General features: G+C 40.6%; 3 protein-coding genes across 6 annotated transcripts; 2 read left to right on the top strand and 1 right to left on the bottom strand.

Annotated features, from left to right (window-relative positions):
* Positions 1–18,328: 18,328 nt before the first annotated feature.
* Positions 18,329–31,867, top strand: LOC139154467 (toll-like receptor 13). 2 transcript variants are annotated; one of them, XM_070729098.1, is made up of 3 exons: positions 18,329–18,512; positions 23,518–26,282; positions 28,856–31,867. In XM_070729098.1, the coding sequence occupies exons 2-3, from the start codon at positions 23,533–23,535 to the stop codon at positions 29,013–29,015; spliced, it is 2,910 nt and encodes a 969-aa protein (XP_070585199.1). In that variant the 5' UTR covers positions 18,329–18,512; positions 23,518–23,532; the 3' UTR covers positions 29,016–31,867. The 2 variants fall into 2 exon arrangements, with proteins under 2 accessions (XP_070585199.1, XP_070585198.1); XM_070729097.1 differs by having other exon boundaries at positions 18,329–18,856.
* On the bottom strand, positions 24,282–69,972 carry CYTH2 (cytohesin 2). 3 transcript variants are annotated; one of them, XM_070729100.1, is made up of 13 exons: positions 69,844–69,972; positions 64,887–65,034; positions 63,154–63,220; positions 62,533–62,651; positions 62,136–62,216; positions 57,879–57,991; positions 55,930–56,078; positions 55,284–55,396; positions 49,328–49,406; positions 47,627–47,698; positions 46,985–47,139; positions 45,240–45,328; positions 24,282–24,300 (listed from the first exon to the last, which is right to left on the bottom strand). In XM_070729100.1, the coding sequence occupies exons 1-12, from the start codon at positions 69,860–69,862 to the stop codon at positions 45,241–45,243; spliced, it is 1,203 nt and encodes a 400-aa protein (XP_070585201.1). In that variant the 5' UTR covers positions 69,863–69,972; the 3' UTR covers positions 24,282–24,300; position 45,240. The 3 variants fall into 3 exon arrangements, with proteins under 3 accessions (XP_070585201.1, XP_070585202.1, XP_070585200.1); XM_070729101.1 differs by lacking the exon at positions 24,282–24,300 and having other exon boundaries at positions 41,810–45,328; positions 49,328–49,404; positions 55,285–55,396; XM_070729099.1 differs by lacking the exons at positions 24,282–24,300; positions 46,985–47,139 and having other exon boundaries at positions 41,810–45,328.
* LOC139154125 (neuronal pentraxin-1-like) lies at positions 32,749–37,703 on the top strand. The gene is made up of 6 exons (XM_070728555.1): positions 32,749–32,767; positions 33,039–33,814; positions 35,111–35,291; positions 36,572–36,855; positions 36,990–37,169; positions 37,253–37,703. Exons 1-6 carry the CDS (start codon positions 32,749–32,751, stop codon positions 37,460–37,462), a joined length of 1,650 nt encoding a protein of 549 aa, XP_070584656.1. The 3' UTR covers positions 37,463–37,703.
* Positions 69,973–71,556: the final 1,584 nt, after the last annotated feature.

Raw genomic sequence — 71,556 nt, 5'->3', positions numbered from 1 at the left:
AAGAGTACACAACACATACAAACTTAATGCAAACCGCTCCAAACTCAACTGCAGGAAATACAACTTTAGTAACTGAGTAGTTGATGCATGGAATTCAATACCAGACTCTGCAGTATCATCACCTAGCCCCCAAAACTTTACCCTTAAACTATCTAATGTTGATCTCTCCCGATTCCTAAGATGTCAGTAAGAGGCGTGCATAAGTGCACCAGCGTGCCTTCCATCCCCTGTCCTAATGTTTCTTCTTTTACTTTTTATTAGTATCATGTATATGAACATTATTATATATTTACATACCTCCAATATGTACTTGTACAAATAAATAAATAAATAAAAATAAAGATGGATTTAGCTGCTAGATATTTTCTGGTTTTCTTGATGGAGCAAAGAACCAGCCATCTTTTGGTTCTGATATATTTTCTACCAAATGCAAAATAAATGCCCAGAGCCTACAACACAACAAGGCAAAGAAGGAAGAAGAGCTTCCAAGCACAAAGTAAAAAATATTTCTCTCCAAACATCTTTCCTGGTGTGCCTAAATCCCAAGTTTTCCTTTTAAGCAGTAATAAATAACTAATTTGACTGGTCTGATTCTCTTGATTTTATTGGAATTCTTGGTGTTCAAATGTTTTTCATGTGTTCTCAGATTTGGCTTCCTTGCCTTAAGAAGGATTTACTCATATCCCCATGTACATAATAGCATGGTCACCCAGTTATACCTTGTAATTCCAGATTAGCCCAAGATTTGTGAAACTCTGCATTTCTGGGGTTGGTTGCGAAGATCCAAAGTATTTTTCTTTCTTGAGAACTGGGCTGAGGAAGTACTTTCGCGTTTGTAAAGGTGGACACTTTTGTGTGGCTAGACCAGTGTTTCCCAACCTTGGCAACTTGTTTGTTTGTTTGTTTGTTTGTTTGTTTGTTTGTTTAGTTAGTTAGTTAGTTAGTTAGTTAGTCCAATACACAGTACATATAGAAGAGAATAGACATGAGGTAATATATATAAAGAAAAAATATAAAAATAGAGGAGAAGATATATGAAAGGAAGAAAATATATATGATATATGAGATAAAGGAAAGACAATTGAACAGGGGACGAAAGGCACGCTACTGCACTTATGTATGCATTTGCTGGCTGGGGAATTCTGGGAGTTGAAGTCCAAATATCTTCAAGTTGCCAAGATTGGGAAACACTGGGCTAGACAAAGGGGTTCTGGATCAGTTAGAGGAATTGATGGCAGCCTGTCATAATATCATGCACGTCGTCTCTGATGTATGGCCATTTATTTAGCAACAACTCAACGTTACAATGATGCTGAAAAATATTTCTTACACTTATGGTCATTGTAGCATCCCTGAGGTCACCTGATTGCAATTTGGGTGCTTTGCAGTGGTGGGCTATGAGCCGGAACGCTAAATTGTACTCGTTGCCGTGGCTTGTAAGTACTTGCGCGTCCAGCACAATTTTGCTTCTGCACCTGTGGAAATCGCACACAGAGCTGCAGATGCGCCCATGTTTCGGCGAGATTTTCCCTGCGATTCTGTGTGTGATTTTTCTACCTCCACAGGTGCAGAAGCAAAGGTGCAGAGCCGCCGTGGCGAGCGCAATTTAGCATTACGGCTCGTAGCCCACCGCTGGTGCTTTGTAAACGGCATGTATTTATATGATTGCAGTAGGACAAAGTCTCATTATTCTCATTTGCAACCTCCCTAACCGGCTTCCAATAAGTCAGAGGTCTTCAAACTTGGCAACTTTAAGACTTGCGGACTTCAACTCTCAGAATTCTCCAGCCAGCATAGCTGGGAGTTGAAGTCCATAAGTCTTAAAGTTGCCAAGTTTGGGGACCCCTGCAATAAGTGAAGTCAATGCAGGAGTCAGCAAGATGTTGCAAGTCATTATCACACAATATCCTGATTAGTGACCATGTCAAAAAAGATTGTAAAACTGGATGTGATAACTTAAACTTAGGAACAAATTTTCCGGTCTCAGTTGTGGTTATAAGTCAAGGACTAACTGCAGTGGGAAACGTTTAGAATATTTAAAATAACTCCTTATCTGTCTGAAAACATCTGTAAAGGCAGCTCAGCTTTTCCTTGAGCTCTGATTTGCTCAAGCGGTTGTAGATAAGCTACAAAGCCACAACTTCCTCTCTGATTTTTCATGCCTAGATAACAATGTCAGAGGGAGTTGATTGCATTGACATGTTTGAAATTAGCTCCATGGCTAAAAGAACAGTAATAAGAATCATCTATAGATGGATGGATGGATGGATGGATGGATGGATGGATGGATGGATGGATGGATAGATAGATAGATAGATAGATAGATAGATAGATAGATAGATAGATAGATAGTAAATATATAATTTGGTGTAGGTCACTAGGCTAGAAAATAGGGATAGGAAGGAGTATTAAATACATTTGCCATCTTGAGTTACTTATAAAAATAAAGGCAGGATAAACAACCAAGCAAACAAATGGTTACACTCTTGCTCTCTCAGCTCAATTCATCTGAGTTGTTGTGAGCAAACTTCTGCAAGAAAGGAATCTAGATTATCCATCTTGAGTTACTTATAAAGGTGGGGTTAAAAAAAACACTGTCTGTATGTGTTAATATTACTTCAGTAATTTTATTTATTTATTTGTTTATTCATTTGTCCAATACACAAATGCATAGGAAGGAAAATAGACATGTGATAATATAAAAGAGGGTGAAAGTGAACTTAGAGGAGAGGATATATGAAAGGAAGAGAATATATAAGATAGGTGAAAGAAAGGAAAGACAATTGGACAGAGGACCAAAGGCACACCAGTGCACTTATGTACGCCCCTTACTGGCCTCTTAAGAACCTGGAGAGGTCAATCGTGGAGAGTCTAAGGGAGAAATGTTGGGGGTTAGGGGTTGACACAATTGAGTCCGGTAATGAGTTCCATGCTTCGATAACTCGATTGTTGAAATCATATTTTTTACAGTCAAGTTTGGAGCGGTTCGTATTAAGTTTGAATCTGTTGCGTGCTCTGGTGTTATTGCGGTTGAAGCTGAAGTAGTCATTGACCGGTAGGACATTGCAGCATATGATCTTGTCGGCAAAACTCAAATCGTGTTTTAGGCGCCGTAGTTCTAGGCTTTCTAGGCCCAGGATTGTTAGTCTATTTTCGTAGGGTATTCTGTTTCGAGTGGAGGAGTGAATGGCTCTTCTGGTGAAATATCTTTGGACATTTTCAAGGGTGTTGATGTCTGAGATGTGGTATGGGTTCCAGACAGATGGCTGAAAGATGTTATGAAGATGCTCAATAATAAGTTCCTAGTGAAAAAAATGCCCTTTGCCAATACATTTTATTCATTATTTGCTGCTCTGAAGGTACACCTTTCCTCCAGGGAGACATAGTATTGCTTTGTTTTGTATCTCCTAACAACTTTGTGAGGTAGGTAATTTAAGGGATAGCAACTGGCCAAAGTTATGGGTAAGCACTGATTGCTGAAGCTGCCTTTGAACAAGGATCTCTTAATTTTACATGCTACACAGTTTTTGCCATCATTGTAAACCACTTTAAGATTGGTACAATGAGAAATGTACAATTCCTCCCTCCAAAATCAAGCGTTCTAGCTGCATTATCTCCTACTTTGTTCTGGATGTAGATTTCCTTTTCGTATGGGATGAAGGCAGCAAATCTGAGTTTTCTATTGTGAAACTCCACTTTCAGAACTGTTGCACTGAGCATCCACAAAAACAATGTAGATAGCTGTGGCCACAGGACCAAAACCTTCTTAATCTCAGGGACCGCCTTCTGATGCACGAATCCCAGTGACCAGTTAGGTCCCACAGATTTGGCTTCTCCGGGTCCCATCAACTAAACAATGTCGTTTGGCAGGACCCAGGGGAAGAGCCTTCTCTGTGGTGGCCCCGACCCTTTGGAACCAACTCCCCCCAGAGATTAGAATTGCCCCCACCCTCCTCGCCTTTTGTAAGCTTCTTAAAACCCACCTCTGCCATCAGGCATGGGGGAACTGAGATATTCTTTCCCCCTAGGCCTTACAATTTACGCATGGTATGTTTGTATGTATGTTTGGTTTTATAATAAGGGGTTTTTTAGTTGTTTAGTATTGGATTGTCACATGCTGTTTTTTGTCACTGTTGTTAGCCGCCCCGAGTCTGCGGAGAGGGGCGGCATACAAATCCAATCAATCAATCAATCAATCAATCAATCATGCATTGATGTAGAAATGAGGGGTGGGTGGAGCTTCCAATGTGTGATCACAGCTACCATCTTGATTTTGTTCACCCATATACACATAGTTTAGTTTAGTTTTATTAAATTTGTATGCCGCCCCTCTCCGAAGACTCGTACCTTGGCACTGCAGAAAAGATAGCCTTTAAATGCAGTTATTGCAGGACCCATTACCATTTTTCCCACTCTCAGCAATTTTGAGATGTGTGGACTTCAACTCCCAGAATTCTCTAGTCAGTCTGGGGGATTCTGGGGGTTGAAATCGATGCATCTCAAAGTCAGTGAGAGACGCAAGGAAAAGATGCTGTTGGTCAACAAAGCTAAATTAGGGATGGAATTAATATGGAGACCAGATTCCTAATGTGGTTTACTACAGCAGCCACACTACTGGATGCTGGGCACTAACAACATTGGCTCTGCTTAGCAGGGGGTTTGGCTTGGCTGCAGCTCCCTTTGTTGCTTTGTGGGGCTGGCGTGATTCCCAGCAATGCGGTGCCAACTCTGGGCGACTAGATTTTTTTTTTCCCACGGGATTCAGTCCAGGACCCCTGTAGCGTGCCAGTCCAGGATCTCCAACTTTGCAACTGCTGGTCTTGAAACTTGTAGTAGTACCGGTAGGAGAGCTGCAGATATGTAGGAAGAGACCATTGTGTGACTGGGGATTCCCTGCCCCCTGCTGTCTACAACAAGCAATTACAGTTGTAGGGAAGGGAGAATAAACCCCCTGCTGAAGACATGGGGAAAATGGCTTAATCTCACAACACGTGGACAGGCTTTGCCGCAGTTTCAACTCAGAAACAGTGAGCATTTTAGACAAAGCCAAATCCGAAATGCCAATGAACTTCTGGAAGCTTGGGGTTTAAATAAATCAATCCTCATTAGACACAAAAGAGATAAACTACTAAAGTAAACTGAAGTAAAAAAAAACCTTTTCAAATAATTAAATAAAATAACTTTATTTATTTTATTTTATTTACTTATTTGTCAAACAAGTATGGTATTATAGTACATATTAACATAATATAACATAACATAAGTAGTAATAGAAAGGATAATAAGACAGTAGGACAGGGACATTAGGCACATAAGTGCACTTATGTACGCCCCTTACAGACCTCTTAGAAAAGGGGAGAGGTCAATTCTAGATAATGTAAAGTTGAAGATTTTGGGGTTGTTGGAAGCAACAGCAGAGTCAGGTAATGAGTTCCAGGTGGTGACCACTCTATTGCTAAAATCTGCAGTCAAGTTTGGAGCGATTTACATTCAGTTTGTATCTATTACGTGCTCTTGTATTGCTGTTGTTAAAGGTGAAGTAGTCACTGACAGGGAGTACATTATGATGTATGATTTTATGAACAACAGTTAAGTCAGTTCGGAGATGACGTAGTTACAAATTTTCTAGATTTAGTATTTGAAGTCTGGAGGAGTATGGTAATTTGTTACGTGAGGAGGAGTGAAGGACTCTTCTTGTGAAGTATTTCTGGACTCCTTCGATAGTGTGGATTCCACACAGGTGAGCTATATTCTAGAATAGATCTGATGAATGTTTTGTATGCTCTGGTTAATAAATCAGTGTTTCTAGAGAAGAAGCTACGTCAGATTAGGTTTACAATTCTTAATGCTTTTTTGGCAATGCTGTTACAGTGGGCTCTAGCACCTAGGTCATTGGAAATGAGTACTCCAAGGTCTTTGACTGAGTGAGGGTCCGCTGTTAGTTCAGTTTTACCAAGTATGTATTTAGTATTTGGATTCTTTTTACCAATGTGTAGGATGGAGCATTTGTTGGTAGAGATTTGAAGTTGCCAGTTGTTAGACCATTCAGCTACATGGTCAAGGTCCTTTTGAAGGGTAGAAGTATTGTCAGTAGTATTAATAGTTTAACATCATCAGCAAAGAGAACACAATTGCTTGTCATGTTGTCACAGAGATCGTTTATGTAGAATATAAAGAGATTAGGTCCTAAAAAACTGCCTTGTGGGACACCACTATTAACTGGAGCAGGATTAGATATGACATTACCTATTTTGACCACTTGTTGTCTGAAATCCAATCATGCAGAGATCCCAAGATGCCATAGGATTTTAGTTTCAGAAGAAGTTTGTCATGAACTACTGAGTCAAAGGCTTTGCAAAAGTCTTTATAGATTGCCTCTATTGATCTACCCTGATCAAGTTTGGTAGTACATATGTTTTTACAGTGTAGGAGTTGTAGATTGCAGGATAATTTTTTCCTGAAACCGAATTGTTCGTTGGAAAGTAGGTTATTGGTTTCAAGATGAAGTGTAATGGATTGGTTTATGATGGATTCCATGACTTTGCAAGTGACACAAGTCAACGTTGCTTGGATCACTTTTTTTGAAGATAGGGATGACTGTGGCTAGAGACCAGAGTTTAGGTAGGGAGCTAGTTGTAGAAGATATTTTGAAAATTATGCTTAGGGGTTCAGCCAGGGTTGAGGAGAGGTTATTTAAGCAGTATGTGCATAGTCCATCTGGTCCGATAGAAAGGGAAGGTTTTAGGTTGTGTAATGATTTTTTAACATTTTCCTCTGTAAATTCAATTTGTGTTAGACCATTGAAGTTAGTTGAGTTGTGACTAGGAAATGCTGGGAATGAGCCGTTGCTATTAACAAAGACAGAGCTGAAGAAGAGGTTAAAGAGGTTGGCTTTAATTGTTTCATTGTTATACCCTTTATCATTAGGTCCTTTAAGGGGTGGGATGGATCTAGAATCTTTGAGTTTATTGTTTACAAAGTTATAGAAGGCACGAGTTGATTTTGTACATAGGAGGTTTTCTCCTTGATTAATGTAATAGTTGGTACATTCAATCTTTATTTGATGACATAAATTTTAATAGCGGTTTTTAAAGTTTGCAAAATGGCCTGTTTTTTGTTTTTTTAAAAAAATCTTTTTTTAATTGTAGCTTTCTTATTTTTATGGGTAATTTATTTTTCTTGGTTTTGGTGAATATTAGAGGTACATATAATTTTATGACTCTTTGGATCTCGAGCAAAAATATATTGTAATAGTCATCTACAGTGATACAGCCGGAGAATATTGTGGTCCAGTCAAGAGATGAGAGATAAGATTCTATGTTTTCACAGTTGGCCTTTTTAAAGTTGAAATTGGTTGTCTTGTTCTTGGGGTTGTTTATTTGAGGAAGTACATTGAGACAAAAGTCGATTGTGCTGTGGTCGCTGTTGGAAAAGGGTTCTCTTACTTTGAGTCCATAAATTGAGTGTAAACTGTTGCAGAAGATGAGGTCTAGACCAGTGTTTTTCAACCAGTGTGCCGTGGCACACTAGTGTGCCGCGAGACATGGTCAGGTGTGCCGCGAAGCTCAGAGAGAGAAAGAAAACAAGAGAAAGAAAGAAAGAGAGAGAGAAAGAAAGAGCAAGAGAGAGAAAGAGAACAAGAGAGAAAGCAAGCAAGAGAGAGAAAGAAAGAAAGAAAAAAGAAAGAAAGAAAGAGAGAGAGAGAGAAAGAGAACAAGAGAGAAAGAAAGCAAAAGAGAGAGCAAGAGAGAGAAAGAGAGAGAGAGAGAGGGAGGGAAGGTGGGAGAGAGAAAGACATAGAGGGAGGGAGGGAGGGAGGGAGAGAGAAAGAGCAAAAAGGAGGAAAGAAGGAAGAGAGAAAGAAACGGATGGACGAGAGAAAAAAAGAGGGAGAGAAAGAGGGAGAAAGAAATAGAGCGAAAGGAAGAGAGATTTTTTTTGTCCAAACTTTTTTTAGCCGCCCCCCTCCCCTCAATGTGCCCCATGGTTTTGTAAATATAAAAAATGTGCTGTGGCTCAAAAAAGGTTGAAAACCACTGGTCTAGACAATTGTTGTCTGTAACTAGTTGCACTAGTCCTAGACTAGTGATAGCATTGTAGAGGGTTGAGTGGATGGGTTCAGTTGTGCATTCATTTAGGGACCAGTTAATATGTGGTAGGTTTAAATCGTCAAGAAATATAAGAGGATGTTGGTAGCAGGTTTCCCACGTTAATAGTGTGGTTAGCTTGTTCGCATGTGAGATGTCGTACTCAGGGGCTCTGTAACTTAGGAGGAAGTGGAGTGTGGTGACTGAGGTTAGTTCACATATGACAGTTTCTGGAAGGTAAAGATCTTGTTTAACTTGGATTTCCTTTAGGTTGAGTGATTTTTTATAGAAGATTGCAACTCCACCTCCTCTTTGGGTTTTGCGGTCAGATCGGAAAATGTGGTAGTCATTAATTGTAATAACGGAGTTGGGGAGAGATACGTTTAACCATGTTTCCCTACCATGCCAGGAAACTAGGCTGGTTCAACAGTGGACCACTTCATTCAAATGGGAGTCTCCAAAAAGCCCATGTCCAAGATTCCACATAGACTTCATAGGGCCTTTTGTGGGACAAACATTCTTGATACTGGTGGATACCTATTGTAAATAGCTGGAAGTTGTCAACATGCAGTCATCAATGACTGAAGTCACCATAAGAGCCTTAAGGAAGCTGTTCTTGATCCACAGCCTGCCTGATGTCCTCATATTGGAAAACAGCCCACAAATGACAGTTAACCACATGGAATCGTTCCTGGTCGACTTTGGCATAAGGCATGTGCTCATCTCACCATTCAGTCCAGCTACCAACAACAAAACAGAAAGAATGGTGAGAATGACCAAGGAGACTTTAACTAGAATAGGGCCCACGTAACTGGCAGGAATGGATTCACCAGTTCTTGTTGGCACAACTCATTATTTTATGTATAGCCACTAACTGAAGCCCTGCAGAAATGTTAATGGGGCAGAAACTGAGGTCCCAACTGGACAGATTTAACCTCACCTATAATCCAGATAAATCTCTGGAGTTCCTCACACCAACAAGGACACTTTCTATGGGTGATTTAGCTTTTGCACAATAATTGAAATCACCAATCCTAAATCTTATAAAGTAAAGTTGGATGACAGTTTCGCTTGGGTATTTTGTTAGCAATGCTTCCTGAGTTTATTAGTTTACATTTAATGTTAGAAGTGGTTGATGATGAGGAAGTAAGGGGCGTGCATCCCTAGTCTTGGTTGATTGGGAATTGGTCTTGGTTGGAGGTGGGTAGGTAGTTATGGTGGATTTGAGCAATAGTTGTTGGAGGGTTGAGGTTTTGATTGAAGGTGGGTAGGTAGTTAGGATGGATTTGAGCTATAGTTGTTTGAGGGTTGAGGTTTATGGTGGATTGTGCTTGGTTGATGGAGGGTTGTTCTTGGTTGACGGAGAGTTGTATGCTAGGATGGTTTTGGATGATGGAGTTTGAAGGGTTGGATGGTGGGATGTGGGTCTTGGTTCTAATGCAACCTGCTCGGTAGTCAATGTATAGGTTGGTTTTTACTTTAAATAAAATTTATTTCACAGAGGGGAAAAAAGCAAGAATAACATGAAAATTGCTACAGGACTCTAGACTGAAAGGGAGATTTGGCCTCCCAAATTGGGAACTGTATCACCAGTCAGCAGCGGCAACATAGCTCAAATAGGTAATGTTAAAGAATAAAATGTTATTTTCTTTTTTGTAAAAAATATTTTTATTACGCATACAAGACAAAAACAGATATACAAAGAATATTTGGATTATTTAAAACCAGTGAAGGGCTGCAAAAAATTTTACCACCACATTGTGGGCATGGCTTATTTGGGGTGTGTGGCTTGCTGACCATGTGACCAGGTGGGAGTGGCTTGATGATCATGTGACCGGGGGTGGCTTAAAGGTCATATGATTGGCTTAAAGGTGGCCAACTTGACGTCACTCACATTAAGGGTTTGGGTTAGGGTGCCTGGCCTCTCCTTGCCTCAAAGAGATACAATTTCCCTTACTATTATTATTATTATTTATTAGATTTGTATGCCGCCCCTCTCCGTAGACTCGGGGCGGCTCACAACAGTGATAAAAAACAATACATGGCAACAAATCTAATATTTAAAATCTAAAAATAATAATTTTACATTAAAAAGTCTAAAGAAACCCAATATATAAAAACATGCACACAATCATATCATACACAAAAACTACATGGGCAAGGGGGAGATGTCTCAGTTCCCCCATGCCTGATGGCAGAGGTGGGTTTTAAGGAGTTTAAGAAAGGCAAGGACGGTGGGGGCAATCCTAATCTCTATTACTGAACATCCAAAATATACTACTTAATTCTGTTTACCGGTATATATATCCTATATGTATACAGTACATACATATTGCACACAGGCAAACAAAAGTATACCTTATCTACTACATAAAGTGTATGTACACACACATACACATGCACAGCTCTTCTAAAATTATATACATTCAACCTCATTTAGTGCAATAGGAAAAGTATACCCAGAGCCCAGAAGAGGAAAAAAAAGGGGGAGAAATCAATTTTTTTCTACCAGTTCTGTATACTTGACCGTATCCGTAGGAGCCCATCACTGTTTACAACCCCATTTCTATCAGATGTTATTATCTGAGATATATACATTTATATAGAATGTATGCGGAGATGGACAAATTAATGATGGAACTAAGAATGTGCAGAGATGGACAAATTAATAATGGAACTAAGAGAGAGAGAGAGAGAAATTATAAAACATGGAATAAATGGTATAGCTGGCTCGAAGAGAAAAGTAATATTAATATTTAAATGATTGTAGCAGAACGTAACAAAATGAAAAAAAGGTCTTATAGAGCCGGGGTGGCGCAGCATGTAGAGTGCTGTACTGCAGGCTACTGAAGCTGACTGTAGATCTGTAGGTCAGCGGTTCAAATCTCATCACCGGCTCAAGGTTGACTCAGCCTTCCATCCTTCCAAGGTGGGTGAAATGAGGACATGGATTGTGAGGACAATATGCTGGCGCTGTTAAAAAGTGCTATTGCTAACATGTTGTAAGCCGCCCTGAGTCTAAGGAGAAGGGCGGCATAAAAATTGAATAAATAAATAAATAAAAATGGATGTGAATTAATGTAAATAGTGTATAAGGAAGTATTTATTTATCTATTTGACTTCTATGCCGCCCAATTCTGAAGGACTCAGTATATGATATGAATATGTATATATGTACATAATAATAGGTCTACAAATGGACAATATAAAATTAAGAAAACGGAACGATTTATTAGTGGAACTGTGGTTTTAAATGTGAAAAATTCTAAATAAAATTTTTTTTAAAAAAAAATTTTTTTACAAAAAGAGATTTGCATACTGTTCAAAAGAGGTAATAAAAAACTTAGGAAGAAAATTAAAAGACTAGATACATCTTTTCCAGCAATCCATATACAGAGAAGCAGGGGTTATCAGCAGACAAACAATCAGGCAGAAAATAATATAGTACAAGTAGTCCTCAACTTACACTGATTAATTTAAAGTTTAATTTAATTTGAAGTATTCATTGCCTTGACTGATACACTGAGGCCCATTTTCAAACTGAGACTTTCCCCCAGTGGGAAGTCAGTCTGGATACCATCGCCCTTCCTCTCAATTGAGGAACTGGGGGAATTTGTCATGCTTTTGCAAGACTTTGTATAATCAAAAGTCCAGTGGTCTTGCAACCAAACCATTCTGAGATTTTGGATAGCTGGGAGGTGGCTACTATTTTTGCAATGGCTGCTAGGTAAATGACCATCAATAGCACATTTTCCTCAGTGCTGTTAGTATTTAAAGGGGTCACTAAACAGATGCTTATATGTTAAGGCAAAAGTCTTCAAACTTGGCAACTTTAAGACTTGTGGACTTCAACTTCTGAGAAATTCTGGGAGTTAGGTTTACAAGTCTTAAAGTTCCCAAGTTTGGAGCCCCAAGAACTAGACTACATTTTTACCAGAGGTGGGTTTGAATCAGTTCAGACCGGTTCTATGGAACCGGTAGTAACTTGGTGGCCTGGGTTGGTGGAACTGGCGGTGCGGGTCCCTGAACTGGTTATTTTGGCAACGCCAAAGGTGGCACCATCTTGTTTTTTAGTACTGCACATGCACGCCTACACAAGGAACCCACTTGGTGCATCAAGGAGTGAACTGGAAATGAGAGTAAAAACGCTGGCAATAGAAGTATAATAGGTACAAAATAAGGATATTGGTTGATGATATATTGGATAGAAATGTACGAGGGTAGCCCAGAAAGTAATGCACCACATTTTTTTTCTTCAACAATTATTTATTGAACCCAGTGAAGCTTACATACATTTCATAATGATAACATAAATGAAATAAAATCATGGGACTGATGATCACTTTATTATAGAAACTGAAAGAATTTATGCTTATTGATATTTCACTTTTTCTTTCTCTTTTCTAATATTATGCTTTACTTACGATATTTATATTGGATTGTACATAATTTAACAGATTATATAGAGAAATGAATGATATATTTAAAATGTAATAGATATGGATTAAGACCTGTACAAAAAAAACCATATGAGAAATATTATTTTTAAAACCAATAAAGAAACTTAAAAGAAAGAAAGAAAGAAACTTACAGACAAGAAAGAATGATGTTTCTTCTACACTCCCTGTTTTCCACATAATCTCCATCCCATTCTATGGCCTTCCTCCAGCAAGACACAAGGGTGAGTATGCCCTGTCAGTACCACTCCTTGTTCTGGTCACGAAGCCTTGGTGCTCTGTCGAACTGTCTTCTAATGGCCTCACCCTCTGTGCCCAGTGACTAACCGTACTTCTGTCGACTGCAGATTCTCCATAAACTGTTCACAAATGTTTGTGAATGTTCCCAACCGTTTCTTTCTCTGCAATGAGAAATTCAATGATGACACGCTGTTTGTAACGTGCATCACTTACAAACACCATTTCGAAACACTGCTGCAGCTATGCTATCTGTCTAAAGAAACACAAAATTTACATATGCACTCCTGACGATCTAAACTTTTGCATTTGTACCATTACTGTAGGCTGAGAAAAAAATGTGGTGCATTACTTTCTGGGCGACCCTCATATAACTGTATATTTTCATATGGTTTATGGTATAATTGTGGATGTATATATAGAGAGAGACTGTGAAAAAAAAATTTTTTTTCAAGAAAAAAGGAACAAACTGGCAGTGAAGGAAACCAGAACCCACCACTGATTTTTACCCACGCCTTTTTTCCTTTTGTCTCCCCACACATATGTATCAAGCACATTCTAAAAAAACAGCAGGTTGCCCTCAATTCCCCCCAAAGCGTAGCTATCAATGCAAGAAAACCAAGCATTGTTAGAAAAAAAATATGGTCTATTCTGTGGCCAGGCAAAGGAATAGAGAGGATGCCTGCTTGGATTTTTATTTCATTTTATTTATTTATTTTTAATTTAAATTTAAATATAGTTACATTTATTCAACACAACAGCAAAAATATTAACCGCTCCAAACTTGACTCTAAAAAATATGACTTCAGCAACCGAGTTGTCGAAGCGTGGAACTCATTACCGGACTCCATAGTGTCATCCCCAAACCCCCAACACTTTACCCTTAGATTATCTACGGTTGACCTATCCAGATTCCTAAGAGGTCAGTAAGGGGCGAGTACAAGTGCACTAGAGTGCCTTCCGTCCCCTGTCCTATTGCTCTCCTATATCTCCTATACCTTTCTTCTATTCCTATATCTCTTCTTCTATTCTTTCATTGATATGTTCTATTACTGTATCTTCTTTTCTACTATTTCTTAGATATATTTTACTATGAGTATCTTCTCTATAACCTTCATCATGTATTTTACTATGTGTATATAGATATAAACCCACTAAAACCCTCATTGTGTATTGGACTAAATAAATAAATAAACAAATAAATAAACAAACAAACAAACAAACATATAATTCAGCTCTGGAATGTAGGCTAACAAGGTTACGGAGCTAAGGATGGTAGCACAAGTAATTCTATATTTGCAATAGTTCATTTAGTGACTGCTCAAAGTTACCATGACATTGAAAAGAGTTATGCCCATTTTTCACACTTACAACCATTGTAACATCCCCAGGGTCATGTGATTGAAATTCAGATGCTTGAGTATGATGCATATTTGTGACAGTTGCAGTGTGATAAGGAGAAACTTTTCATTCTTCTGGCAAGGAAAACCATCAAATGAGAGTAGGAAATATAGGATGGGCTTTGCGGTCAAAAACACCCTCTTCATTTCGCCTGCCATAGGGAGCAAGAGGATTCTGTCCTTACAACTCCACTTGCTAGCAAGACCAGTCACTCTTATTAGCGCGTATGCACCAACTTTATCATTGTCAGTAGAATCTAAAGACCAATATTAGGGTGATCTGGTCACCACTATCAAGAAAATCCCTGAGAAAGAATCACTGTTTATCCTGGACATTTTAATGCCAGAGGCGGAGCTGGATTATAGTTCTTGGCCTACTTGTTTAGGTCAGTTTGGCGTTGGGAAGATGAATGAAAATGGTCAACACCTGCTGGAGTTTTTCTGCTACTACGGTTTATGTGTTAGCAATACATCCTTCAAAACAAAGCCTCAACACAGAGTCTTTTGGAGGCATCCAAGATCCAGGCACTGGCACTAGCTTGACTTGATACTGAATAGAGAATAGAATAGAATTCTTTATTGGCCAAGTGTGATTGGATACACAAGGAATTTGTCTTGGTGCATATGCTCTCAGTGTACATAAAAGAAAATATAGATTTGTCAAGAAACATGTGGTGCAACACTTAATGATTGTCATAGGGGTCAAATAAGCAATGAAGAAACAATCATTAATAAAAATCTTAGGATACAAGCAACAAGTTACAGTCATACAGTCCTAAGTGGGAGGAAATGGATGATAGGAATAATGAGAAAAAACTAGTAGAAATTGGAGTGCAGACTTAGTAAAAAGTTTGACAGTATTGAGGGAATTATTTGTTTAGTAGAGTGATGGCGTTCAGGAAAAAACTGTTCTTGTGTCTAGTTGTCTTGATGTGCAGTGCTCTGTAGCGACGTTTTGAGGGTAGGAGTTGAAACAGTTTGTGTCCAGGATGTGAGGGGTCAGTAAATATTTTCACCGCCCTCTTTTTGACTCTTGCACTATACAGGTCCTCAATGGAAGGCAGGTTGGCAGCAATTGTTTTTTCTGGCCAGGCGTTTTAATCTTCCCAGTATTAGAATCACACGTAGTTATCAGGGTCTTGGCTGCAATACAGACCATTCCTTGGTGTGCAGCAGAATAAAACTGCAAACAAAGACATTGCATCACTTGAAGAAGGAAGGAAGACCACGAGTCGACATCAGCAAGACCTGCAACCAGGTCAAAGTGGAGGAATTTGCACATGTATTAAGAAAATGCTCCCAAGCCCAGCTGAAGCAAACACGTCCGAGAGACGGGAATATTTCAAGCATGCTGTCTATAACACCACCTTGTCAGTATTTGGTGAGAAGATCAGAAAGCCAACAGATTGGTTTGAAGCCCACTCGGAGGAGCTGACACCAGCCATCGAGGAAAAAAGGAGAGCGCTGATTGCATATAAAGCCTACTCCAGTGTGCAGAATTTGCAGGTTCTCTGGGCTGCTCGTAGCAAAGTCCAACAGGCCACCAGGAGATGTGCAAATGACTATTGGTTGCAGCTTTGCTCTGAGATCCAGACACAGAGAACATCAAGGGGATATATGATGGCATCATGAAGGCCTTAGGACAGTGATGGCGAACCTATGGCACGGGTGCCACAGGTGGCACGTGGAGCTATACCTGCTGGCACATGAACCATTGCCATAGCTCAGCTCCAACGTGCTTGTGTGTGCTGGCCAGCTGATTTTTGGCTTGCACAGAGGCTCGGGGAGGGAATTTTTGGCTTCCAGAGAGCCTCCAGGAGGATGGGTGAAGGCATTTTTACCCTCCCCTCTCTCCAGGGAAGCCTTTGGAGCCTGGGGAGGGTGAAACACGAGCCTACTGGGCCCACCAGAAGTTAGGAAACAGTCCATTCCTGGCCTCCAGAGGTTCTCCAAGAGGGCAGGGGAAGCTGTCTCCACCCTCCCCAGGCATTGAATTATAGGTATGGGCACTCGTGCATGCATGATAGTGCATGTGCACGCTCTTTTGGCACCCAAGGAAAGAAAGGTTTGCCATCACTGCCTTAGGACCAACACAGAAGAAATCTGCCCATTTGAAGTCTACTACAGGTGAGGTTATCCAGGACCGAACACAGCAGATGGCACGCAGGGCACAGAGCTACTCTGAGTTATAATCTAGAGAAAATGTGATAACTGATGAGACTTTGAACGGCATTGAGTGCCTGCCTGTATTGGAGGAGCTTGTCAGTGAGCCAACCTTAGAGGAACTAAACACAGCTCTGGACTCTTTTGCCTCCAGCAAGTCACCCAGGAAAGATAATATCCCTGCTGAAGTTTTGATGTGCTGCAAAGGTGACAGGGGCGACTGTAAGCACAGCATCTCTCTTCTTAGTGTGGTAGGGAAACTACTTGCCCATATCCTATTGAAGAAGCTCCAGGTGCTTGCAGAGAGAGTCTATGGAGTATTGAACTTTGATGTGCAGACATCAAACCGCCCCTGCAGACATGCGAAGTCCAGGAGAAGAAGACCCATATCTCATCCTGGATATGTGTGACCTTAGATGTATAAAGAGGGATCTTAAAATTCAGGAGGCATTCTTGAGATCCCTTATCTTGATATAATCAGGTATAGCCCCAGTGTCAAAGGCAGAAAGAGGTTAGAAGAGGTTTCCAGGCTGGAACCGTCTGCTACCGCATGAATCCCAGCGACCGATAAGGTCCCACAGAGTTGGCCTTCTCCGGGTCCCGTTGACTAAACAATGTCGTTTGGCGGGCCCCAGGAGAAGAGCCTTCTCTGTGGCGGCCCCGGCCCTCTGGAACCAACTCCCCCCGGAGATTAGAACTGCCCCCACCCTCCCTGTCTTTTGTAAACTACTCAAGACTCATTTATACCGCCAGGCATGGGAGAGTTGAGATAGCTCTTCTCCCAGGCCATTACAAATTATTACAAGTTATGCATGGTATGTTTGTGTGTATGTTTGGTTTTATAATAAGGGTTTTTAGTTGTTTTTATTATTGGATTGTACATGTTGTGTTTATTATTGTTGTTAGCCACCCCGAGTCTGCGGAGAGGGGCGGCATACAAATCCAATAAATTATTATTATTATTATTATTTGAATTGGAGGGTTTGGCCTGCCACAAGTAGGACAGCATTGCGGGAATTGGGGAGGGGTGGTTGCATGAAAGGGAGAAGCACTAGCCACAACCAATTCCTTCCAGAGCTTCAAGGTCATCTTTTGTTCAGCACCAGCCGGAAATACATGAGCGGATTGTGGACATTGAAAGAACCGGAGTGGTCTACGTGATGAACTTGTGGACGTGGGGACAAGAGATGAACCTTAACCTGGATGGAGAATTGTAGAAAAAGTTAGTATCGGTTTGACTATAGTTCAGAAAATAACGCCCACAGAGCGGTAGTAATAAAAAAAAATTAGATCCCACCACTGATTAGATTATGAAGGAAGGAAACGATGATGCAATTTCAGAGAGAGAATTATAAACGCATTTATAACTGCTCTTAGAAAGATCAAAAGCCACTTCTTTATAAATTGTTCTTCCTTTTTTACCTCTTTTTTCTGTTTTGTTCACTTATTTATTCTGTTCTTTCTTCTTCTTAGTGTCAACATATGATCTGTTTTTGTTCTGTTAAAAATATCTCTGTCTCTGCCTTTGTCTCTGCCTCATCTCTGCCTACTTCTGTCTGTCTGTCTGTCTCTTTTCTATCTGAAATCCCATGCTTAACAGATTGCCTTATCCTCCCCACTCGGGTGAATATTTCTTGCATCTTCATTATTATAGATAATAATAACAACAATAACAAGCAACTTAATTTCTTGCAGAGCTACCATGCAAGTAAGTATAATTTTCAACACCAACCTTTTTATTATTTGGCTACTCTACCGGTAGTGCGATGTGCAGCTTGGCTCAAAATCTCTTGGATTATCTGAGAGGAAGTAGTGGAGCGGAAAAAAGAAAACAACACAGGGTTATTCCCGACAATCAGAAAATATGCCATTTCCTTCTCTGATCAACAGGGTGGTGTGTGGGGCTGGTTTTTTTTGGTATGTGTTTGTGGTTTCACTTTCCAAGGGCTATTGGAACTATTTCTAATGTAGAAAGATCTTCATGCCAAATGACAGGGTGAATACAGAAAATGAGAGAAGGTTGCTACTACAAAGGGGGAAAAAAGCTTGCTACTACAAACAAATAATGATAATACAAGAAGACCAGGATCTAAGGATGGACAAGTCCAGCTTGCCAATCATTCTGCACAGTCTGATTTAGATCCGTTGGTGTTACACAGGCTCAGTTGGTAAGGAGGAAGTGGGGAGGCTAAAGCAAAGGGGGATTTTTTTTTTTTTGCTGTTGTTGTTAGTTGTTTTGTTTTTGAAACCCTGCCCTGAAGTTTCTACAGCCACTACTGGAAACGCACAACAAAGACAGGATTTTTGGTCCTGGCACAATTGCTGTCAGACAATCCTTACCAGTTTTTGATTTCTGAAATCTATGAAATAAACCAATAATTTGGAGGCAGTTCTGTGTTGGCTCGAGACACCAACTACAGGACTGGTGTGTGACTCTCCTGAATTCATTCGACTACACTGCCTTGATGTCTTCTTCTAGTCATACTCATCAACCAACATTTGACTTGCTAAGGTGAGGTTCTACGTTTTCCAAAGTAATGAATTTATATAGCAGAGAAGTGTTGCTAATACCCTTAAAAGGGATGGTTATTTGGTGTATACTAGTTGCTGTCCCCAGAGAGAAACCATCTATACTGCTCAAAAAAATTAAAGAGATCATTCAAATAACACATCCTAGATCTGAATGAATGAATTATTCTCACTGAATACTTTGTTCTGTACAAAGTTGAATGTGCACAACAGCCTGTGAAATTGATTGTCAATCAGTGTTGCTTCCTAAGTGGACAGTTTGATTTCACAGAAGTTTGATTTACTAGGAGTAGTTATATTGTGTTGTTTAAATATTCCCTTTATTTTTTTGAGCAGTGTATGTTACTATGTGGTGTTTTCAGCCAAGCGATATCCCTGATTTTTCATTCAGTTGTTTAAAAAACCATTTCAGTGTTTTTCGAATGTCAATTTTTTTACTGTTTTTTTTTTTAGTTCGAAAGGAATTTTATACTTCTCAACATTATGGTTCCTCTTCTGGTTTTTGCTTTGATTGATATTGTGGCTCTCCCCCCCCCCCCCCGGCACACCCCCCCCCCCCACACCCACAGTAGGTTTTTATTATTATGGTTGGTTATACTGTATAGTCATTAAGATATTTAGACTGGATCTGGCATTTTTATCTAACTAGAATCTTTCCCAAGAACCTGGGATGCTGTTTGAGAATGTAAGGCAGGGGTCCCCAAACTTTTTACACAGGGGGCCAGTTCATTGTCCCTTGAACTGTTGTAGGGTCAGACTATAAAAACAACACTATGAACAAATCCCTATGCACACTGCACATACCTTATTTTAAAGTAAACAAAATGGGAACATATTAATTAGAGGGAGGGAAGAAATCTGAAATTCATATGTTTATGTTTTGTTTTTAATTTTCTTTTGTTAACATCTGATTGGCTATACAAGGTTTTCTTGGTTTATAGAAAAATGTATAAAGAAAGAAGGAAGCACTTTGGCATAATGGTTAATAAGTTAGAAATATAATTGGTATTGTACTTTTTGAAGGAACATTAAGGAGGGAATTTAATTAAAAGAAAAGGCTGTACCTGTGTTCCTGTCACTCACCCGTGGGCCGGTTAAATGGCCTCAGCAGGCCACATGCGGCCCACAGGCAGTAGTTTGGGGACCACTGATAAGGTGTTCCAAGTAAAGCTGCCTTTTACAATTGACTGGTGGTGATCTTGTCAATGGCAGTGATGTTCAAGTGAACTTCAGTTTGCTTTCTTCTGCCACAATCTTTCTACTTCTATTTTTTGTAGGTATTATTATTTTAAATTTAAAACATAGGTTTTCAGTGGTTTACATATAGGTAGTCCTTGACTTACCATTTGTTTAGTGAGAGTTCAAAGTTACAAAGTGTGAGTGTTTTTTACCCTTGCAGCCACTTTACAGGAACATTGCAGCCTCTCCATGGTCCTTTGATCCGAATTCCAGGCATTGGGCAAACTACAATGAATTTATTTTATTTATTTTATTTATTTATTTTGTCCAATACACAATGAGGGTTTTAGTGGGTATATATCTACATACACATAGTAAAAAACATGATGAAGGTTATAGAGAAGATACTCATAGTAAAATATATCTAAGAAATAATAGAAAAGAAGATATAGTAATAGAACATATCAATGAAAGAATAGAAGAAGAGATATAGGAATAGAAGAAAGGTATAGGTGATATAGGAGAGCAATAGGACAGAAGGCACTCTAGTGCACTTGTACTCGCCCCTTACTGACCTCTTAGGAATCTGGATAGGTCAACCATAGATAATCTAAGGGTAAAGTGTTGGGGGTTTGGGGATGACACTATGGAGTCCGGTAATGAGTTCCACGCTTCGACAACTCAGTTACTGAAGTCATATTTTTTACATTCAAGTTTGGAGTGGTTAATGTTAAGTTTAAATCTGCTGTGTGCTCTTGTGTTGTTGTGGTTGAAGCTGAAGTAGTCACCGACAGGCAGGACATTGCAGCATATGATCTTGTGGGCAATACTTAGATCTTGTTTAAGGCGTCTTAGTTCTAGACTTTCTAGGCCCAGGATTGAAAGTCTAGTCTCGTAGGGTATTCTGTTTTGAGTGGAGGAGTGAAGGGCTCTTCTGGTGAAGTATCTTTGGACATTTTCAAGGGTGTTAATGTCTGAGATGTGATATGGGTTCCAAACAGATGAGCTGTATTTGAGGATGGGTCTGGCAAAAGTTTTGTAAGCTCTGGTAAGTAGTGTGAGATTGCCAGAGCAGAAGCTACGTAGGATTAGGTTTACAACTCTTGAAGCCTTCTTGGCTATATTGTTGCAGTGGGCTTTGGCACTTAAATCTTTGTTATTTATGACAGTTGCTCTGTCCCAGGACTATATGATCACCATTTGTTAACTTTCCAGACAGCTTCTAACAATCAAAGTCAATGGATTCGCTTCACTCACATGGTTGCAGTGATTCATCTAACAGCAGTGGCAAAAAGATCATTCACTTAACAGCTGCCTTGCCCAACAACAAACATTTTGGGCTCAATTTTGGTCATAAGTCAAGGACTACCTGTACTGTCATAATAGCTGTGATGGTCAGATATTTGTATAATTAGAGTTACTAGAAAAATACATTACTTTAAGCAGAAGCCAAGAATGAAACTGCAATTTAAGATAATTTTAATGAAAAATCTTTTACTTCCTTAAGTCTTAACTTCCATATTTATCTCTCTCCAATGCGAGAAGAAATAAAGCCACAAATTTATTTTCTTTCAAATTAAGCAACTTAAATAGATCTATCTGCCTCAGAAACTTTACTGCTTATCCCTACTCTTTCTTAAACCATACATTTGTGGGTGCAATTATTGCTACTGTTTAATTCCAATCCTCAAATTCTTATTCCATTTAATTGTTATCTTTTAACAAAGTCAAAATCTGTTTTGTATTATGAAAAACAGTCATAAGTCACTTCTTTTAGCGCTGTTGCAACTTTGACCAGTCACTAACTCTTATTAGAAGTACCTGTACAATATAGAAAGAGCTAAGACTCCAATAAGCTATCTGTTCTACAATCTCATATCAAACACTTAGGCTAGAATGTACATAATATTTGCCGTGCCTTTATCTAACTTCCATTATGCAGTCAGGTATTTTCCACAATGCTGGTTTTCATCAGGTCACCTTCAGTTGGCATGGATATCACCTGCTAAATATCTCCGGGACCGCCTTCTGCCGCACGAATCCCAGCGACCGAGTGGGCCTTCTCCGGGTCCCGTCGACTAAACAATGTCGTCTGGCGGGACCCAGGGTAAGAGCCTTCTCTGTGGTGGCTCCGACCCTCTGGAACCAGCTCCCCCCAGAGATTAGGATTGCCCTCCTTAAAACCCACCTCTGCCATCAGGCATGGGGGAATTGAAACATCTCCCCCTTGCCCATGTAGTTTCTGTATATGATTCGATTGTGTGCTTGTTTTTTATATATTGGGGTTTCTTTTGGATTTTTTAACCTAAAACTGAAATTTAGATTGCTAAATATTAGATTTGTTACTATGTATTGTTTTTTACCATTGTTGTGAGCCACCGCGAATCTACGGAGAGGGGCGGCATATAAAACCAATAAATCTAATCTAATCTAATCTAACGGACTCTAATCCCTATAGTCTCTAATCAAGAGATATCAAACACCAGGAACTATTAACTTAAGTAAATAATATTTGGCCAGAAAGAGACGTATTTTGAAATGCAGCAAAATCTAAGTTGACTACAAGTGTGTATGAATGGTGAATACAGTATCTGCCATTTTATGATACTGTTGCACCCAGATTCAGACCTACTTATGCAGCTATTGAAATCAGTGACACTTATATTAGCTTTGACTTAGTTTTAAGTCCCACTCAATATGGATCTAGCTGGTTTTTAAGAAGATATTGGACGGACATTTGTCTGAAATGGTATAGGGCAGTGATGATATAGGGCAGGGGTGCCACAGGTGACACGCGGAAGCCATATCTGCTGGCACGCAAGCTTTTATTTATTTATTTAATTTATTTATTTATTTTCTCCAATACACCATAATACACAATGGAGCTTATAGAGGATATAGTAGAGAAGAAATACGAGATATTGGAGAGACTATAGGACAGGGGACAGAAGGCACTCCGGTGAAGATGAATTTTTAATAATTTACGAAAGGCGAGGAGGGTGGGGGCAGTCCTAATCTCTGGGGGGAGTTGGTTCCAGAGGGCCGGGGCCGCCATAGAGAAGGCTCTCCCCCTGGGTCCCACCAGACAACATTGTTTAGTCGACGGGACCCGGAGAAGGCCAACTCTGTGGGACCTAATCGGCCGCTGGGATTCATGCAGCAGAAGGCAGTCTCGGAGGTAAGTAAGTATACAGTATAAGTATACAGTTAGGCATTGATGGTATATGTGTTATTATCTATGTATGTTAAGCATTGATGGTATGTGAGTTTTCATTTATGTATGTTTTAAGTCAGAGAAAAATAAAAAAAAAATCCCCCAAAATAATCATTTGGAAGTATACATGGGAGTTAAACTCCTGTATGTAATAAAGGTTGTATATAAAGTGGCTGAATTCAGCTTATGCACCTGCATGTCTCTTCTCCATTTTTTTAACTGACCAGAAATATGTTATGTTCTTATTTCAGCACCCATGATCACTGATGAAGCCCACAGTAAACCTGAAGCCATCACATATGCCAAATGCTTTTACCATTATGCCTGCTTTGAACCAGATGTCCTTGAAAATTTGCACACTGCTATTCCTCTTCACATGGATGCAGTGGGATGTGAATTGTTTTGGTTTCAAGAAGTGTATCCTTTCCCCCAACAGACCTGGCCTCGCTGTTTGTACTGGCCATGCCGTCGTTAACCTGAATTCTGCCATCGCCTCTCTGCCAAATGTGACTTTTTGGCTCAATGCCTCTCACAACTTAGTTGAAATGCTGAATTCTACCACTTTTTCCCACCTTCCTGGTTTACTGCAACTTTATTTGGATCATAACAACATATCACGCATTGAACCCAACACTTTTCAAAGTCTGGAAAGCCTTGAAGTTCTAGATTTGAGTTGGAACCAACTTACTGCAGTAGGTCCTGCTTTGCTAGCCAACCTGAAACATCTCCGTGTACTGCATTTGGATAATAACAAAATTGCCACAGTGCATCCAAGTGCATTTATGTCCCAGTTGGCTCTTCAGGAACTTACTCTTTCCATTAATAAAATTACTAGTTTTGAAGAGATTGCTAGAGGTGTAAAAAACTTATCCAAACTTACCATTCTGGATCTGGGTAACAACAGCATCTCTGCTCTATGTGTTGGTCCTTCCTTCCTTAGTTTCCCCTTCTTGAGGAATCTCAGTTTGAATAGAAATGTCATTCACAGTCTGGATTTGTCCAATTGTTCCTTTCCTAGCTTGCAACAACTGGACCTAAGTATTAATAACATGTCAGAACTGAAAGCTGTATCCTTTCAAGCCACACCCGCTTTGACAGAGCTGTCTTTAGACTCAAACTTTCTAAAGATCTCTGAGCTTATCAACATATCCCTTCCTAACCTGACTATGTTGCATTTATCCAGTATGCATCCATCAATAAGTACAAATTTATCAGCAGCTTGCTCTGTCTTCCAAAGTCTCCCATCCTTAATTTCTTTGGACCTCGAACGTTCCAAGTTTAACAATATTCATTTGAAACAGTTGGGTTCTTGCACTAACCTCACCTGGTTGACTCTGTCTACTTCACAGTTTAGGTATCTGGAAAATAAAGTATTTGAACCATTTCAAAATTTAAAGTATCTTTCTATGGACAAGTGCAAGATATTGAAACTCCGTTCCAATACTTGGGGGAAACGGTTACCGTTGCAAACCTTGATCCTGAGTAGAAATGACATCGATAAATTAGAGGATTTTGTTTTTGCTCCTTTGAAGAATTTAAGCTATTTGGACTTATCCAAGAACCGCCTGACCAATCTGGAAGAAAAATCTTTTTTTGGCATGGCAGCACTGCGGACACTTATTCTTCACCACTGCCAGATCACAGCTGTAACCCGCAACACTTTCACCCATGCTCCTAATATAGACTTTTTAGACTTGAGTTTTAACAGCATAACACGAATCAAGGACTATGCCTTTTTACGCCTGCGTGTGAAAACTCTCTTGTTTTCAGGAAACAGAATTTTGACTGTTCAGAAGTCTGCTTTTCGGAACCTCTATTCTCTAAAACACCTTGCCTTGGATCAAAATTTCATCTATAAGTTTTCTGAGTCAGTCTTTAAACCCCTGAAGCATCTGCAAACATTAGATCTCAGTAATAACCGTCTCTTTACTTACAACAAATATGATACTCCAAGCCCTTTTCAGGGTCTCCACTCCCTTGTGAAACTGGATATTAGTTTTCAGACACCTAAATCACCAGTCCACCCTCCAGATAAACTTTTCCAAGGGCTGGAGAAGCTAGCGTTTCTATCTTTGAAAGGAAACCCCAGCAGTGTGCTTTCCTACCTGTCATTTATCAATTTTACCAATCTAGAATCTCTAGACCTCTCTGAAATCCTGCCAGGGAAACGTGGCGTTTGGGAACCCCCTTCACATTTTTTTCAAGGATTAACTAACCTACGTAATCTCTGGTTAAGAGATAGTGCCATCCCAGATCTATCTGAAAAAATATTTTCTGGTTTGACCTCTTTGGAACAGCTGGACCTAAGCAACAATGATTTGAAGAACTTCAGTAAAGAAATGTTTGGTCCACTTTCCTCTCTGAAATATTTGGATGTTTCTGAAAACCCACTGTTATGTTCTTGTGAGAATGCATGGTTCCATAACTGGTCAATATCTGTGCCAAATGTTCAAGTAGCTTTGCTGGGTAGCTATTATTGCTTTGGCTCTGGATTGACTAATCGTCTTTTTGCTGATGAAGACTTATCTTTCTGTTTTGAGACCTGGGAAATGTATTTATTTATTGCCACCACAGTTGCCATCCTCTTGGTCCTGGTTCCATCTTTGATCTATGCCAAGTTAGGCTGGACTTTCCAATATGCATTTTATCTCCTCAGAGGCTGGGGCTACAACAAACTGCACCCCAAAGGACGGGACTACCAATATGATGCTTACATTTCCTGCTGTAGTCAAGACTACAAGTGGGTGATCGATAACATTCTGGAAAAGCTGGAAAAACAACCTGGACCCAACTTCCGGTTTTGTTTTGGGCCTAGAGATTTTGCCCCTGGGCAATACTATATAGATAACGTGCAGAATGGAATAAGTAGAAGCCGTAAGACTTTGTGCCTGGTGAGCAGAAATTACTTGGAGAGTGAATGGTGTTCTTTAGAAATTCAACTGGCCTGTTCCAATATCTACTATCATGGATATGACCCTTTGGTGGTGGTCTTTAAGGAAGAAATCCCAAACTACAGGTGAGTGGTGAACAGTTGATTCTCATGAAGGCAGTCTTCAAAAGATTAAGGTCTACGGAGAGGGGCGGCATACAAATCCAATTAATAATAATAATAATAATAATAATAATAATAATGATGATGATGATGTGACCAGATATCCCGCTTTTGGTGGGACAGTCATGATTTTTAACAATTTGTCCTGCATCCTGCGGCTTTTAAAAAAAGGTCCCAATTTTTGGAAAGAATGCACGACAAGCTAGGGAACTTTTCCCACTGCTGAGAGAAAGGAAGCGCTTTATTGACTCTGGGCAGTCCAGAGCGAATACAGCGCTTCCTTTCTCTGGGTGCTGGGAGAGGGAATAAACTTCTCCCACCATCGAGAGAAAGGAAGCGCTTTATTTGCTTTGGATGGTTCAGGGTGAATAGTTTCCTTTCTCTGGGTGCTGGGAGGAGGAAGCTTCTCCTACCACCGAGAAGTTATGGATGGCTCATGAATTAAGAACACCCACCCACCCCCAGTCAATGGTGTCCCACTTTACCAATGTTAAAATCTGGTCACCTTACAAAAATATTGCTGTCAGGGTTCGAATTAACACCCCCAATGAAAGAAATGTCCAAGACTTGAGTTTCCTCAGTTTATTTATTTATTTATTTATTATTTGGATTTGTATGCCGCCCCTCTCCGAAGACTCGGGGCGGCTCACAACAAGTGAAAAACAATCCAATACAATCCAATTAATTAAAATATTATGAGTTTAAGAAAATCCCCTATACTAACATACACACATACAGGCATACCATATATAACTTCAACGTGCCCAGGGGAGATGTTTAGTTTCCCCATGCCTGACGGCAAAGGTGGGTTTTGAGGAGTTTACGGAAGGCAGGAAGAGTAGGGGCAGTTCTGATCTCCGGGGGGAGTTGGTTCCAGAGGGCCGGTGCCGCCACAGAGAAGGCTCTCCCCCTGGGGCCCGCCAACCGGCATTGTTTAGTTACATTTTATTAGAGATGTCATATTGGCACACCTGGGAAACCCCAAATCTGAGAGCTTCCGGGTTTTCTCCACCCAAAAGAAAGTCCAAGTCCCTTCTGCCCAGCACATATCTTGTGCTGGGCAGGTCCATCACACAATCCAATCATGCACCATCCAAACTGAAGATGTCTTCTAGTTACGTCGTCCCAGCTGCAGGCAAAGGGGCCTTGATTTTCTGGAAATAATGTTATTTAGACTACTTCATATCACCTACTCCAGGGGTCCCCAAACTTGGCAACTTTAAAAGTTAGCAACTTTAAGTCTTGTGGACTTCAACTCCCAGAATTCTCTAGCAAGCTATGCTGACTGGGGAATTCTGGGAGTTGAAGCCTACAAGTCTTAAAGTTGCCAGGTTTGAAGGCCTCTGACCTACTCCATACAATCCTACCTCCCATTTTCCCATAGTAGAAATTATGGCAGGCCAGAATATAAAGATGGCTTCCAGGCCTGACAATTGCAATATAAAGGAGGAGTTTAATCTTCTTACATCTTAGTGGGAAGAAAAGATATGTGAGTAGTGCAGTTAGGATCAGAAGGTTCCATAAAGGAAGAATGAGCAGGAGACAACATTTTCCTTAATGAAAAGAGATCTACAGTATATGACAGCTGCCTTGGGCAGGGAGTTGGACAACAAGAGCCTCCAAGGCCCCTTCTAGCCCTATGAGTTTTGATAAAGCTTTCCCCAATCACCTGTCTCACTGAGCCATCTGGAGGGTTTCTGGCTAATCCTTGTTCCGACTAAAGATTGAAAGAGGATGTAACAGAGAAACTAGGCAGAGATTTTCTCGTACCTCATGGTAGGTCAGTTTCTCCATCTGGTACTCTCTAGATATGTACCTAAGAATCCTGGGAGTTAACAGCCCAAGTACAACAAGAAGGTGTTTATTTGAGAGATACGCTAGAACTTGCAGTCACCCCGTGATTGGAAGTGAATGATGATGACGACCAAAATATTTACCTGGGTGATCATTAATTTGTAGAATATTTTGTGCCACCTGATCTGAGGATGATAATAACCAGTTCAGAGATGATTTTGAAAGAGAAATATATGTCTATTTGGGGGTGGAATAAAAGTTTATGTAGTGTTTCTCAAATTCTGCAACTTTAAGAAATATGGGCTTCAATTCTCAGAATACCGTAACCAGCATGCTAACTGGGATGATCTGGGAGCTGAAGTTCACAGGTTTTAAAGTTGCAATTGAAAACATACTGGTCTCCCATATCTAATCAAGATAGTATCCCACTTACTATCAGTTGCAGAAGTACAACAAAAGAGAGCAGTCGCTGCCTGCTAAGTTTAGAAGTATCCTCCACATTTGGCTTTGGGGTGGTCTTTTTCTTATACACAAGGGTGGGCTACTGCCCGGATGGGGGACGACGCAGTGGGGTAGCAAAAATTGAGGTCCACCCCAGAGCACACAATTTTTGCACTGAAAGATCGCCCACGGTGTGGTAGTAAACATTTTGGTAGCCCTTCACTACTTACACACTACTTTATGTTGGTTGTTGTGTCTGAGATGGGAAAATAAAAAATCTCAATCCTTTGGTTATTTCCTAGGTTGTCTCCTTATCATCGCCTAAGGAAACTAGTTAAACAAGAGAGCTACCTGACTTGGCCTGAAGATCCTGAGGCTGAAGATATATTTTGGACCAAACTGTGTGGGGCCTTAGGCTATGAGAGACAAGACAATATCACACCATTCGCTGTAACTGAGTAACTAAAGCCAGGAAGAACATGGCTACAATTATTTTTTAGCATTATTTCTTAAAATCTTTAAAGACAATAAGATTGATAGGTACTGCTGAAGTTGGATGCTGTATTTTCCAAGCTTGGACAGGGAGTCTCTTCTCACAGTCAGTCATGCCCTCCTGACCTCAAGGATCGACTACTGCAATGCCCTCTACATGGGGCTAACTTTAAAGAACATTGAGACTACAGTTGGTGCAAAATGCAGCCACGTGAGCAATAACCAGCCTTCATAGGCATACCCACATCTCACCATCATTCTGTGAGCTGCATTGGTTGCCAATTGGTCTCTGGATGCAATATAAACTGTTGGATATGACCTATAAAGCCCTACTTGGCTTAGGACCAGGTTACTTATCGGACTATCTTTTGCCTCATGTTTCCCAGCAGCCGGTCAGGTCCCACAGAGTTGGCCTTGTGCAGGTCCCCTCAGCTAAGCAATGCCAGCTGGTGGGGCCTAGGAGAAGAGCCTTCTCTGTGGCTGCCCCGGCCCCCTGGAATCAACTCCCTCCAAAGATCCGTCCCGTCCCCATCATCCTGGCCTTTCGCAAAGCTCTAAAAACTTAACTCTGTCGGCAGGCTTGGGGCCGTTGAGCTTTACATCTTGCTCTGCTCCAGTCGTAGATGTGATTTTGTGATGGTTGTTGAATGTTTTTTTATACTTTTAGTGTTTTAACTATTAGTTTTAATGTTAGATTGGGTTTCACTCATTATATTGTACTGTATTTTATTCTATTAAATTGCCCTGAGTCTGCGGAGAAGGATGGCATAAAAATCCAAACAAACCAACAAATTTGTGTGTGTGCGTGTTGTGTGTGTTTTGATGGAAAAAACATTTCTGTCTGTCTGTCTGTCTGTCTGTCTGTATGTACTGTATGTATACACATACATACATACATACATACATACATACATACATACATACATGTGGTGATTTGTGAGTTGAATAATTATGATCCCAACTGGAGGCAAAAATACATTGAGGGAACAAAATACAAAATGTTCATGAATAAGAATTGACCATGGTTTTTAAAAGTCTGTCAAGGAATTGAGCAGCAGGTCTCTAAATGAACTCAGAGGCACTGGCACCAGGTTGTAGTTGTATATAAATAGATATGAGGTAAATCAAAAATAGCATACAGAGTACGCAGGAGAAAAAAGGCCGTGGGGAAAAGGAAACTCCCCCTTTACAGCCACAGCAACCAATCATAGCGTAGATTGCCTCATGCAGGAGCCAGTATTCTCCAACCAATCAACTACAACCATATGCTCTGGCTCATTGTACGCTTTACTGTTCCAGCTACTAAATTAAATATCCTCAAGTCAATTTATATTCATAATAATACAATAAGATCGTTGCTTGTCACAATTTCAAAATTCCAAGCTGTTGGATTATATTAAAAGATTCCACTTTGAATGGCCTGCTAACATGAGTTTTAAAAGAAATAACTCTGTACAGTACTCCGATTCCTGTTTCTGGTTACCGTATATTTATTCTTAGATGTTACATTGATCCTAAGAGGGTTCTGATATGTTAAATCTGGATTATGATTAAATCCAGATTAAGATAGTGACAATTGAATCACATTACATTCAATAAAAACAAATGACTATGATTTAATTTACACTGCTCTGCTGTAGAGATTTATCTGGGCATAAGTCCCAGAAAGAAGCAGTTGGATTCATAGATATTGTTTCATACATTATACTTTTCAGTCATTTTTTTTGCAGTAGAAACAGATTAAACTAGAGAAACACATATTAAGTGTTCTTTTTCAATCTGTATATTTCATTTTCTTTATTATAAATACCCAATGTACTAATCTGGATTGGGAGTCTTTTCATTTTAAAATGGGAGCCTGTTTGAAGGATTATATTTTCCATTGCTCATGGATGGGTATTCCAATCCATATTGGACTACCTTGTCCTACAATCAAATAACATAATCAAGCCAGCGTATGGGTCTAATTTACATCTAGGTTTAGAATGGGTGAAACTCGTCAGGTTAATCTGTCAGCCTTATATTAATTCTAGCATTCAATTATTTATTCTACTAAAATTAAGAATTGTAGAGGGGAATAAATAAACTATCAATATGTTGAATGAACTGTCTCATCTAGGAGAAATCAGAACTTGGAAGAAAAAATTCTAAGTTTGCCCTCATCACCTCGAGATTTGACTATTGCAACGCTGTCTACATGGGGCTACCTTTGTAAAGTGTTCAGAAACTTCAGATCAGAATGTGAATGTAAATGTGGCCGCAACAGCAATCATGGGCGTCCCCAGATATGCCCATGTCTTGTCAACACTCCACGGCTTGCACTGGCTGCCAATCAGTTTCCAGTCACAATTCAAAGTGTTGCTCATGACCTATAAAGTCCTACATGGCATTGGACCAGAAAACCTTCGGGACCGTCTTCTGCTGCATGAATGCCAGAGACTGATTAGGTCCCACAGAGTTGGCCTTCTCTGGGTCCCGTTGACTAAACAATGCCATCTGGCGGGACCCAGGGGAAGAGCCTTCTCTGTGGCGGCCCCAGCCCTCTGGAATCAACTCCCCCCAGGGATTAGGACCGCTCCCACCCCCCTTGCCTTTCAAAAGCTTCTGAAAACCCACCTTTGTCGCCAGGCATGGGGAATCTGATATACTCCGAGCTATTATGGTTTATGTATGGTCTGTTAGGTTGTGTGATTGTTTTCTTTTTATAATAAGGGATTTTAATTTTTTTTAACATTAGATTTTTACATGGTGTATTGTTGTTGTGAGCCGCTCCAAGTCCTTGGAGAGGGGCGGCATACAAATCTAATAAATTGTTATTATTAATTATTATTAAGTCTACATTGCAATGGTCATCAAGATTATTGGCAAGCACAGACTTACCTGTGGGCCAACTATCCTATTCTCAGACTGCTGAAATATGGATTTTTCCTCATTTACCCCAAAACACTATAAAAACTCTTGCTTTCAAAGGAAAAAATCATGTTGTTGGTATCCTGAACTACATAAGCCTTGGAACAGTGGAATACATTGATAACATACCAACCATTTAGTATTGAGAATGCAATGTTTATCTTTTGGGTTGAAATGCTTTGTTTTTCATATACTGGTAATTAAATTTATCTAATTAGGCCCTTGAGTGGAAAGGCAAGGTTTGTCTGTAGATCATTTAGCTGCACATTTATTTTATACAGGTGTGCGTGTGTGTGTGTCTCTTACTTATTTGACACAATAGTCTTATTATTGATGGGAGTTCCACATACTCTAAATCCAGCTGGGAGTGATATACTCTGGGTAAATAATTGTAATTAGAAGAGAAAATGAGGAATAATTTCATAGCTTGGATTTAGCTTATTTTTTCTTGGCTGATACCTTAATTCTTCTGACTGAAGCTTTAGCTTCTCAGGAGGGGTTATATATAGGCTGCCAGGCTAGGAGCCCTTAGCAACAGAGAAGAAATGGCAGGCAGTGGTGAAGGCAAAAGCTTTGCTGTAACACTTTAAGCCCATTAATTGCTCAGTCGCCCAGGGAAACGATGCTTTGCTCCTCATCACCAGTGGATTTGGCAAATTAGACAGGAAGGAAAGGCAGAAAAAGAACAAAACCCACCTGACTATAGTGCCTGGATGTCTGCTGGCAGTTTGGCTCTGCTGAGAAGCAAGAAATTGATATTTGGGAAGAAGGAAAAGCTTCAGTTTTTGAGACAATGGAATCAGCCATTGTGGGTATTGAAGACTTGGTGACTTGGTGAACCAAACATGACTTGAATAGTTTCATCTAGAGTTATCTTCTCCTCTGTCAAAGATCTTTGCATCTCCTTCTTGATAGAGGTTGAATTTCTTTTTGGTGGAACTTTATTCGTCATCTAAGAGAAGATCTGGATGATGGATGCAGGACTGAAATCTGTTGTGCAATAGGATTCTTCAAGCTGTAAATATCTGCCCTTTCTTGAAGTTACCATCTGCTTCTGCTTCTAATTTAACCTCAACTGGTCAGCCCATTTCCATCCCTACCCACTACCCTTTTCCCATCCACCAAACATCCTACCTCTGGTGATCGCAATGCACTGGACATTGCTCTGCCTCATCTATTCCCCACTACTAATAGCCTCTGAACATGGCTTACCCAAATTTATCTGCAGTCCTATGCCATTGGATATGGATAATGGTTGTCAGTCAAATGGCCATCAGCGACACGGAGGCGCAGCTAATGGTGCGGGCAATGGCCATAGGGTGGGGTCTCTAGAAGAAGCTAAGGAAACCATCCTGCATCTGCGGGAGACAGTGGTGCATCAAAAGGAAATGATTCTTGACCAGAGAGAGACCATAAGAGAACTGACAGCCAAATTGAGCCGCTGTGAAACCCATTCCCGGAGGCACAGTGAGCACCACGGAAGCCATCAGGAAGAGAATCATAGCCAAAAACACAGCCATCACGAAGGGGGGCATCGGGGCCACCATGATAATGGTCAAAGGGGACATCACGAGGATGCCCACCCGTCTCACCATGAAGATGGACATAGGGGGCACCGCGATGCTGGCCATCGAGATACCCGTATAGGCCATCGCGCCCAAGACAATGAGCATCACCTAACTGCACAACCTGGGAACCACGAACCGCAGGTCAGGCACAACACTCATGATTCTTCTCACATGGCACCTACATCTGCTCAGACTGATGCTATGGAAGATCCACCCAATGAGACATCCGCTGCAATACATCAGATGGAGAGAATGTTGAAATCCCTGAAAGAAAGACTGGAGCATTTACAGGTATAGGCTTATAACTTATCCTACTCAATGTACTTAATCTATCTTCTCAAATCTATGCATTCCTTAATTACTCACTTGTTCATTATCCATCAATTCCCATCCTCATGTACAATCTTTATTCCTTCATTTTTTAATTTATCCAATTATTGTATGCATTTTTTTTCTTGTTTCATTAGTTTTCACGTATACTGTAATCCTTTATCCTTTAATCATCTCCTCTTTCTTGTTCTGCTTTATATGATCAAGGCAAACAATTCTAAGGAATGCTATTTCTACCAGAATTAACTACTCACAACAAATCCTCCTGCTTCTTCTAATTTTGCTAAAGTGCCTACCTATCATAGTGTTATTCTGGAAAATATATGGGGTGAAGGGGGATTTTAAACATAATTATTTAAGCTCCCTTGCACTATCAATATCAACTCTTGGTAGAGAAAACTAGTATTCAAAGAACGAAAGGTAGCGATGAAGAAAATGGTGGGAGTCACTTTGCAGAGGAAGATGGACACAGAGGGATTAAAAAAAATAAAATAAAATAAAATGCAGATGGGATGGAAGGAGGGATAGCTTTCAAGAGAGAAAGATACTGATAATTATAGTAAACGGTGTTGTATAAATAGACTTTACTATATAATTTTCTTTTCCTTAGGTCAATTAATTTTAATGCATTAATTTTTTATTCCTTGCTTTGCAATTGGCACTTTGCTTACCTAAAAATGAAGAAACACACACAGGATATAAAGTGCTAGAGTTCAATTCTGATTTTGTTGAAGCTTCAAATGAAGCAAATTTATTCAGGATTATCTTTTTGGGCGTAGATCGGCTATTGCAAAACTAGCAAAAGTCCTTCCTTTTAGCAAAACTTCTTTCTGCAGCTCCAGGAGGTTCTTTGTTGTGTGGCAGGTTTAGTGCATGAAAGTGGCTAAATTTAGCATCGTCTACATACTTGCAATGGAAGGAAGACCCATTGGGCTGAAGAAGACTAAACAGATAAGCATAAGATTGCAATTGCAAATTGATTAAATGGTGATAATAATGAGGCACATAACATGAATAGATGATGGCACCATTAATTGGAAATCTCATTTCAGGAAAGAAAACATACAATTATTTGCAAATATAATCTAAAATGCAGCTTGGCCAATAAATAGGAACTCAGGAATTGGACCAAATGCTTAATAATGGCTTTCAGATGAAATTTTAAGGAAGGGAGAGAGGCAGCATATTACAAGCGTGGTCTAGGTTTAGAGAAATGGAAGAATTTTATTAACATGAGCGTTTGCCCTGACTTCTCAGCACAATTGGAATAGTTCAACCTTCTCCACAAGTGTATGGGATACTCTTCAGGAAAAGATCAGCTTGTTGGAGCACCAGATCCATGAGAAATCCAACACTTCAGAACATCAGACACTCAATGTACCAAAAGCAACAGGGATAAGACAAAGACATGTTTCACATGGACGCACGATGGAGAAAGGTGAGTGACTAAACCTGAGTTTCCAGGTGGGTAGTGTTGCAACCTTGCAAGTCAAAACAATCTTGTGATACTTTGCAAAGCTCTGTAGTAATGAAATTAATTTTTAAGGTATCAAAAAAAAAATTGTGGTGTTGCCAGAATGAAAAAGGAGACTTGGTCCACATTCATGAAGCAAAAATGGATGGATAGCTGGAAGGAAGGAAGGTAAATTAAATAAACTGCTAAATAAAAAGAACTAATAATAAAAGGTGAGTTTAATGACAAGTAAATGAAGAAGCCAGATGCTTAGGTGGGTATTGCCAAGTTTGTAGAGAAATGAAGAAATAGTTTTTGTAGTGATGCCCTCCAGATATCATAAATTCCCAAACATTAGATTTTGGATCATACGGCCTGATTAGTAGGATGGGCGCTGGATTGGAGAAGGCTGACAGCAGGATATAATTAGCTCCGAGGCAAATGGAAAACTTCCGTGATTTAACATTTGCATATTGCTTTTTCTATCCCATTTTCTCTCAAAACGCTCTCCTTGTCCTCACAACTGGTTTTATGAGATAGCTAAAGCTAAGAGACAGTGACTGGCTCAAAGTATTTTCCCAGTGATGCTGAAATTTGAATATGAATAGTCCCACTCTAACCTATTTTAGATTTTAATTCTCCTCTGTCACAATTAACATAGCCAGCGACACAGGATTATGACAAACATTTAGCCCAGAACTTCAAGGGGTATGTAGGTTATATTCATTTAATCTTGATTTTAAAAACCACTATTAAATAGGTTTATGTAAATATGTTAATGAATATTTCAGTGGATGAAAAAACTAGATTCAAATACTTGGTTTTAATAATTTAATACTACTTATTTGATTGCTTCTGCATTTCTGAAGAATCTGCGTAGTGTATAATCAGCCACATGTGACAGATGTGAAGTAGAGATTAATAGCGATAGGAAACCATATGACAGTTTTGGCAGATCAATGTGAGATGGATGAATGTTACCATTTTAAGGTAGTGCCAGTAGTGTTTTATAAAGAATAAGAGAGCTCCCATTTATGATTCGTTATCAAATCTAAATCAAGAAAGGCGTCAGAGAATGAAACGGAGGTAAGAAAACCAAAGAAAGAAAATTTGGTGAAGTTCATGAACTTTGGCCTGATTAATAGTGGTCATTGGATTCCATTAAGGCAAAGAGCATAGCAAACCTGGGGAATCAATTAATGGGTCAGCAGATCAGAGGGCAGCATATGGATAATCCACTTCCTCTCCATTTCCCTGTATTGCAGCGCAGTACCACATATCTGCTTTCTTCTGTCCTCCAGGGAACAAGGCAGATAAGCACTCCGAACATTTTCATGTGGATTTCCCTCTTCGCACAAACTACATGTATATCAAGATCAAGCGCACTCTGCAACATGAAATCTTTGCCTTTTCCATCTGTCTCTGGCTTAAGTCAACTTCATCCCCAGGGATAGGCACACCTTTCTCCTACTCAGTGCCCAACCAAGCCAACGAAGTGGTGCTTATTCAATGGGGGAATAACCCCATGGAGTTGCTCATCAATGATAAGGTAGGAGAAATATCTCATAATTGTTTATTTGTCCAGCAGATATATTTAAAGGTGTTAAGTTCAGTACCTTGCCATGCTTATAACTCCCAGGTTTGCTCATTCCCACACTGAAGTCTTCTGCCCTTGCTTTGCAGGTTGCCACCTTGCCACTGGCCGTTAATGATGCCAAATGGCACCACATCTGTGTGACGTGGTCAACTCGGCACGGTATCTGGAAATCTTACCAGGATGGTGTCCAAAGAGGCAGTGGGGAGAACTTGGCTCCTTGGCATCCCGTGAAACCTGGCGGTGTTTTCATACTAGGCCAGGAGCAGGTAAATAGGCCTCTCACTTTATGTACTGTCGCTATTGTGCATGTTTCTTCTGAATGCGTATTTATTGCACTCTTCCTCCACAGGACACTCTTGGTGGCCGCTTTGATGCCACTCAAGCTTTCATTGGGGAAATGTCAGATTTCAACATGTGGAGCTATATTGTGACACCTGCTGAAATTTACAAGATGGCAACCTGCAGTAGCTCCATTGGCGGTGATCTTATCAATTGGACTGAAAACTCTATAGAACTTCATAGAGGAGTGATCAAACTACCATATAATGCCTGCCATTAAGAATCAACCAAAGAAACATGAACATAACATTCTTTGGAAGAGAAAGATACCTAATGGTTAAAGGCAAAGCATGGGAGAACCTCAAGATTTATTTCATACAATGATGGAAAGGGTTGGGAAATCAAAATTTCCAGGTTCCTTGACAAAAGAATGGGGGCCTTTGTGTTTGGCACAAGTGCAACAAAAATAAAGTGGCTATGTATGCAGGCAGGAAAATCTTAAAGAGTATAATTTGGAATTTGGAATATATGGCTTATGAAGTTGAACAATTTTCAAAAGAAACATTCCCAATCATGATAAATCTGTACTATGCATTGGGGGTTTCTTAATGTAAAAACAGGAGCAAAAAAATAAAGTTCCTCACAATGACAATATGGCCAATAGGACACTTCATTCTCAAGGCCTTGATGTGTAACATTGGTCCACTAGGAAAATATTTACAGTAGATCAAAATCCTATTTTTGACTAGTTTTCTACTTTTTGCATTTTCAACGGAAGAATGGGAATAAGAATTTGTTAATATTTTTTTCCAGAATCTTTTTTCTTTAAAGAAATAGATAAACACTTTATTAGGTACTATATTTTTCGGAGTATAAGACATCCTCTCCCCCCCAAAATGAGGGCGGAAATGTCAGTGCGTCTTATACATTGAATGCAGCCATTTTTGCCCTTCCAAAGCCCCACTCCGTGTCCCATTTTTGTGAAAAATGTGTGCCCACTTTTACAAAAATGGGGTGTGAAGTGTTTGGGAGGATTGCAGCGTGTTCCTGGGGCTGAGGGAAGACATTTTTGTGAAAGAAAGAACTGGGGTGTTTTTGCTTTCCTCCAGCCCCCAAGAGCTCTCTGCAGGCCTCCCATACCCTCTGGCCACCCATTTTTGCAAAAACTAGTTGAAAAATGGCTAGCTTTTTGCAAACATGGGGAGTGTTTTTGCCTTCCCTCAGCTCTCAGGAGCACTCTGTAGACTCCACAAACACTCTGCCTACCCCATTCTTCCAAAAATCGGATGAAAAACGGATCCATTCTTGCACAGAGGGTTTAGGAGGCCTACAGAAGGCTCCTGGGGGAAGACAAGAATGCCCCAATGTTTGCAAAAAATGGGGCAAGCGGAGAGCTTGGGAGGCTTGCAGTGTGCTCCTGTGGCTAGGGAGGACAAAAACGTGGTCTGTCTTATACACCAGTGCAACTTATAGTCAGAAAAATACAGTAAATTGGTTGGATAAAGCCAAACTTTTATCTGCTTTAATTTTTTAAAAATATTATTTATTTATTGCAAGCTTCCTAGTCATGTAGGTGAGATGAGCACTATAATCAATCAGTCCATCCATCCATCCCTTTCTCAAAGATTTTCAAAGATTAATTCATTAATCTTCTACCATGTAAGCTCTTCATACCAGAATGGCTCATGAGGACAATAAAAATGTCAATTTCTTTTTTTTATAGATCATACATCTATGACTAAAAAAAATGTCAGCATTTCTTTTCAGATATTTTCTACCAGCGTAGTAGATCTTTAGCTTCTTCTCAGGAAATCATTGCCAAAAAACCCAGTCAGGTCTAGGGGAAGAGTATGAACTGTATATTAATCTCCTAGTATCTAAGTTATTTATTTTTGAGTTCACCATTTTTCTGCCTCTTTCTCCATTCCTCCACCCTACATTGATTTAATAGTATTTATGTACTGTATTTATCTCTTCTAAATTTGAATAAAGCCATGCTTAAAAAAATATGTTCCAACCATGAATCAACTAATATAACCTGGATGTAGATCTGTATCTGGACTGAACCAAAATTAGAAACGTGTCATATTTTGCAAGTATCATAAAGTGCTTTTGTGCAGCATTGTGAAAACCATGTTGGCCAGCATTCTGTACATCATAGCAAAAATAGTTGAACATCATTGTGTTAAATGTTTAATTCAATCTATGTTAAAAGTAACTGAGAAAGCCCTGGAGACCTATGAAAATGGAATAGCACAATTCATATTGAACAAATAAATTAACATCATTCGTGCAAAATGATGGCAAGGCTCAATTTTGGGGGGAAATATTCACACAGCAGAAATCTGTGCTGAATACATAGAGCTTGCTTGATATTCAGGATTGTGGGGTGGGGAGATTTATGTGGTGTTGTTTTCAGTACTACATATAGAGAGGACAAATACAAAGGTGCATTGAGGAATATCTAAACCCTTGAAAGGAAGAACAAACATATCCAGCATTCAGTGTTGATATTCCTAGGTGATGACTGAATTCTTGTACTGCAATTTTGATCAGCACCTGATCAGTGCCTGAACATGCTTAGAAAATGCTATAAAATATAACTGTTATACAATTATCTGCTTTAGTTTTGCAGCAACAGCAATAAAAATGCCAGCGCACAATTTTAATTTAAAAAAAAAAAGCAATAAAACCTCCAAGCATTTTGTCTTCGGCCCTGACACCAAATGCTTCAGAACTAGCTTATCTTGAGGCTGGTATTTTCATAAAGATGACCATTTAAGGTAGGAGAAATAAAGAATGTAACCTGTTAAATCTAAAGGCTCAATTAATTGCAACTGGTCATAGCAATGCTCTGTATTGTATCTGTTTTAGATTAAAATGGAGGGGATCTTTTTTAAAAAGTTTGGTTTGTGGGAGGAGCGAGACAAAAACTAGACATTGCTTTCTGAAAACACCAGATTTCTATTGCATATATCTTTTTAGCCTAGAATTCCATATTTTAGATTTTGCTTGCAAATAACAGGTGCCCTGCCTCACTTTGAGAGTCTAGTTATTTTATTCAAGGATGGAAATGCATAATTTTAACTGTCTTGAATTTTCTTATAGTGACTGGATACAATAAACTTGCCAAAGAAACTACAATCCTGTTTTTGTTCTATTTATAGGTATTCTAGTTACTAGTATAATAGCACATCTCACATATCCTCAAAATAGAGCCTATTTTAGGAGAGTAAGCTCGTGGTCTAGTTAATTATGTGGATTTAAGATTGTTGTCCTCAGAACATTGTCTACTTGGAATTCTGGGAGTTGTAGTGCCATTCTGAAGTTGTCTGGAGATTTCAATCTCCAATCTTCCAAATTGGAGATTGGATAGTGAGAAACCTAAGATGCAACCTCTCCTTGATAATCCATTGAGAATTTTGAACAAAAGCACTAATAAAAAATTAACCATTTTACATACGTGTTTTTAATCTTATTCTGGAAACCATTCTTTTAGATTTCAGAAATGTCTGATTTAGTCCAAGTATGGATTCTGTAAACCTTTATATGTAATTTCATGCTACTGACTTCTAACAAATAAATCAACTTAATATGTTTAATTTACATTTGACTAAAATGTGTCTCAAATAGCAGACAGGTTTAAGTTTTCAAATGTTTTTTTAAAAATCCTCCAAGTATTTTAAAAGGAACTTGTTCTAACATGCATATCTCAGCTACGGAGATGCCTCTTATACATGGGTGTCTCATCCAGAAATAAAGTTTTTACTTAAAAAAATTCTGCTTCTTCCCTATGCAAGTTCACAGCTGTAATCTCATCAGAGCTATTAATATTAAATAACATTATTTATCTCATATCGGGTGAGACCACTGAAAAGATGAATTACTCAATGAATATTTGCTGACATCACACATAAAACGTCAGATTTTCTGTAACCGTATCTCACAGGCATAGAGCAGAATAGGATATAGGCTATTAATAGTATTAACTGTTATTAATAGGAAAATAAGAGGAGGGAGGAATATGTTCATTGCCTGGAGTTATTTATAACAAGAATAAACAAGGGATATAAATAAATAAAATAAGTAGCAAAGTAGCATTTGCAGAATGCCAGGAAATGTTTGATGTCAGGAAAAAACTAAACATTTATTTTGGGAGAAAAGGAGTTCAGGTTTGTTCCTCAGGTAGATCACTTGTGCATTCACAATCTTATTAGCAATGGTATTTAATGTATTACATTGGGTTCCTTGGCAGTGAGACGGATATGCAAGATCAGCAGTATATTAATAGCCTCAGGAAGGATTCCTTGGTGACCCTGAGTCCAATGCTAAGATCTAACCTGGCTTTTGGGAAGCCTTTGATACAGGAAAAAACCCAATTGCTTTCTCTCCCTTACAGCAGACTGGCCTGAAAGCTTACATTTAAGTAATTCTTATCCATTTCTGGCATTTTTCAGATGCTGTTTCTCAAGTGGAGTTTCCTTTTCCCCCTTCCTAAATAAAAAAGATGTCTAAGAGAAGGCAAATTTTATGAGTTCACAACTCCAGTTTCTCCCCTTTGGCCAGCTTAGGTCCTTGGTCCTTAATAAATATAACAATTAAAAAAAGGAATCAGCCAAAACATAGATAAGTTCGTGGTGTTTACATATCATCCAGAGATGTATACATTAATTTTTTAAATAATAGTTAACATTTCCTTAAAAACAAATAAATCAAAAACATCACTCTCAAAGGAAATATCATACAGTTTCTTTCAATGAAAAATGCCCATCTTTCTCTTTTTGTCTTCTGGAGCAAGGAACAAGAAGAGGAGGGAAGATTGTTATACCTCCTTCCTACAAGACAGATATTCAAATCCGTAATGAAGAAAAGGACTATTTGTATTGCTGAAGAATAAGTAATAATCAGTCCCAATGTACAAAGATGCTTTTCCAGAGATATAAAATCAGAAGGCAGGTCAAAGAACCAAGGGTAATATTGAATGTGGACATTGTGTATGTGTATTTGGGGGGGGGGGGGATGATCATTATTAAGTGGTTGGAAAGTGTCTTGATAAAAACTGATCCTTCAAACAAATAAAGGGAGCTTTCTCCTGCCTCTCATTTCCACACAAATCATAGCTGGGGAGAAGTTATTTTGGTTATGACATCCAGCTGGAAAAAAAGGCCATCTCTTCCCTCTTTGCCAGCTACAAAATAAATAATTTAAACCTTCCTCTTCTGAAACTCTTGTTTATAAAAATATGTGCGTTATACATTTGGATCTGAAATGGAATGAAACTTTAGTTAAGAAGGGGAAAAGCTAGCCATTTTGGGAATGCAATTAAATTAAGTTTGAAAAAGAGGCATGGTTGTCCCACCGTGGTAACTTTCAGACTTTAACTCCCAGAATTCCCAGGCCAGTATTTAGGATTAGGAATTAAGGAGTTTCTTAGGATGGGTTTGAGCAGGTGTAAAGCTCAAATACAGCTTTGATCAAACTAGTTAATGGGTTGAGACGGAAAATGCTGCTTTGAAGAGTATACCAGATATTTTGGTATTTATTTTCACCAAAGACTGAAAATTTGTATCAATCCCTTTTTCATTTGCTACCTCCACCCACCCACCATGCTTTTCTTCTAAATGTGATAAAACACAACCGCTCATTCTGACCATGTTTCTAAATTGGGGGGAGATGCTCCGGGTTTGAATCCAACAGGATTTGAACTGGCTACAGTTGGTGCAGCTTTTCTTGGAGCAGGAGATGCCTTTGCAGCTCCTGAAGACATGGCACTACACCTTCGCAAAGGCCTGAGATGTGCCACAAAGTGCTTGGCAATTTACAAGCCCAACTCTGGGTTTGAAAATGCCTTCAGGCTCCAAGGTGTTGTATTTAAGGGACAATCTGAGGAAAAGCAATGGTGGAAGACTAGGTTTAGAGCTCCGAGTTTCAAGAGAAAGAGATACAATATCCCTCTCACTTGAGCAGGAGGCAGCCTTGGGAGGCTTGGCCTCCTCAGTGAGATGAAGCTATCACTGGGAAGAGCAAACTTCTTAAGTCATGGAGAGGGTGGGGAAAAGAGTAACACAACAACTACAGATTGCCCTTGACTTAATTGAGTCTGGAATTATGGTCATACATGTCCCTAGTTGTTAAAATGGGTCATCATATGACCCACTTGAATTTTCAACATTTTGGGACCTATGTCTGCAATGGGTGTATTTTTGCCGGTAAGTAAATGTCAGGGGTTTTTTTGCACACAAAAAAAAATATGGTAAATTTAAGTAATGCAACCATGGAGAGCTGAAAATGGCCATATAATGCAAGATGGTTGCCCAAACCCCAAAGTGTAATCATTGCAGGATTGAGTGGGGCCCCAGCTGCTGGAACTTCAAATCCGTGTTGTAAATACTTGGGGAGTGAGGATGTTGTAATTTTGATTGCTAAGAGACTGGTTGTCAATCAAGGAATATCTTGTTTTTGCATTTCTTAACATCCACACAAAAAGGGAGTTACACAGACTATTTTTTCTTCCCATTCATAAGCTCATTCTCTCTTCCTTCTTTATTGTTCCCTGATCTTATAACCTGAATGTGCAAGTAAATATAAACAAGTTCTGGGAAAATGGGAGAGAATCTTTTAACCATCCTGAAAGCATAATGGCTTATTATAAATGAAGAAAACTGTTTCCAGAATTGTTTTTAAAAGATCTGAATCTGAAAAAGAAAATGTAATTGGAGAGGCAATTCTTGTTGCAGTTCTACAGAAACAGAACTGTCATCGCCCAATTAGGGAGTGTCGTAATGATCATGTTATAACATGACAGTGGCAGTGTTCTCATTTGAATTCCTCTGGAAGCCACCAAAAATGTATTGAATTAACTATGGAAAGAAGCCCAACACATGTTGCTGTTACACTTGAGGCAGGAAAGAGCAGGGAGAATTAGTGGTAGAGGCAATGTTCTAATGATTCCACAAGCAACTGAGGAAAGAGGGTCAGTTTTTGCTTGGCAGTCAAGGAAGTTTGGGAATCATGATTTCTAGGCCTAACAAAGAAGAATTACAAGTTGTCAGTTACTAATGTGTGTCAGCTATTCCTGCTAGATACAGGCTACAAATAGTGTTCAAAAGTTATGTCAGTGTGTATACTTCAGTTGCCTGGCTCTTTGGCCCCAGCTGGTTGTTGTTGGTGGTGTGTTTGCTTCCTTTCTCAAGCCCAAATAAGGAGGAATAGGGTACATACATAAACATTAGTGTGCCAGATCCAGAATACTGTTTTCTTGGATGCACGCACAAGGTGGTTGGTTTGGCAACAAACTCGGAGGGACATCCTACAGAGAAAAGTATGTCAAAAAAACACTCTTGTAATTATTGGCATCAGGAAGCAGTTTGGGGAAATTAAATGATTTGAGTGATCCTGAAACACAGAAAACTAGCAGTTCAAAAGGCATGCTAGCTTACTCCCTGATGTGCTTGGCTTAGGCGAGCAAGGTGCAGTTTTTCTGTAGCTGATAAGTGAAAACAAGGCCTTTCCCACGTTCTAAACTGCTAATAGTCTGAAAGGGTTTTTCCATTTTTTTTTTCTTCTCAGACATGCAGACCAGCTGTTATGTTGGGAAGTAGAACGAAGAAGTCCAGTCAAACTAGGAAGTGTTCCTTTATCATGATCAAAGTTGGTTGCCCCTAGTCAAGGTGTAGTGGGGTTAACTGAGATGCTTCAAAACCATCTGACTTTGTCTGATAAAGGCTGAAGATTAACTCAGTTTGGAGAAGCTGCCTCAAAATACAAAGAATGCATCCATTCCCTGAAGTTGCTGCACTGTGGCAGTGGCCCAATTTCAAGTCCCACTGGCAAACCCCCCCAGAGCTAGAGGAAGCTCTGGTGGGGGAGGGGGAGATGAGTGAGTGGAGGCAGTGGGATGCTGGCATGCCATTAGACTGGCTAAATAGTGTGGTGGACCCACGATAGGAATGGTTGGTTTCATGGAGTTCAAACCAGGTGGGCTTGTCAGCAGATCCGAGAGATAATACAGGAGGATGTACAGAGAGGGGAAAGGATGGGAACTAGCTAATCCCCACCTCATGCCTGCTCCTGTTTCTGCTTCACTGAGATCCGTTTCTTGCGGGCAGCCAACATCTCGTAAAAAGGATCCACGCTTACAGCAGCCCTGCAAAAAGAAGTGTGATATGGAGGATTAAGGAGCCAGGTACAAAATAGGGAAAGGGACTGTGTTTCCCTCTATCCCCACTTAAGCCTCAAGCAGCGTAACTGGTGGGAAGATCTGGAAGTACAAATTCCAAATCCTGCTTAGCCATTAATGTTATAATTGTTGCTTTTATGTAATGCACCACATTCCAAGCCTAGTTTGCTGGCAAGACAATTTCTGTGTTCATAGGACAAGCTACAATCTGAAACTATGCCATATTATGACTTTGCACCACAAAACATGTTAGGATAGTGGTTGGGCTCCCACAATATTTTTAACTCTATTAGATCTATCCATTTTGTTATACACCCACGCCAACTAAGCCTTCAACCAAACCAGTGGTCTAAACATATACTTAACAAGGAAATGAGGAAAAAAAGAGGAGAGGGAGGAAAAGAAGTAAAGAGCATGTCTATGCATACTTGTTCACGTTAAGTCACAACAAAAGGCGTGTTCTTTAGGCAATCTTCCTATATGCACTGCAATGAGGAAATGCTGTCTCATACCAATAAATTAAAATGAGAAAGTTTTGACTAAAGATTTTAATACAGTAGGTTACTTACTAAGTGATTTTTTAAGGAAGCAAACTGGACATATGTAAGTTTCGGGGGGCTGTAATAGTTTGATCATAGATGTTTCACTGCCCAGTTACCCACCTCTCTATGCTGCTACAGAGAAGTGGCACTTCTACATCATTATATTTTTGCCTTATTAGTTCTAGGTTTTCCAAGAATACCACTATGAATTTATGTCCTATTCAGAATGTTGAATGAAACATTTAACTTTTATTAAACTGAACAATAAAAGCCTCTCCGGACTGTTCCTATTCTTGATGCATGTGGAAAGATTAAAACTTGGGACCTCAACTGAGCCTTCCCCGCAATACTTTGTATAATAGAATCACTTTTAAGATTAGCAAATTAAGTTTTTCTTCCTCTTTCATTTCTGAACTAGGTAACCAAAGGTTTCTTGGAAAGAAGAATCCTTTCTAATTTAATAATATCTTGGCACAACAGATATTAACCGAGAACAACACTCAGAAAAATCAGAAAAAAGAGATCCCCAAGACCAGTTACCCAAAGTTTCTGGCTTTGTGGACCGGCGGGGAAGGAAGGGGGTGGTTTCGCACCAGTAGCCAGCAAGTGCATGTGCACTTGCCGGCGCTCCATTTATGTGAATGACATGCACATGCACCTACCACACTGCAAATGGCACATACATGCATGTGCTCCCACGCTACCTGCACAAATGAGTGCACTCACTCGCTAGCCCTTTCCGCAGCCTGGTTGCAATCCCTCACAGCCCAGTAGTGTTTCTGGGCTCAAGGGATCCTGCCTAAGACAACATCGATGTCTCCCAATACTGAACTTTTTAAAAAAAAGACTATCTCAAAATTTATTAAGTCAGAGTAGGCTGCCAAATTCTGGGGAAATTTCAAGATTTATGGGATGGATATCATAACATGTTCTGAAGGTTCTGTGCCAAAGTTGCGTTAATCTTCACAGAATTTAAATCAATTGCTTTCTGTTAAATAAAGTCTTGGAATTTCAAGTGGATTATCAGGAGTAGAGCTGGGAATCAAGAATACTGAAAAGAAAAATAAAGTCTTATTCTCACTTGATGGATTTAATCCACTCATCTTTTTCTTCCTGTGTAGGCGCCGATATGCGGTAGACCATATGATTCCCCTCAACCACACGTCCATCTGCCTCAGTCTTACAGGCTTTGATTAGCTGGCCTTTGTTATTGGGAATGTAGAGTTCAAAACAATTCTACAAAAATAAAATAAAAGAGCGATGAAAGGAAGAGAAAGCCTTTAGAAGGCCACCCTTTTGCAAATGGTTGGTGAAAATGCCTTTCAGCAGATTTGGGAGTACAGAGAAGGAAATGAAAGAGAATATTTTGAAAAGGGAAATAAAAGGGAATACTTGTAATTCAGGGTTGAACTGTGGAGTCCTTGATGCTTTCTGAGCTTGTTGTGAACCATAGGAAACAGAGGCAAATGAAATATGGAAATGATTTCTGCTAGATTTTTTTTAAAGCTTTTGCTAATTCTCTAGCCATCCAACATCTTCAAAATTTGCTTTATTTGCCTGCCTGCCTGCCTGCCCAAGCTTTAGTTGAGGACTCTTGGTCCAAAGCAGACAATCAGAAAAGTGAAATGTAAGTTTTTCTGCAAATGAAACATGGCCACGAATCATATCTAGCAAGCAGCCACTTTAGCAATGCTGTAAGCAGTCATAATGTAGCATCACTTACTGGTTTCCGTGGGTCTTCTACTTCCCGAATGCTTAGGTTTTCCAGTGGGATGATGCCTCTTGGCTCTTTATCCTAAAAATGGATTTTAAAAATATGAATGAAACAGAATAGGCCCAATAATCTGGCAGGAAATTTAGGGCACTGAAAGTATATATTCCAGGAAATCTCTTGGGGGGGGGGGTCAAGTTTAATTAGTCTCCCTAATTTTGGACTATAGCTTCTAGAATTTTTTTACCATAAAGTAATGTCTAGCTGGAAATTCTCAGATAGCTATTCTTCTTGTGTCTGGAAGGCTCTCATAAGGGAGTGGGGCATGTGTCCAATTCTACAAATACTTCATCACAGCAGTGTTCCTTCCTCAAACTCTAGAAAAGGCCCCTCCTAACACAGAATCATTAGATGATTCCAGTCAGCCCTGGTGGCGCAGCGGTTAAAATGTAATATTGCAGGCTGACTGTGCCAAATGCCAGGAGTTCGATCCTGACTGGCTCAAGGTTGACTCAACCTTCCATCCTTCCACGTTTGGTAGTATGAGGACATAGATTGTTGGGGGCAATATGCTGACTCTGTAAACCACTTAGAGAGGGCTGTAAAGCACTGTGAAGGAGTATTTAAGGGCTATTGCTATTATTTACCAACTGAAACTCCCTCACAAGGCAATTGTGAAGATAAAACCAAGGGTGAGGATAATCATATCTCATGAATGAAGGCAAACATATGTGTCCCGGGGTAATGTTGCAAGATCAAATCTGGGATGGTCAACAGGACCAGAGATTTGCTCTTCTCAGTTTTTGGGCTTGTGCTGGAGCCAATCTTCAGGGAAGTTCATTCTACTGGAATAGGTGTTTTGGGCTATCCTTTGAATCGCATTTATGTGGTGCTTTCCCATTGGCTGAATGGTTGTGTTAGCCAGGGAAGTGACTGAAGCCTGGGAAATGGGTCCTTTATCAGATAACAGGGATGCTAATTTTCCACCAGTTTAGGGCCCTTCCACAAGGGCATGGCAGCACAAGGAAACTTCAGTCAATTTCTAGCCATCAACAAACCAATCAGCCAATAGAAAGGCACCAGATAAATACGTCTCAGAGAATAGCTCAAAGCATATATTCTAGCACAGAGAAGTTCCCTGAGGATGGGCTCCAGTACAAGCCCACCAGCTCAGAAGAGTAAATCTCTGCTCCTGGTAACCAATCCAGATTCGATTTTACAATAATTGTCTCCAATGACTTCAGACAATATAGATTTCATAAAGCAGATTAGAGCCTTAACCCAGAGAAACCAGCTCTTCACCAGTGTGGCAGACTAAATGGCAGTCTCTGCCTAGCTTCTTATAATGTATTCATCTATTACAGCACTAGGTCATAGGACTTAGAATGGCACTGGTGCTCCAGTATTTGATTACAAGCATAAAAACCATGCAGGGAGCAGTTATGAACCAGCTGTTAATCTTGCAAAGTTTAGGGGAAGAGTTTGCTGCATCCTGACCTCTTTCTGCCTACATATTTCTTGTAAATGTAGTACTTTTTGATCAATTTCTCTGTTCTCAGTGGGTCACTGTTCCTAGACTACTATACTGTTGCAGGCCTTCTTGACCAACTGGCCCATTTGATTCCCTGAATTGCAAACTCTATGATTCTTTAAGAGTACCAATTGCTTAATAGGAAGAGTGCAGGGTGGGTGGGAGAGGGAAACTGTACTAACTGTGGTGTATTCAAAGTAATAGAGGCAGTTGTCAGTCAAGATGAACCAGCGTCGCTTCCAGGTCTTCACCCGTCCTCCTGAAAACAAGAAAGAAAATCCATTCTCATTTTACATCTATGTCTACTTTAAGTCACTAAACATTCTCTATCTTCATACTTTGGGGTAGAAAGCCATGCTTATGAACAAAGCCAATGCAATAAAGAATTCAGAAACAACGTAAGACACAAGAGGGGAAAAAAAGAAGGAAGAACAAGACAAAACAGAACACAAAACTGAGTCAAAGTAATGAAACACAGCTGGAAAGGATTCTAGGAGTTTGCAAAATAGTACCTTTTCCAACAATAGATTTATTTTATGGACATTGAGGGATTCTGATTACCGTCTCCTTTTTTTAAAATGTTATCTTGATAATGAATACAATTCAAGATCTTTTCTTTGCCAAGATTTGTAAGGCTGTCCTCAAGCTTATAATAGTGTGAGTAGCTTTAATTTATCGTCAATTTGGATGTGTGTCTATGGAGATTCTCAGTCATCCAGGTCAAGATTATCCCAAGGGTGCTTTTTCAAAAGGCAAGTGGACTTCCTTGTTTTTCTTTGAAGATACAGTAGTACTTCATGATACGAACCCCTCGTCTCACAAACTTTTCGAGATACGAACCGGGGGTTCGGGATTTTTGTGCTTCTTCTTACAAACTTTTTTCGCCTTACGAACCCGCCGCCACGAACGGCGAACCCGGAAGTTCGGCAAAAGTTTGGGTTCGGCGTTCTGGTTTGGCCGAGAAGTGCCGCCGCCCAGCAGTCACCTTTTGAAACAGCCGGGGGGCTTCTTGGCGTTCTCCCGAACACCGAACCCAGAAGTTCGGCAAATGTTCGGGTTCAGCGTTCAGGTTTGGGAGGCCACCAAGAAGCGCCGCTGCCCGACTGTCAGCTTTGCAGAAGAGCCGCGGAGCTGTCGGCCGTTCGGGAGGCTCAAACAGAAGTGGGGAATCCCAATGGGGAATTCCATGGGTGGAGCTTTGACATCACGGAGACATCCTTCCTGGCCGGCCGAAACGTGGACTCCAGGAAGGACGTCTTCGTGACGTCAAAGCTCCGCCCATGGAATTCCCTATTGGGATTCCCCACCTCTGTTTCAGCCTCCCGACCGGCAGCTCCGCGGCTCTTCTGCAAAGCTGACAGCTGGGCGGCGGTGCTTCTTCTGGGTTCAGCGTTCGGAAGAACACCGAGAAGCCCCCCAGCTGTTTCAAAAGGTGACAGCCAGGCGGCGGCACTTCTCAGCGGCCTCCCAAACCCAAACTTTTGCCGAACTTTTCAGGTTTGGGAGAATGCCAAGAAGCCCCCCAGCTGTTTCAAAAGGTAACAGCCAGGTGGAGGCACCCAGCGGAGCGGCGTTTTTGCATTTTTTTTCCCTTGCATGCATTAATCCCTTTTACATTGTTTCCTATGGGAAACATTGTTTCGTCTTATGAACTTTTCGCCTTACGAACCTCCTCCCGGAACCAATTAAGTTCGTAAGACGAGGTATCGCTGTATTTCGCTTCTCACTCAAGAAGCTTCTTCAGCTCTAACTGGATGGTGTGGAAGGGAAGGATTTATATTCCTTGCCCAGTTATTCATTTGCATTATTTTCAGAGAGTCAGAGGCCCCTTTGAGGTTTATTTGTGTCCTCAGGGTCACCTGAGTCATTGAGAAATTGAAGCTGTGCTTTCTGTAGGATGTTTTCTGCCCTGTATCCCCCCATTCATAGTTGAAGACAGGCTCAGGCTGTTGGGGATAACGTCTTCAAAGAAAAACAAGAAAGTCCAGTTGCCTTCTGAAAAACCACCTTTGAGATAATCTGGACATGTGTTTTAGCAACTAAATATTAGGGTTATCACTGAGCACAAACTGGCACTTTAAAAATCAAACATACTCCTGACTTAAAAACAAGCTGCTCCAACAAAGCATAGCTGTGTTTTGGAAGCAAATCTCCTTTAAACAAGGTCACTGTGAGGAATCTGGGAGAAATTTATAGCCTCTCTAAACAAAGTTATCAACTCCTGAGGGTAACAGCTTTTTCATAAGCACTTGATTCTTTTGAACTCAGCCTACATTTTTAAGAAAAAGCAGTGCTTTTAGCATGCAAAGCAAGCAGTTGCTCTAGGCTTGAAACAAGATACAAGTTCAAATTTGTTGCAAAGCCAACAGTCATTCCAGCTTGAGGCAAAGCTAATCTGTACATATGCATGGGTGCAAATCTGGTTTATCACTGGATAAGGATTTTAACTCTTTTTTCTCTCTTTTTTGGCAGTCCTCAGTTAAGGTAATTTCCAAGAGCACTTACGCTCTCAAGCAGAAATGGACAAAGCTATGAGATGCCAAAATACTCTTTGAGAAACTTTCGAATACAGCAAAAATCCACCTAACCCAGTTTTTGCTGTTTCTGACAATTGCCAGGCAGACACTTCTGAGAAGCAAAGGACAGCCTGAAGGCTGACATCCATAGTATACTGCCTCTCAACAGAAGTTGCATTTCGAAATCTTCACAAGTATTAAAAAGTACAAGAACCTATGCTCTGGGGCAGCCACCTTATCTCTCTCTCTCTTTGTCTCTTTTAATGGGGGGAGGAAAGGCCTGCTTTCTAAAGAGTAACCCATTAAGACAGGTGGACTATTTATGACATGCAGATTGGGGACAATTCACAATCTATCTGCATATCTCTCAAAAGTACCTACAATTGCACTGCTTGAATATGGTGGTAATAGGACTGAAGGTATGAAGGTAACTGCAAATCCTTGGGGAGATGAAATTTTTTCACCTACCCCACAAAACTTGCTCAACCTCTCCATCCATTAATGTTTTGTCCTTCCCTTCCAGTGGCACCATAGCTTGATTGTATGCAGCCCTACCCTAAAGCTATAAGCATGATCAATTCAGACCTCTGTCAACAGCTGTGTCTATTACCTGGTGGCTTGCTGCAATGGAGGGGAGGGGGAAACAGATTGAGAGAGAAGGGAAAGTGTCAGAAAGGGAAGGATGAAGGGGATGTCAAAAAGACAGAATGGGTGCCCCCACTCACTGCTTTTGCTGCAGCCCCACCTTCCAATTAGCAAATGGTCCCAAACAGATGATCACTGAAGGAATGATAGAATACTCAACATAACATGGATGCTCACCCCTGCATCAAGACATATACCATTCTATGGGTGAGGAGAATGCTAATTCCTTATATCTCCTCCACATTCATTTTGGATCCACTGAATCACATCACAACTGATATTACAATATTTCCCACCCCTCCATGCCCTAAGGCCCAACCACAGACCCGCTTCCAGTCCAAAATGCACCAGGCAAACCAGCTGTCAGCTGCGAAGCAAAAGGTCCCCTCCTCTCACCTACCTCCTGGTTTGGGGGGCAGTATTCAGACAGTAGAACAAATGTAGTCCGCGCCGTGGGATGGTGGAGGAGAGAGGGGGGAAGGGTAGCAGTGGTAGGGAAAGAAGGGAGCAAAGAGAGAGAAGAGAAGGCAGGGACCAGGAGAATCAGGATAGAGAGAATGGGGGTGAGAAAGAGAGAGGGGGGGAAGAGAAAAAGAGAGAGGAAGAGAGAGAAAGGAGAACAAGTTACATCAACATAAGGTAGAAGTACATGGTCAAATCAAAAATCCTCCAACACAGACATAGGCATTTGGGGGCAATGGGATAGGAAAGTGGGACAGGCAGAGGGAGGAAGGTTTTAAATTTTATGGGGATGGGTATAAATGGGATAGGCATAACTGACAAGGTATTTTAAATCTTTGACAGGTTACAGAAAACCCTATCTCTAGAACAGGAGTGTCCAATCTTGGCAACTTTTGAGCGTCCACAGATCTTAAAATTGCCAAGGTTGGACACCCTTGCTCTAGAGATTTAGATGACATTTGCAAACCACAATGCAACCAAATTTGTCACATAATGGCCTCCACAGAGAGGCAAAAATGATTGCAACAATAGTTTGCTAATCACTCATTTCTACAGGTAGATTACTAAGTCACCAAGAGTTGTGGCCTGTTCAGCAAGCTGCATCTTAATCCAGCCAAGAATTCAGATTCCAAGCACAGCTCTTCAAAATTAATTCACTGTCCATTTAACTTCTCTTGAGGAAAATGACTAGACTAGATTCTATGTTTCTCCTCTTTGCCCAAATATTGCTTTTTTCCTCTCGTTTCCTCCACCTTGAACCTACAATGTTTGGGCCACACAATCCTCCCTCTCCATCTGTCCTGCTCTATTTCAGTTTGGCAACAAAAAGCCTGCAATAATATTTTACCTACAGCAAACGATACATTCTGTGTTGATCTACTAAAGTACAGGAAAAGAAATAGCCACATCCTTGGTGGAAGAACTTAAAGTGGTTTATTTTGACCAGCAAGTGTGAAAGCACCTCCATTGTATGCTTTTATTCCTTAACTTGTTCTCTGCTCCAAAGCCAAGATTTGCTACAAGAGCAAAACAACAAACAGGAATGTTTACCTGATTTAAGTTCTAACCAGAACATAAAACAGCAAAATAAAGCATTATTACATATAGTCCTCAACTTACAGCCACAACTGGATTTCCAACTTCTATCTTTAAGTGAGTTGTGCAAAGGTTTATGATCATTTGTGCCACAGTTGTTAAGTGAGTCATACGGTCATTAAATGAATGTGACTTCTCCTCGGCTTTGCTTGTTGGAAGCTATCTGAGAAGATTACAAAAGGCGATCATATGAATGTGGGATGCTACAACTGTCATAAATGCATGCGGGTTGCCAAGCATCCAAAACTGGATCACATGACCGTGTGGACACCTGACTATGGGGACCCCAGAATGATCATATATTCAAGGACTGTCTACGTCACTTTTTGCAATGCTATTGTAACTTCAAACAATTGTTAAACAAATAGTTGTAAGTCAAGGATTACCTGTACTATTCTATCTCAATCTCCTGGTAGGAAATCAGGACCAAAGTCCCATCCAATCACTTAAAGCAGCTTATCCCAAAGGATTATACCATTTTGGACTCTATGATGTTACTTTGGATTCTTCTAGTCTGGATCTGAGTTTATACTCATTGCCTTGCCTGCTTTGGACCTTATATTGCACCTGGCTTACTTGGGATGGACAGGAAGATTCCCTGAGGGTCCTAAAGCTCACCTATTTTGTGCCTCCCTCTTATCAAGAGTACTATTCCACTTACTTCGACCTAACAATGTTATCATAAAGCTGCATGCTGCTTGTCCAAGGAGGAATTCTTTGTCTCTGGTTTACAAAGTAGCCTGAGAGTAGAGAATTATTCTACAACGTAGGCTTTTATCTGCACTAATAAAAATGTTTTATGACAGAAGTTAAACGGGTAGTAGTTCTGCTAATTGCCCTATAGTGGAAAAGTAAAGACTGCATGATCTGACTATGAATCGAGATTTAAGACTGGAATATTTCACTGTTTTAATCTCTCTGTCTCCCACACCCTACCCAACTTATAGATGCATTCAATAGGTTTGAAAAGGTACCAGCAATAATGGTGAAACATCAGGCGCCAGAGATATGGCTTTCAGTGGCTTGATACTGGGGTTTCGGTTACTAGCCTGCTTTTAAAGGCAATTCACAAAAATCCCAGCAGACACCTCTCATCATCTGTCAGAGAAGATCCACCTCAACTGGGAGGCGGGGAGAAAAATGAAGATCTTTGCAATTCAATGGATCCCCATGGGTTTATATATATATATTTGGTTAATGGGAAAGGGAGGGACATCAGGGTGGATTTCAGGAGGATCCCTTTGATCTGATGAAGAGAGGTCATGCTTTAAATGACACAACAGGTAGGGGGAAGAGAGGAGAGTGCAGAAGCGTGCAAAGATCATGGCGTGGGGTGATGGGAGAGGGCAGGGGGAAGGATAGTGGGGAAGGGGAGCAAAGGCCATAGTGTTTAAAGGGGAAACAGGGGGCGCGCCTCTCACCCAGCTTGAGGAGCCAGCCCTCGCGATCAGGGTTAAAAAATGTGTGGGTCAAGTCGTTCCCATCATCCTCTGGGATCTTGAAGGGCTCATTACGGATGCTGTCATAGAGATTCTAGCAGGAGGGGAGGAAGGAGAGTAATTACAGGCAGGAACTCTATTCCTTTCCAATTTGGCAAGAAAATAGGTATTCCTGCATGTCTGTTTGAATTTCCATGGCACAGTGACCATAGTTGATTGACTATACAATGGAGGAGATAAAATAATTCCAAAACTTACAAATGAAACACACTTACAAATGAAAGCAAAGCATTTAAAATGAATGTAGAAGAAACTGTAATTGCAGTAATGGCATTATGTTAAAACAGTGTATGAGAATAGAGACTCCCAACCTTGGCAACTTTTAAGATGTGTCGACTTCAACCCTGCAGAATTTCCCAGTATAGCTAGTTGGGGAATTCTGGAATTGAAGTCCACATGTCATAAAGTTGTGAAGGCTAGGAAACCAATATAAAAGTACCTCAGAACTGGGCAGAGAATGTTTGAAATGGTAAAAAAACCACTACTTTCCTCCCTCCCACTAGCCTTAAACCAGAGAATCATCTAGCTAAAAAAACAAGCCCTGTGTTCACTTTGCTAACTTCTCACCCGCAGTAACTCCTCCGGCAAGTCACCCCCATCATTGATACCACGGTTCATAGTGATGAACCTCTCAACTGTGGGCTTGTCTCGGACATTGGGGTTGTGAAGGCTGGTGTTTAGCATGATCACGGCAAAAGAGAGGACATAACACGTATCTGGGGGAACAAAGAACTCAATAAGCATTTCAGAGTTTACTTCTACGCATCTGAATAGGTGAGATATACAATTTTTTCTTCAAGTTCTCACTAGAGGATAAACTTATTGTGGGAAAAATATTTGAGGGAATATAAGTTATGGAACTGAAGCTCTTTTCTTTCTTTTTTTAGCTGTTCTGAAATGCTGTGAGTATAGATTCTTTAAGAGGACCATTTCAGGCTACTCTAGAAAAATAGAATGTGGCAATGACCCTGGAAGACAAACAGAAGAGCTGCAGCCTAAGCAGTTATCTTAGCCCATCAAAGCGAAGGCGACTTGGTAAATATATAAGAAGGGACCATCCCTGGTTTTCTATAGAATAAGGCACTGGAGAAATTATTTTCAGGCTTGCAAGATTCTGCTAATGTAATAATAATAATAATTTGAATATTCTATAGACATTTATAGTTCTATAGATATTTATATATTCTTTAGACATTTATAGTTATTGACTTACCTTAGTTATTGCACCCAGTTTCAGCAGTCCAACATTGTCAGCAGTCCACCTCTCAGCAATTTGCCTCCTTGCAGCTAGTTTCACTTTCAGTTTAGCATGTGGCCAGCCTGCCTGCAGCCTCAAATCAGTGGAGAGTCGGGAAACTGATAATGAGTTGCTTGTGCTAATCAGGCTCTGCACTGATTAGTACAAGCAACTGTGGCTAGGTAGGGCTACATTCAATGTACAAGATGCATCCAAGCTTTCACCCTCTTTTTTGAGCTAAAAAGATGTGTCTTATACTCTGAAAAACACCATACTTAGCTCTTACAATTCAGATAAGCAAGTATGTGATTCAAAGGATAACTATAACTGTACTTATAATAGGAATGGTTTAAAGTAGGCTGTGGCCCAATGCAGAACAATCTAGCACCATCTTTACAGAGATTCTAACAAAGATCACCATTTGAGACAATCTAATATCTGATTCTGCAGGGTAAAACTGATCCCTTGAAAGTTAGGATCAGTCCACTCCAAAGTAAACAAGTTTTGGTTATAGAACGAATTTGGCTAACTGCGGCCTACATGAAGGTTTTTCTTCTTTCCTGAATCCCTGCTTTTCAGATAAATATTTATTTCTTAGTTACCCTTTCATGCAGGAAAAATCTAAAGTTCAAGGCAGTGATAGCCTTTCCCAACTCCTATTTTCCTACCAGAACATTTGCATTGAGCACAGGGCACCATAACTGTACCATTATCTGATGCAGTAACAGACAATAACAGTAGGTGTCCTTGGTGCTCTGTGACCTTGGTTGTTTTCTTGCAGATGTTTCATTACCCAAGCTAGGTAACATCATCAGTGATAGTGATAGCAAGAAAACAACCACGTCCAGAGAGCACTGAATTACAATGAGTTCTCATCTCTTCTAGCTATTGAATATTCTGGGGGGTTTTGTATCCAAAGAACAATGTGTTTGATAGAGTGTGCAAAATGTGTGACAAAGTGGAAGGGTCAGGCAGTGTTCTGGAACCTTTCATACAATTTAATAAGTTTTCTTTAGAGGGACTTTGGCTCTCACACTGAAAAAAGTGGGGGGTTTTAAAGCTTTGTACTTTTATAGACATTAATGAATCTTTAGTTCTTGCAAGCAGGAAAAATATGCTCCGCAGGCAAATACCAGTGAACTCACAGGGAAATAAATGGCAGGAATGCCCTGGTAATCAATATTCAGAGTTTGATTCAAATACTGCCCACATTCGCCAAAGAGGGTTTGTGGTTCACAACTAAAGAGGCCCACATTCTCTCTCTCAGAAAATGCTGTACCTGTAGACTGAAAGACTCCAGGGTTGCACAGACAGTACCGCTGGGCAAAGGCTTCCATCATACGATCAATTTTCTGGGCTTCTCCTGGTAATCGAAAACTCCACAGGAATTGCCTACAAATGGGAATGGGAAGCCATGAATGAAGACACTCATTGGTCTGATGTGAAATATAGGTAATCCCAGTGGCAGGTTGCATTTGCCTGCAAACCAGAGTACTGTGAGCACATCCTACATAGTTTATGTATGGTATGTTGTGTGTATGTTTTTTAAATTATGGGTTTTTAGTTTTTTAAATATTAGATTTGTAATGAAGACCAGCTGGCTGGCGTCCAGAAGAATAACAGAGTCTACGGAGAGGGGCGGCATACAAATTTAATAAATAAATAAATAAATAAATAAAATCCTCTTGATTCATATGGGTGTGCCCATGTATGCACGTCCCTTGCACGATTTTGCTTCCGCACATGTGCAGGAAACAAAAACATGCCAAAATGTGTGCGATTTCAGTGATTTTTTTGCTTTGGCGCATGTGCGGAAACAAAACAGTTGAAAAATATCAAGGAAAAAAATGGCACCGCCCGACGGACAGGCACCGGAGTGGTCGTGCGCAAATTGCGCAATTTAGCAGCTGCTACTGCACCAGTAGGAACCTACCACTGGGTAGTCCTCAATTTACAGCCACTCATTTAGTGAGAACTCAGTTGCAATATCTGTGAAAAAAAATGACTTCTGACCATTCCTCATGCTTGCTATCTTTGTAGCATTGCCACGGTCACATGTTCAAAAATTGGATGATTGGCAACTGGAATGTATTTATGATGGTTGCAGTGTCCAGGGGTCATGTGATCACCTTTCGCCACCTTCTGACAATGGGAAAGTCAGATTCGCTTAACAACAGTGTTATTAACTTAACAACTGCAAGGACTAACTGAACAACTCTGCAAGAAAAGTTGTAAAAACTCACTTAATAACTGTCTTGCTTAGAAATTTTGCACTTAATTGTGGTTGTTAAGTCAAGGACTACCTGTACTGGATTCTATATTTTAAAAACTAGAGATTCTACAGATCTCATTATATAAATTGATTTCATATCTTGGAACTTTGCATCCTGTATTTTTCTACCCTTTTTCATTAATTTCCATTTGATTTTTAGCATTTCCTAATACCCATGATGGCAAACCTATGCATGTGGAGCCATCTCTCCAGGCACGAGGACCGTCGCCTGTTATTCTTCTGGACGCCAGCCAGCTGGTCTTCATATGTGTGGGAGCACCGGAAACTTGAAGAGCAGCCGCCATGGAAGATGATCTTCTAGTTTCTAGCATGCATGCATGCATGCATGCGCGAAGACCAGGTGGCCAATGTACTGAAACCCAGAAGAGCAATGGGCGACAGCTCACGTGCCCAAAGCCAGGGAGGGGATCCCGGCAGTCGCTTCCTAGGGGAGCAGAACCGCCTGTCAGGAAGGGTGGGCTGAGGCATCTCTCCCTCCCCAACCGAGCAGGCTTTTTACGTAGCCCCAACCTGTGGCATTGATGTGTTTGCAGTCTGGAACATCTGACCGGCTCGGCTGCACAGTGTAATGTTTGCTAGCTGCAAAACCAGCTGCCCAGCCTGTCGGCCGCAGCCGACCACACATCTCACACTGCCGCTTCTGGCCAGGATGCTGGAGGAGCCACTGTCAGGAAAGTGAGCTGCCCCAGTAAGACTGAAGAGCACAGTTCCTCATGCATGGAGATGCTGCAGAAGGCCCCGCTTGCTGGCGGGGCAGCTGGCCGATTGCTTCTGCCCCTCACCCTGTGGCTGTTGCTCGACGCCTGTGCAGTCCTGCTGTCCCAAAAGAGCAGCAGTGGTGGCCACAGAGTGAGGGGCAGGAACAACCAGCCAGCCCCCGCAGTCGCTCCCCCATTGGCGAGCCAAGCCCTCAGCAGACTCTCCATGCATGGAGAGCTGTACTCTCCTCCGGTCCTCTTGGGGCAGCTCGCCTCTTCAATGGCGACTGCTTCAGCATCCCTGCCGGAAGTGGCAGCACAAGAAATGCCCCTCCCCCAACTGGGAATAGCAGGCAGGGTGGCCGGCTGCCCTGTGCACCCAAGCCAGCCAGGTGTTCTGGACCACAGACATGTGTCAGTGCCACGGGCTGGAGCTGTGCTAGAAGCCTGCTCGGGCAGGGAGGAATGGCTGTCAAGCGCCAGGGTAAGAGGTGCGCCAACCAGGAACCAGTCACGCTGCTTTGGCAGAAGGGGAGGGGGCTGCACTCGCTTGTTCTCGGTGGTGGGCTGGGGAGGGCTTCATTGGCATTCTTCTGGTTTACCGCATGCACACCGGCCAGCTAATCTTCATGTGCGCCAGAAACTGGAAGACCAGGTGGTGCACACGGGGCACTTTTCTGGCATGTGGGCATGTGTGCTGCCGTTTTGGCAGTGCCAAAAACTTTTGCCAACATTCCCCTATATCTAGCTAAGGCTGAAGTGCTCCTCACAATGGGAGATCACTTCAATTTTCCATCTAAAATTACAAATTTTGCATGTTTAAAAAACAAATTCAAATTTAGACTGTGCATTCTTTATTCGGAGAGACTGACTTTTTCCTTTTTTACTTCCTTCCTGTATTCTTTTTGTATGCGAGGCAGATGCAATTGTCTAATAATATCAAGGCTATTCTTGCAGGATAAAAAGTGTTCAAAATAAGTCTACCTTTTGCAGCTGACTGACAGTAATTTTGTCAATCTATGGTATTGAAGTGCTGCCTTAGGTGTTCTGAGATTCCACCCAAGGAGCCCACTTTTGGATATTATCTTTATTTTCTTTTGCTACAGTTGTTCTACTTGCAAGTCTTAGAATTTTATGTTTTTCTCCAATTGGTTTTCTTCTCTTCTGTTGCCTCCAGCTGTCCACTACCCAGATTTTGTTTTGTCTTCTCAACACTTTTTAACTTTGGGAATTGCATGGCAGGTGATTGTTTGAACTCCAAAGTCCCAGAGCCCTTTAGCTTCTTCATTTTCTGTTTCTTTGTATATTTTGGGATGCCACTGTTTGTAGTCAATCTGTGAGACCTTCTTGTAACAGCTAACCAGGAGAGAGCATTGGCGGTCTGTGCTGTCTTCTCAATTCTGACTTTCTATGCATTTGTTCTTTCAGGGTTTTGGTCTCATGCACTATAATTAGCCTTTGTCACTGAGATGCATTACCTACAATGCAGTTGGGAGATAAAGTATAACCAAAGATGGAAGGCCAAAGGACCATCTATCCATCTAGAAACATACCATTATAGTTAAGAAATGGGGTATAGTGATGTAAAGAAACCATAGTAGAGATCAGTGATAGTGAAATTTTTTTGGCTCACGTGTCAAAAAGATGAGCGCCTGTTAGTGCCTAAACCCATGCCCTCCACCTGCTCATGCACACAACCCCTGCACTGTCCTCACGCATGCACACAACCCCTCCCACACACGTGTGCACAGGCTGAATTGAAGCCTTCAGAGTCCTGATGGTGAAAAACATCCGAATGGACCAACTGAAGTTTGGAAACGAACTATTGGTTGGCTGATTATGCCATTTTTCGTCATCTCCAGGCTTTAGGAGGCTTCCCTGAAGCCTCTGGAGTGCAAAAAACAACCCAAAAAGCAAACCAGAGGTCCATTTCCCCAAACTTCCAGTGCATGTTAGGCCCTTTTTCACACCCTGGAGACAAAAACAAAAAAAAGCCAAAACAGAAGTCCGTTTTTCCAAACTTCTGATTTGTCCATTGGGTCGTTTTTCACACTCTGAGGCTTTGAGAAGCTTCCTGAAGGCTCCAGATGGCGTAAATGGCTTTCCCCAAGGCTGAAAATCTGCTGGCAGGGCACACATGCATGCTGGAGCTGACACAGGGCAACACCTGACGTGTTTTCCGATATGGCTGAGCGTGCCATAGGTTTGTCATCACGGGTATAGATTTGTTATAGAGAAGTATAATAAATGAGACAAATACCAAAGGGTGGCATTCTTACAAAATTAAAGGAAGGGCTGTGGGAATTGATCCGCACTCACCTACAGGGCTCTGAGATGGGTGAGGCAAGAGCAGAAGTGGCTGTTTCAGGCAAGCTCCACTTCCCCTTTAGCAGGAGAAACAATATATTCTTGTTCTTACTCCACTCCCCCCTCCACCAAAAAAAAAAAAGATAGGAAGAAAGGGTACCACAGCCAAACTGCTGAAAAACTACAGTAGCTAATGACGACTCTAATATAGTAGATAGCTGAAGATTTCCAGACTCACCTGAGTGCTTGCACTAGATTGAGGTCAGTAAATTCATGCAAATCAACAAAGGCATGGAGCACACCAATATTAAAGTCCTCCCTGAATAAAAGATTAAGAGAGTTTGTATTAATCCTGCCCTTTGAAGGGACAGTTATTCCTACCATCCCAATCACTGAAATGTTTACCCTATTTTTTTCCTTCCCTCCTGACCTCTTCAATTAGCTAGCACCCAAATTTGTTCTTCTCTGACCCCTACTTTCTGAATAAATTTAATATCTATCCCAGTTCACTATCTGTGCTCTTTTCCAGTGTCCCAGGAAGTTCTGTACTGTAGTTTAATCTTCACTATGTTATCAACAGCTACAATAGTCTCTCTCTCTCATTTGCTCCAACCATCATTGCTGTTCTTACTCACCTCTCACCAAGGTAGTCCCCAATGGCTGTCTTGTTAAGGCCTTCCCCTTTGTAGAGGAAGCGAGCAATATCCTCAGGTGTGGAGCGCAGAAGTTCATTTTCCACCAGGAATTGTATTCCCTAGAAAAGGCAAGGAAGGGAAAAAAAATGTAGAACAGACACAAACACGTTCCCGTCCTCAAATTATGAAATCTCATATAGATTAGTGTGTGTGTGTGTGTGTGTGTGTATGCTTTATTGATTTTTACAAATTAATCAATGTGGTAAACATGTCCAACAGACCTTCCTTCTCCTATTTTCCCCACAACAACAACCCTGGAGGGTAGTTTGGCTTAGAGAGAATGAGTGGACCAAAGTCATGCAACTGTTTTTCATGGCTAAGCTAAGACCTGAACTCAGTCTCCTGCTTTCTAACCTGATGCCTAACCATTAGACCAAACTGGCTCTCTGGGTTTCTCAGCTGGGTTTCCTGCCCCTCAATCATAGAATTCTATCCTAACCAGTCCTGGGGAAGAAAAACATGATTTCTCATTCCCAGCAGTTCCTGTGTCATCAGGAAACATTTGTTTTCCCTTGGACAAATCTTTAGATATCATAACATGCAAACCCTTCACTCACTTACTTTTTTGGGATCCATATTGAACTTCTTACGCCCCATCCCCATCTTCCGGTTTCTCTGTAGAGTTTTACTGTCCAAGACAAAGAATCATACCTTTGACTCTTATAGAAAGGAACTGCAGCACTTTAAGCTCATTTAGGCTTTCGAATACACATGCAGGTAACCCTCAGTTAACGATAGTAATTGGGACAAGAATTTCTATCACGAAGTGCCACACTCAGAGTGTGACAACACACGATGAGCAGGCTCTGTTGCCATCTTTAATCAAATGCTGCCAAACATTAGACAAGGACCCACTTGCTTTAAATCATTCCCAGATTAGTTCCTCTCAGCCCTGAGCCTTGGAAGATAAGGGGCTGCCTATCTTCTCCCTCCATCTCTGCTCTTTTGGCCACTCTGCACAATGACACTTCTCAGAGGTGGTGATAGCGGTGGCACATGGGCTAAAGCAGAGGCCTGGGGCTTTCAGTAGCCCCAATCAGCCACTACTGGGCTTCTATTTCAGCCCCAACTCAGGCCTCCTGAAGCATTGCAAAACACACAAAATTTAGAGAAGGGCGTGCTTGGCCTTGGGAAGGCAGCTTGGCACATCCAGAAGCTGCCTCACTTAGAGCAAGGCTAGCACACTTTATCTACAGCTGAAGGAAGAAGATAGTGAAGGCTAAGTGAGTATGGCAGGGCTATCGGAGTGCAGGGCATCAGAGGCTTTGTTGTTGGTATTTAAAATAAATAACTCCTTTCTGGTAATCATTTATTTTCTGTCTCTCAAGAATGATGCTGTCTCTTTGTCCTCATAATATAATACAAGTAGCCATGAAGTATATACTTAATTCAGTTTCCCAATCTAGAACAGAGAAACCTGCTTTTACAAAAAAATCATGATTCCCCCAAGGCAAGGGAAGACGTTCAGCCTAATATTTCCTACAATTAAGGCTTGCAACCTAATAATAAAAAATTGTCATTTACTTAGGTGGATTTTCATTTCTCTAATTCACTTTCATCAGTTAAAACTGCATGACTATGCATCATACAGTTGAAGAAAGTAGTATATCTAATGAGTTTCAACTGGGTTCACACAAATAATAATAGGTGCTGTCTTTATAAAGACATTCCTTCTACAAAGATATTCCTTCTATCTCCAAAAGAACAGAATACTTAAGATACCGATTGCAATCATTTAACAATAATCATTTAACATCTGCCTCATAAAGTGATGAAAAACTAGTTTTATAGCCAATCATTGCATTTACAACCTTTGCAGGTCTGTAAAGCAAAGGAAAGTTTAAGTAATATTGTAAGCACAGTTGTGGTTTCATTTTGCAACCACCTCATTGTTGTTAGTCCAAGTTGTGGTTGCTAAAAAAGAACTATCTACAATATTTATATAAAACCTTTGCTCAATGAAGGGCATCTTTTTAAAAAAATTAAAGACCCTGACACAATCAGAGGCATCCACATTTAGAGATTTCAAAAATAGTATCAATGAAGCCACATTATTTGTATTATATATTAAAAAGAAAATCTCAGAAGTTAAAGAAGCAGCCTCTAATTAGAACAGGCATATCCTGAGATGACTCAGGGACTCGTGTTTAGAGAAGACTGGAACAGTCTCAGAAAAGCCTGTCTTGAAATCATAATGACTTGATTATTTGTGAAGAGTTGTGAGAGTTGTGAAGTTGCCAAGATTGGGAAGCCCTGCCTTAGACAATCTTCTTTAGGGAGAAGGAATCCCTCACCTTCCCTCATTGGCCTCCAGCCCCTCCACCTCATTCATGGCTTCACTGAGTTCATCTCTCAAGCGTTGGATTTCCACCAAGAGCTCCTGCTTCCGTCGCCGGATGTTCTCCAACTCTAGCCTCTCCTCTGGTGTCAGATCTGGAGGCACTGCAATGGAAGGAAGGGAGCAGACTGAAGAAAGCATACTGTTCTTGTCATTTTGAACCATTAGAAAAAGCTAGTGGTCTCTTTTCCAATGAGTCCACATCAATGTAATGGGTTTCAGTTACCTTTACCTACAAAGTTTGGAGATGTGTGTGCATGTGCTTTGCCCGCTGCTTCTGTGCATGCACAGATCGTCCATGATGATGTCCGGGCAGGTGGTCGGAGCATGCCACCATCATTACTGGTTCACCAAACCAGGGTGAACTGTTAACAACCCACCATGGATCCACATCGATATTCATGCTTCCCTTTCAGGAACTTGTTACAGTGGCATATAATCAAGAGGATACAGCCCTGTGAGTACATGACACTGTCACTTAATATTTGGGCAGTTGCTTAGCGACTGTTCAAAGTTCCAATGGACTTCTCCCCAAAAGGTACTTATGACTCAGTTCTCCCCCTCCCACGATCACATCTGCAATTTTTGACATTTTACTGATAATCAGCATTCACTTCTGGTTTTCAGCAAAGGGAAAAAAGGTTATAAAATTGGGCTGGTCACATGATAACTGATTTATGGCTATTACAACTTACGACCATAATGGGCAAGATCTATTATGATTGTAAATCTAGGCCAAACAAAATGTGCATTTAGTCTTAAGTATCAGTCATTTAAGGTAGGCCAGATCAGAAACAGATTCCACAGAGCTTCTTCAGTCATGGCTGACTGAAGTTCATGAACAAGGACCTCTTTGAAGAATGGGGTGTAGACTGGTTCCTTTCTCACTGAAGAACAAGAGCTTCAGAGTTTGGCCACAAGAGCTCTTTATGAGGAGATCATAAAATTACGGGTCTCTCGTGGTTTGAGCACTCAGAGTCGAGTATCAGCAAAGTTCTTCCTAAAGACATTAAGACAACCAAATTCACTTGAGAATTACATTCAGAAATGTTTCATTTCACTATTTTATGGATATTGTATACCTTCAAGTTGGCAACTCTAATTTGACACCTGGTGAATTTTACCTTTTTCCTAGGATTCAAATTTAAAATAATATACAATTATCAAAAAGAAGAAAAAATAGATTTGGAGACCACAGTGTTTATTTTTGCTACAAGATTTGAAAAACAAGTGTAAAAATTAAATAATATACTCACAGGAAATGACTGAAACAAAACTAAACATATATTTTTGGAGCTGAGGCTAGATGAAGGCTGCAAATGAATACTAGAAGGAGTTTGTACCCAGTTGGTCAGTCACTTTTTTGAAAGGAGAGGCCATATAAATGTTAATAAGTAAATAAAAATCCAACAAGAAATGGGTAATTCAGTATAAACTTTTATCTTGAAAGAAATTTTTGAAGCATGACCTGAAAATATTAATAATAATACCTCAGAAAAGATACAGATTTCAACAGAGAAACTTTTAGAAGATGATGAGAAAAACTTTAAAAGCCCTTTACCTAATATATGCATTAGAGTTTGAAAGCATGGGGGAAAACCTGATATTAACAAAGTAGGAATACCTAAGACACATTTTTTAAAAAGGATCTGGATTTTGAACAGTTGTAGCAAGAAATTTTGGGAAACCTCCTTATGGAAATTTCAAACTAGACTAGTGGAAGCTTTGAAAACTCCTTTTAAATATCAAAAAATGATGATCAAATCTAATATGCCATAAGAAGATTTAAAGGTCAAGATTGCACAGAGCAAGAAAGAAAGAAAATATTGAATTATTTGACCAAACTGTTTGATATTTCTACTGAGTTCTACTGGACCTTTTTTGTTGAACTAGGAAGATTTCTTGATTGCATATTAATAAAAGTTAGACTGTGAGTTTTTGTTTTTATTTGTAACTTTAAAAGAGAGTGAAAAGTCAGTATATTAGCATATGCTCAATGCGATAGTTGGAAACTGTGTCTACAGAGAGGGGCGGCATGCAAATCTAATTAATAATAATAATAATAATAATAATAATCATCATCATCATCATCATCATCAACAACAACTATTTAATTATTGTTTTTGTTTTTTGTTCTTCTGAGTTTTTCTTTTCCCCTTTCTTATAATTTGGTTTACATTGGTTTTTTACTATACTGATTAAAAACTTCAATTAGTTAACAAAGAAAGAAAAACATTCCACAGGAAATCTAGAATTACATTTTATTGAGATAGGCTGTAACAACAGAACCTTGCAAATCTTGCTGCATTTTACCTTCTCTCCCTCTTATATCCTAGTGCAGTGATGGCGAACCTTTTTTCTTCCGGTGCCGAAAGAACATGAGCGTGTGCTATTGTGCATGAGCGAGTGCCCATACCCATAATTCAATGCCTGGGGAGGGCAAAAACAGCTTCCCCTGTCCCCTGGATGCCCTCTGGAGACCAGAAATGTCCTATTTCCCAACTTCTGGTGGGTCCAGTAGGCCCATGTTTCTCCCTCCCCAGGCTTCAAAGCTTCCCTGGAGCTGGGGGAGGGTAAAAGCATCTTCCTCCATCCCCTGGAGGCACTCTAGAAGCCAAAAATAACCCTCCCCGAGCCTCTGTGCAAGCCAAAAATCAGCTGGCTGGCACACACATGCATGTTGGAGCTGGGCTCGGGCAACGGCTCGGGTGCCAGCAGATATGGCTCCACATGCCACCTGTGGCACCCATGCCATAGGTTTGCCATCACTGTCCTAGTGAATCAAACCCGCCTGAATCTCTTGCCAATACTATCTTGCTGCCCAGGGCTTAAGGAATGTTTCAACCTTTTTCACTTATATAATAATGTGTCATTAAAGTTATCTTCTCAGCTTTTTGTTATTGTTCCCTTATCTCAGCAACTTTATTACTGTCAGTTTATCTCTCAGAATTCCAGCATGGGGAGGTGAAGTACACACATCTTGAAGCTAATGAAGTTGACAAACATTCGTCTATACCCAGATCCAAATGAAAACATCCCTAACAGATGGTAGTTAAGCCATTCACTATCCAATTGCTAAAATGAATTTTTCTTAGCATCCAGTTGGAATCTATCCTCTCTGCTTTGGGCCAGACAAGTCCATGCAAGCCAATCTTCAATATGGTATAAATACTTATTATCATTCTTTCATCGTCCATGTTGTTTACATCAAACTCCTCTTTCCAGCTAGGACTTATGACCAACTTAAAACAATTCCAATCTTGTTAGCAGATGCCAAGCTTTAAAGTGGTTATTCAAGATTAATTTACAATGTGTGCGTAAAAGGTACCAAGCTGTCAAGAAATTGAAGTTCACAGGTCCAAATGTTGATCTCTGGATAGTGCCTTTGAGTCATTAACACTGGCATAGTCTACTTCACAGGGTTGTTACAAGCAGGAAATGAGATGAGTAGAGAATCAGGTATGTTGCAAAGGGAAGCAAGAGATATAAAATAATAATAAAAAACCTTTGCAAAAGCCACTTCCTCTAGGTCTAGCATGTCCAGCTTTCAGCTCAGAGGCACACCCAGAACAAGAACCTATAATGAGCCAGCCTGCAGGTATGGGCAATATACACATACACAATATACCCTGAGTAATTCTTAGGTTTTATGTTTGCTTGGAAAAGCAGTTGGGGGGCAGTGCATAAAATCCAAAATCTTTTTGACTTACAAAAACTTTAACCTTGCTTTTATGCTTGGGTCAATATGACCTGAAATGAAATTTGAGACCCTGTAGATTATTTTCCATGCGGATCTGAAACTTGTGATTAATTGACTTTTCCTCATTTGAGGGGTTCTTACTATGAGTGTGGGATTTTTTTCGTTTTGTTTAATTTTTGCTACACGCTGATTGTTACATTTTGTTACACACAAAACAGCACAAGTGTATAGTAAATGGGAACACAACAGCAGGGTTAATTCAATTCCAAAGAAGAAATTCGTGTTTCTGTGTGTTGCTTAATAATTTTATTGAAAATGTGAGGAGCCCAGAGGTAATGAAAATCTGACACCTATAAATTATTTTATTATTCACTAAATATATATGCCACTCATTTATTTATTAAATGTATATGCCTCAGTTTGAGGCAATTCTGGACAGTCAATTCACTTGATTAAAAACGATTATTATAACGAATTATGCCCTACACCGTTTTTAACCAAGACTTTTTTTAACCATCCCTTGGCAGCTCATGTACATTTAAATGAAAAAATATTAATAAATAAGGTGTGGTATTATTAGCGGGGTAACATGTTAAAAAGGATGAGCATCTTATGATTTACAGTAGACAATTCTCCCCCCTTTTCCCTCGCACCATGGTTGGATCCAATCACAAACTGCCCCTTCCCTCCAAGGAATGGTACAGCTTCCTATTTAAATTATAACGGTGCTTTTTCAGAGCCGTCTCATCAATTCCTCCAGTAGGTTGCCAATTCTCACCCTCCTCCATCTCTTTCGAGAGCAGCTCAGAGTCCCATCCTATTTTATCTAATTGGAAGTCTCAAACAATGGTGCGTTCCAGTCTCCCTCCTGTCATGGTATAGCCTAAAAATCCCACCCACCCCCGCCCGATTCATGTACATGAGTCGATGGAACCAGTCGCACCCCTATCGTTAAATGAATAAAATACCGATTCCCCCCCTCCCATTATGGAACGTGCCAACCCGGCATTCTCCTTTTATTTCGCATGGTTTACTCCAGCCTCACCCCTCTTTGTAAGGATCGGCCCCGCCCCCTACGCAACTGGTACTGAATGGCTCAGTCCACCCACTCTTTTTCCTATTGTAGTTATAGGGCGGGTCTCGTAATGGCACTATCTGCCCGTTTAGCTCCCCTCTTTAAGGTCCCCAAAGGAAGAGTCTTAGGGAGCCCTACCATAGATACCGTCCTCCATGACGTCCAGAGTGCCCCCAAACAAGGCCAAAGGGAACCCCAGTTTCTTTTCGCCTCCTTTCTTCGGGGCTGCAACAGCAATGCCCTCCCTTCAGCAGCCGGGTTCTAAACTGAAAGGAACGTTCCGCCTCTCATGAAAAGCGTAGCCAATAGGAAAGAGAAGTCTCGAGAGTAGCCTCCTAACAGCTAGGAGAAGTAGCCAATAGAGAGCGAGATTTCATAATTTTACATGGACACTCGTAGCAACCAATAGGCATCCTCGGCATGATATTGACAGGAGAGTTATTCAATGAAACCTTACACTAGCCCACTCGATCATTTCTGTGGCTTTGTACTTTGAACCGGTCTATTCTGTGCATGTTTCAACCAAGATATAGGAATCCTAGAGTCCTTTAGATAATTTGTTCAGTTGACTGGATATTTCTTTTGTCTGATGCCTCCCTTCCCCCACAAAAAAAAAGGATTCAGCGATCTCGATCCAAACAGCTGCATCTCCTATTTTTGTTCCTGTAGTTCATTTCCAGTTATGCTAACTTGTCATTCTCATAAATGGGCAGGCTTTGTCTCTGTCCCAGGGGGAAAAAAACCTACTGTATTCAAATCTCATCCTCTTCTATTTGCACGTTTTTCATCCTTTGAGTCTTGCCCTCCTTGTCTAACTGTCAATCAAGATGAGTGAAGTGTCAGCAACCCAATCGAGGCTGGCCAATCGAGTAAAGGGGCTGCAAAAAAAAAAATTCCTCCTCATCAGGAGATGCGGCAGAGGACAGGGTTTTCCAGCCTGGGCGACTGAGACGTGGTACGCTTCAGCTTCCAGAATAAATATGTTGGCTGGAGAATTCTGGGAATTGAAGTCCGTGAGTCTTCGAGTCGGCCAGGTTGACTTTTGCGCTGTCTCTTTGCTGCCATCTTGTGGCCAGTTAGGCTTTTGCAACCCAAATTCCATAAGCCTGCCAGAATCTTAGTGCTAGTGTCACCATGAACACAACTACGTTTAGATGCCACATCATGAGACATCATCTCATCCCCATCCTGCTGCCGAGATGCCTTAAATCATCTCTAGCTATTCTGGTGTTAAAATCACACCTTTATTTTTCCCAGCACAAGGTGATTGTGAACACTATCAAGCACAAGTCAGGACTTCAGTAATGGGCAGCCAAATTTTTTACTGCCACACTGTGGGTGTGGGGTTTTGTGGGGCTGTGGCTTGCCGGCATGTGACCAGGTGGGAGTGGCTTGAACAATCATCATCGTTCCAGTGAACTGTTAAGTCCTCGACTTACAACCTCACCAGTGTTGCTTGCTGGGGTGACAATTTGCTTCGCGTTTCCCATGCTCTCCTTCCTGGGTCGCCCGCCCCACCTCAGGCTAGGTAGCTAGGCGAACAGGTGCCAATCAGCTGTTGAGAAAAGATGGGGGAGGAAATGGGCCCCCTGCAACTCCTGCCGGTGCTGGTCTCCCTACCACTTTCCAAGGAGGAGGAGGAGGACGACGGGAGGGGATGATTTAAAAATATCAGAAAGTTGAGGGAGAGTCACAAGGTTATTATTGCCGCATGATGCCTTTTCATCTCAGCTGCGGGCGGAGGGCTTCACGAGGGGAAAAAGACCGCAGCCCAGACCGCTTCGGTGCGGCTTGGCTCTCCTTTTTTCCCCTGCTTCTGCTGCTGTGAGCTCCTCACTTTTTTCCTCTTTT

Source organism: Erythrolamprus reginae, chromosome Z, assembly GCF_031021105.1.
Source record: "Erythrolamprus reginae isolate rEryReg1 chromosome Z, rEryReg1.hap1, whole genome shotgun sequence".
Taxonomy (NCBI): domain Eukaryota; kingdom Metazoa; phylum Chordata; class Lepidosauria; order Squamata; family Dipsadidae; genus Erythrolamprus; species Erythrolamprus reginae.
The sequence above is the reverse complement of the archived record's forward strand: the minus strand, read 5'-3'. Positions and strand labels throughout refer to the sequence as shown.

Excerpts from the sequence above, each read along its gene's own strand:
- CYTH2 (XM_070729099.1), bottom strand. Across the intron at positions 55,397-55,929 it reads TGCCGGAGGAGTTACTGCGG|AATCTCTATGACAGCATCCG; the intron begins GTGAGAAGTTAG and ends CCCTCCTGCTAG. Across the intron at positions 49,407-55,283 it reads GGCTGGCTCCTCAAGCTGGG|AGGAGGACGGGTGAAGACCT; the intron begins TGAGAGGCGCGC and ends TTTCTTGTTTTC.
- LOC139154467 (XM_070729098.1), top strand. The coding sequence starts at position 23,533 with ATGAAGCCCACAGTAAACCTGAAGCCATCACATATGCCAAATGCTTTT. Across the intron at positions 26,283-28,855 it reads GAAGAAATCCCAAACTACAG|GTTGTCTCCTTATCATCGCC; the intron begins GTGAGTGGTGAA and ends GTTATTTCCTAG.
- LOC139154125 (XM_070728555.1), top strand. Across the intron at positions 36,856-36,989 it reads AGTTGCTCATCAATGATAAG|GTTGCCACCTTGCCACTGGC; the intron begins GTAGGAGAAATA and ends CTTGCTTTGCAG. Across the intron at positions 37,170-37,252 it reads TCATACTAGGCCAGGAGCAG|GACACTCTTGGTGGCCGCTT; the intron begins GTAAATAGGCCT and ends CTTCCTCCACAG.